The sequence below is a fragment of the Giraffa tippelskirchi genome, chromosome 8 (genome assembly GCF_054371585.1).
Source record: "Giraffa tippelskirchi isolate mGirTip1 chromosome 8, T2T-mGirTip1v1.2.pri, whole genome shotgun sequence".
Taxonomy (NCBI): Eukaryota; Metazoa; Chordata; class Mammalia; order Artiodactyla; family Giraffidae; genus Giraffa; species Giraffa tippelskirchi.
In genome coordinates, this window is record NC_137282.1 from 124,649,198 (window position 1) to 124,719,664 (window position 70,467).

At 54.1% G+C, this 70,467-nt stretch overlaps 2 long non-coding RNA genes across 2 annotated transcripts; one reads left to right on the plus strand and one right to left on the minus strand.

Annotated features, from left to right (window-relative positions):
- Window positions 1–20,594: 20,594 nt before the first annotated feature.
- Window positions 20,595–28,362, minus strand: LOC145517485 (uncharacterized). Its single transcript, XR_014062064.1, has 2 exons — window positions 21,403–28,362; window positions 20,595–21,271 (listed from the first exon to the last, which is right to left on the minus strand). It is a non-coding gene; the product is annotated as an uncharacterized LOC145517485 (long non-coding RNA).
- LOC145517486 (uncharacterized) lies at window positions 21,776–33,872 on the plus strand. The gene is made up of 3 exons (XR_014062065.1): window positions 21,776–22,023; window positions 24,334–24,890; window positions 31,482–33,872. It is a non-coding gene; the product is annotated as an uncharacterized LOC145517486 (long non-coding RNA).
- The last annotated feature ends 36,595 nt before the right edge of the window (window positions 33,873–70,467 follow it).

Genomic DNA, 70,467 nt, shown 5'->3' on the forward strand with positions numbered 1-70,467 from the left:
TCTCAGGTCCTGAACCCTTGTAGACTATGGTGCACCACATCAAAGTGAAGGATGTGCCAATGGGCAGGCCCTAGAATCCCAGTCGGGATATCAGGGTGAGACAGAGGCACGCTTGTGTTCAAAACAAAGGGTTCAGGACACTGGCAAGAAAATGAACTTGGAGAGAGCAGTTTAGATACTGGCAGGCCCTAACTTCTCTATTGTCATTGTTTAGTTGCTCAGTCATGCTGACTCTTGCAACCCAATGGACTGAAGTCCCCCAGGTTCCTCTGTCCATGGGATTTCCCAGACAAGAATACCAGAGCAGGTTGCCATTTCCTTCTCCAGGGGATCTTCCTGACCCAGGGATTGAACCCATGTCTCCTGCATTCACACGTGGATTCTTTACCACTGAGCCACCAGGGAAGCCCTTAGCGACTCTCACCTAGACCTAAACCAAGGACGAACTGCCCAGAGCAGCCTGGAGACAGGGCTGTTAGAGCTCACCCTCATCACCCCTGGCAGCATTCATCTCTCTTTTCCTTTTCCACTCCCTGGAATATTATTTTTCTTGAAAGAGCAACAAAGTTATCGGGAAACTGCAGCCCAAAACACTGCAGGACTTTGAAGGAATACCCCCAGGTCTCAGACAAGACCCAATCACAGAGATAATCCATTTAATCATTATTTACCCAGGGCCTGTCTCATGAATGTTTGACTGTCAGAAGTGAATTCCACTCCAAAGGAAAGCCGTCTTCAGAGAAGATTTGCAGTTGTTCTTTGTAAAAAGGAGAGAAAAAAGAGGGAATTTATTTAAAATAGACACGAGTTAGCTCCCAAGGGACAGGAGGCATAAACTGCAAGAACAGCTGCTATCAGACTCGAATCCTCCCGGTTTAGGATTTTACTAAGGAGCAGGAAAAATGAAAGGAACCAAGTATCCCCACTCACTTCCAAGTCACATCAAGGCAGTCAGCTTGTGACAGGAAGATTACCTGCAGGAGGGCTTTATTTGATGTGAAAAGGGTTAACGTCATCTCAGTAGATTGGAGATTCTCTGGGTCTCTTTGGAGTGAAGAGCAAACTCAGAACTTTGACATGAAGGGATGGGCATGGACCCTTTTAAGTTACTGAAAACAAAAAGGGGAAACGGCCAGACTCGCTTTGTGTTTTAACACACAGGCTCGCGAGGATTCTGGTCTTTCTTATTCTTAGTGTAGGGATGGACTTGCTGGGAGGGGATGGGGGGGCAAGACTGTGGACTGATGATGTAATTACAGTCCATCCCCACAGAAGCACATGCTCTGGCTGAGAAGGGGCACACAGCCAGGAATCAAAGCTGAGCACCATGAGAGGGAAGTAGGCTAGAGGGCTCCAGGGGAGGGGACTTCCTTCAGGAGGGCTTCCCAGGCAGGGTGGGATGGGAGTGGGGTGAGCAGACTCTGGCTACTTGGTGGAGAGGCATGTGAGGCTCAAAAACCTTCTCCATTACCATACCACTGTTTTCTCCCTTTCCAACTCTTTTCTCTCATCACTACCGCTCTCTGTCCTCCACACCTCCCCACACACCACCTCCACACTCCCCAGAGACTGAGGACACATTTCAGGCCAGCCGTGTTATTGGATCTTAAATGATGCTATGGCTTTTTAATTCTTGTTTTAATTGCCTTTCCATGCAGGGCACTGAAAATGGTTGATTACCGGGCATCTGGGCCCCGGCGGTGACATTCCTTATCCGATGTCCCCTCAAGCGGCAGTGAAAAGGACAAACTTCCTGGGCCTCAGGAACGGGGTTTTCTTAGGCCCAGCATCACCGGCTGCCCGTCCTCCAATCTGGATGGTGGTGGCACCGAGCTGGGCGCTGTCCGTGGTACTGAAGGCCCAGGCAGCTTCAGTTAACCAGGCTCCCTGGCCACCCCAGCTTTGGAAGGGCACTCCTACAAGCAGCTTTGCAACTTGGAGGGCTGAATAGTTTAAACGAATGGACTTGGCCATATTTTCCTTTTCTTCTAAGGGCAGAAAAACATTGCCTGCTGTGTCTCTGGAATGATTACCCCTCATTCAAGGGTACTCAGCAGCAAAGTGAGGTTGAATAGCCCTGACGGGAGCTGGGAGAATAAGAGATTTGGAAGGATGAGGAGAGGAGTGTGGGCAGACTCTGCAACAACCTTCCTGTTGTGGGTGGGGTCCAAGGGAGAGGGGCCCTGAAAAGAAGAGCCGGCCTGGCAGCCACGCCCGGCTCATTCCCCCAGCCTCTGGCCTGGTCAGGCCCACGCTGGAGGTCCAGTTTGTCCCTTCATCATTTCCCCTCAATGCTCATCACAACAGGTTCTGCACCGTGCCAAAGAGAATGCTCCCACTTGGTCCTAAATGACTCTCAGCTGCTTAGTGAGGCCAGGCTCCCACAGAACCACACGGGCAGATGCTGTGTGGGGACGAGACGGCTCATTAGAGGTTTAAACATTCCGGGTGTGATGGTAACTGCATGGTGTGGGCAGCAGGCCCTTCCCTCCATCTCATAAGCTGCTGCCTGGAGGTCCTGCATGACGGCTCCGGGCCTGGTCCCAGCTCGGGTTCTATGGAGGGGTGCCCTGAAGGTACCCAGCGGGCAGTACTGCTCCGCCTCTCTGGCTGCTGCTCTGCATTTCTGCCCCCTTCCCCAGGGGTTCTCTGTTCCCTCCCCCACACCCCACCTCACAGCCTAGCAGTGAGTAGCTCCATCGGCTGGGTCCCTCTCCACAGATGTCACACATCGCTTTCTCCACTTTTCTTTCCCCTGAGAACTTAAGCCACTTGAAATCCTCCTGTGTCCAGTAGATCCATAGTCATAGTCAATGACTAGAGGACTATGGGTTCAGTGCCTTGGAAACAGGAATGCAGTCCACTTCCTTGAGGGCCGAACTCTCCCTAGGACAGAGAAGGGCAGGAGGGCCACTTTCCACCCACAGGGTCTTGAAAGGAGTGATTTATAGAAAGCCAAGGAGGCCACAATCTCTTGCTGAGTCCATCTCGGCACCACCTGCATTTTTTCCAACGATTCTGTGTCTAAGGATACAGATGAACAACCGGATAAACACACACAGGGTGAGGTCTGGAAGCTTCTGTCCCCATGGAACAGCGTGTACCACTCTTGGCGTTCACCAACCCAAAAGCTCTCGAAATCCTGTCCTTTTGATTTTTTATGAAGCCTTCATTACACAGGTATGATTGATTAAATCATTGGCCCTGGCGATTGAACTCCATCTCCAGCCCCTCCCTCTTGCCTCCCTGGAGTGGGGGGACGGGGAGGGGCAGAAAGTGCCAACCCTCAAATCATGTGGTTGGTTCCCCTGGCAACCAACCCCCATGCTTAAGGGTTTCCAAAAGTCACTTCATTAACATAAACTCAGGTTGGTTGAAAGCGACTTGTTACGAATAACAAGACTCTTCACCTTTCTGGCTCAGGCAGGGGGCTGTTCAGGAACAGAGGACAAAAGACCAAATATTATAACAAACAATGCTCCCCTTGCTCTTATCATTTACGGGATTTCAAGGGTTTTAGGAGTTGGGGGTGGGAGAGGCAAAGATGTATTTCTTATAAAACCATATCACATCACCATTAGGGTGCACTCTCCTAAATGATGAGGGGTGTAGGGGACTAAAACAGGATGCGGTGGTGGGGAGGGGCATCGGGGAGGGAGCTCAGGAGAGTGCAGAATGGGGGCGCTGACGTCAGGCAGAGCCTGCGTCCCCCACCGTCTCCACACTGTCACTGTAGGCACGGGTGTGACAGGCTCCACCCTGCAGTCCCACTTTCATCTCCAGTATTTCAATTCGCTGATTTAACATTTCCCCGGAATGCAGGGCTGAGTTTCTTCCCCCACTTGATTTCCTAGGGTTTATCTCTTTCATTGTTGTTCCTCTTAAAAGAATAAAACCAAAGACAAGCACCTATCTCTTATGCTCCGGGCTGTGAGATTCTGCAGCTGTTGGTGGTGAAGAGGTGGGGGGAGGCGGGGGGAGGAGGAGGGAGGTGTGTCTGGGGAGAAGGGACTGGAGGGACTGGATGCCCGTGCCCACCGCGGATGGGCCTGGCCTCTGGGAGAAGATGCTGGGCCTGGAGGAGGGTTCGGCAGGCACCCAAGGGTGCTCCCTTCCAGAAGGGAGGCCCTAAGCAGCCCTGGCAACACTCCTGACTCAGAAGAAACGTGCTGCCCCCGAGGCTGGATGAGGGCCACACAATGGACTGGAGCACGGCCTGGGCACCTGCTGGACATGGGATGAGCTCCTTCACCCCTCCAGCGGGGGAACTGGGAGGTACGAGGGCCTCAGGGCAGCTGGGGTCACGAGTCACCACTCCTCTGTGAGGGGCAGCCCTGAAAGGGAACACGGAGAGAAGGAGTTTGACTGTGTTCTAGAAAGTGAAGCTCAGCATGGTGTGGAGTGAGCCCCAGAGGGGCAGTGGTGAGGGGTGGATAAGCTGGGGATGAGGAAGAAGCAGAAGCTGGATCACGCAGTGCCTGAAGGCCACCTGTGGGTCTCTATCATGCTTTGTCTGCCCAGCATTCATCCTCTCCTTTTTAAGGGGCGGGGGAGCTGAGCAACAAAAGGCCGACAGCTAGATTCTTTCTCTCTTGACTAGGGTATGACACTTGAGCGGGTTTGGCTGACACCTCCCTCCCGCTTTAGACTTTGAGTCTCAAGTAGGACTCCCAAAGCTGGGAGGACAGTCAGGCTCTCTCTGGGCAGTGTTGGGGGATGTGTTGCCCAGCAGACTTGGGGATGTTCTGATCTGGCTGTGCTGCCAAAAGGGGCTTTGTGCCCATTTTCCAAACTTAGAATCTCCTGTCGTCAATTCTGAGGGCCCAGGTATCTTCCAGCAGAGGCTTTTTTTTTTTCCCTTATGCTTTTGCCAGAAACAGGTGATGTTATATATGAATGGACACATCCTGATTGAGCCTGGACAGGAGTCTGGATTCAAACGAGGTCCCCTGAGAGGTTTTAGGCAGGGGGCCGGGAGACAGGATCTGCATTTCGTTTCTAAAAGCCCATTTAGAGAGTAGATGGTGAAGCGGAAAGAAAAGAAGCCTGGACAAGAGTTCAGAGGCTCCAGGCCAGGTGAGAGATGATGGTGTTGATGGAAACCAAGGGTTCAGGATACATACTTTGCAAAAGGACTTGGTAATAAACTGTATGTGTGGACAAAAGAATCAAGGAGGGCGTTCAGCTTTCTGACTTGGGTGCTGTGCTGTGTGGGCAGTGGAGGTATTTACAGAGCTGGATAAGACTGAGGAAGGAAGAGATAAACGTCTGGGGAGGTGGAGTTACTGGTTCCATGTTGAACATTTGGTGGCTCAGTCGGTAAAGAATCTGCCTGCAATGCACAAGACTGCCTGCAGGAGACCTGGGTTAGATCCCTGGGTCGGGAAGATTCCCTGGAGAAGGAAATGGCAGCCCCCTCCAGTATTCTTGCCTAGAGAATTCCATGGGCAGAGGAGCCTGTCAGGCTATAGTCCGTGGGATCACAAAGGGTCAGACACAGCTGAGGGACTGACACCCATACAGCTTGCACATTTTAAGCGTGAGCTGCTGTGCAAGCTGTGGTCCACGTAAAAAAAAAAAGAGAACTTTTGCCAGGTAGTTTCAATAGAGGAGACAGAATATGCAGAACTGGTTACAGAGGTGCTGGTAGAGCTAAAACAGGAGATGGGGAAACAGCCCAGAGATTGCTGATCGCAGGAATCTGCCCCAGCCTAGGAGGAGGTACAAGGGAAAGAGGTGATGGTACCAGCCTAGGATCTGGGGGGATCAGGTAGGAGCTGGGAATGTGGGGAAAGGGCTGCCCAAGGCTGGAACTGGAACTGTGGAGGGGACAAACTGGGGAAGCTGAGGCCACAGCAGAGACGTGGCCACAGTCAGAGAGACAAGTGCTCCTCACCTCCGCCCACCAGTCTCTAGCCAGAGGCTTTCATTGGCCGAACCTGACAGGAAGCCAGCAGACGAGGAGCCTGGGAAATGTAGTTTTCTAGGAGTAGCCGCTGGGATAGAGCTGAGCAGGAGAGGGCGGGCAGGGACCAGCGAAGGTGTCTACTGGAAATCATGGGCAGTTTAACTAGTCTGCCTCCAGAAACGTTTATATTAATAACATGGCCTTTTCAAAGGGTTACATCTCTAAGGAGGGGATTCAGGCATCAGGGACAGGTGAGTTGGGGGCCACGGCATCATGGGGGTCTCTACTAGTTTCCCTGCTGAGACTGGATGTGATTTTCTGTTGCATCTTGGACAGGTCCACCTTGGAAGTCACCACCGGCCTTGTCATATTCTAAAATAGCCACCCCAGCCTCCCTCTCCAACGTCCTTCAGCCTCTCTGTGCAGGGAAGTGGAAAGAGCAGACTTGTCAGGAGCCTGCCCCCAGGATAAAGAGAAGGAGGAGAAATGTGATTAGGAGAACCGTGAAGTGGTGATGACAGCCGCTGCTTAATATGGAAAAGGGGATCCTAATTATTGCTTGGACAAGCAGGGAAGTAGAAAGTCAATCAGAGCTGATGTGGAAGGCAGACACGTGTCAGGGCAGGCTGCTGCCCTGCTAAGAACCTGGGATCCCTTCACTGGTAGAGGAGCCTCTGATCGAGAGGCAAGGAGATAGGGGCCCAGGGGAACTTGGCCAGCCACTCACTTGGCTCAGAGTGGGAGCTGATTTCAATGAGGAATGGGGAGCACTGAGCCAGGAGAGCTGCCTTCTTATTTCATCTCTCTATTTCAGGGGGAGCAGGGGCTTTGGGGAGCCTTGCAGGAACCAGAGTCTCACTCTTATGGGGAACCTGCAGGGACTGGGCTTCTTCTATGCCCACGTGATGCTCTGAGCTCCTTCCCCTGTGCTCAGGAAGCCCAACCCTCTCCAGAACCCTCTCCAAAGTGTCCTGCACACCCACCATGGCAGATCCCCCCCCTAATTAACCAAATGGTGCCTGCTCCTGGGCTCTACCCGCCACCTCCCCACTGTGGGCATTTTCAGGCTAGTTCCCTCCTCCCCAAACTCCACCCCTCCAAGCTCTGACAGGATCCTAATTTCCATAATTTGCAAAGCCTGGCTAAGACTAAGCTGCAGAGTTTAAGCAAGATTTCCTTGGGGGCTTAGCCAGCAGTAAAGTAAAATGGGTTAGCAGGTGCCCTGATTCTGGGGTCTGAAGGCCCTGTGCCTCTGTGGATGCCTCCCCAAGCCCTCCCCCTCTGGGCAGCTCTCACCTTAGCTGGACTTGATGCCCTGGGGCCCGCTCATACCCTTAATGAGAGTGTCTTTGGCCATAGCCCTGTGATCCAGGGCCCGGGCCCTGACCACGGCTGGCCTGGTGGGGAAAGAGGGGGCGAGGGAAGGGACACAGAGAGAGAGGCGGACAGAGTGAGGGACAACGGGGAGGGAGACGGGGAGAGGAAAGAGGGAGGGATAGGGGAGGGAGAGAGAGACGGGGAGAAACGCCATACTGCTTCTCATCAGCTCCATCCTTTCTTGTCAAGAAGAGCAGTTTGGCTGCACTTTTACACCAAAACCTGCTAAATTATTTTCCCACAGAGCAAAAGAGCTCTCTTTCCACAACATGGATCAGAGCATTGCTGACAGCTTTGACACAGAAGTTCGTTCCCAATTCTGGCCATTGAGATTGCAGAAATACTGGGGCTCAGCTTGTTTAAAATGCCTTTTCATGTGAACCATGGGGCTCCTAAGGTCAGCCTTGCTGCGGCGGTGTGAGCGTTAATTAGATGGTGGGGGTAAGGAATCTGGTGTATGTGGAAGGTGTTCAATCAAGGCTGAGGCATTTCCCTATTTTGGCTCAGTTACTTCAACTGTAACATAAGGAGTTGGGGGAAAGAAGGCCAAAGAGCAGGGTTTTGGACGCCCCTCCCAACTCTCTGATACCAAAGACAGGAGGGAGGAAGGCTTTTCCCGGTGACTGTGGGAGGGACCAGACCAAGCGCGGGGGCTGTGGGGCCAGGTCTACGGTCAGTGTGGCGGTCCCTGCAGGCCGGCTGTGCGAGCCACGGAAAGGTGTGGACAGCTGGGTTTCCACCCAGGTTCTCTCCCTCCCTGCATTGCTGTGTGCCCCTTGGGCAAGGCACAACCTCTCTGTGTCTTCCTTTCATCCACCAACAGCTAGACTTGTTAACCCTGTCGAACCCTGCTCTGCATTGTCTGAGGTTTAATGAGATGTGGATATGAAAATGTTTTTGCAATTTAAGTGTCATCTCTGCCAAGGGCAGGCCTGAATGTCTGACTTTTGAGTTGCAAATGCCTGGGTGTGTGGCACATTCTGGCCTCCTGGGGATCTTGAGCCTCCAAACACATGGAGGGCTTGGAGAAGCTGCAGGCAGTCGTGCCAACTGAGGTGTGTGACACTGTCCTCTGCCCTGCACTCCACTGACCTCGCCGCCTCCTTTCTCTAAGTCCTGAGGGTCTGGCCCTGCCCTGGGCACACAGTGGTGCTTAATTACAGCTTGTGACATAAACAGATTTGTGGGTGAGAAGCCTGGTTTAAAAAGCAAGAACATGGCCAAAGGGGTGGAGAGAATCAGTAAGGGTGGGATGGAGAAGAAATATCTCAGGGTGGAAATGGCTGCTCCTTGTTCAGCTGGAAGTAGTTGCCGAGAGCTTGCGGTGGGGGAGGTGGGAGAGACAAGGCACGGCCCCCATCCTTCAGGAGCTTGCAGTGAGTGATCCACAGTAAAGAGTGGGACAGTCTGGAGGACGAGAGGACAAAGGCTGCTGGGCTTTTAATGGTAGGTGGGCTCCTGGAGGGCTCCCTGGAGGAGGTGGCCTTTAGATGCAGAGTAGAGAGTAGGATACTTTGGAACAGCTTCTCACAGGGCCTGAGGGAGTTGGGGAGAGGTTAAGTGGGTGACGCCCCCCTGTAGGAGAGTGGCTGGGGATGCAACTCTATTCTGGACAGCAAGAGGGAAACGGACTCTGTCCCCCGACCCCATGTCTGGACCTGGATCCTTTCCTGGTGGGCCTGCTCCTGCTAAGAGGTGGGTTGCCCTCTGCTTGTCACTGTCTCCCTGAGCTGTGTTCCAGCACAGAAGTGCAATTCAGGGCAACTGAACACGTGTTTAAGGAGCATCCACCGTGGAGCCCTCAGTGGTGGTCCTGACCTGCTTCTCCCCTGTGGGTTTGGGGAGAGAAGAGGGTTTTGACCTGGTTTCTGGCCTCAGGTTGTTGGAGGAGGGAAGCGATGGAGAACAAGGCCCAGTTACAGTCCAGTGACAGGAAGACATGAAGGCCGTGGCCACCTGACTTTTCAAGGATAAGGATCCATGTCTGACATAGAACACTTCCAGCAGTTTTGAACACGGACTGGGATATGAAAGAATTATGGTTAAGTGCAGCATTATGATTTTGTTTACAAGTGAAGTACATCTAGAGATATACACTGAAATGCTGACAGATGAAATGATACTATAGCTGGGATTCTCTTCACAACAAGAGGGGAGGGGGCATGGCTGGGGTGTGGATGCAAAGACTGAGTTGATCTGGAGGATGGGCACCTGGGCTTTCATTAGATTCTTTGCACTTTTGTGTATTTTAAAAATTCTCCATAATACAAAAGTTTGAAAAGAGAAAAACCAGCAGCACCACTTTGAAAACAAAAACTTTCAACTGTATTTTTGGTTACCCAGTCACCGCGTGGGAAATTCACAAGGATGAAACTCACCATGGATTAAGGTACACTTTGGATGCATTTGGAGTCTATTTACCACAATAGCATCAGCATGGTAGCACAAGCATGGGGAATGTTAGGTTCCCTGTAGGCTGTGCTTGGCTGTCCTGCGATGCAGGAAACCTCTGACGGAATCTGACAGCTTCCTGGGGACTGGGGTGCTTGGGCTAAGGATGGGCCTTGGGGGACAGACAGGGGTGAGGGTAACGTGACCCAAGGTTCCCCAGGAGACTGGAAACTCAGGGGGCTCAGGGCTGCTTGGAGGTGCAGTGGGAGGGGCACTGGCCAGACCCTGCTAAGGCCCTGCTGCACGTGGCTGCCGTGCGTGGCCTGGGAGCGGGGGCGACCTTTGCACCCGTGACCCGATTCCACCTGCTGCATCGCATTAGGCAGGCGAGATGAGACTCTTCCAGGTTCAGGGAGGAAGGTGGATCGCCTAGGTCCCGCCCCCACCAGGACGGGGCTCTGGGCGCTGGCTCACTTGCTCTTGGGACTGAGAGTTGAGGTCAGTCCAGCTCTCTCTCTGCCCACCCGACTCCTCCCTGCGGGCCGTGCTGACGGCTCTCAGCTCTGCAGCTTCTCCTTTCTCCATCTTGTCTCCTCTTGTTGCTGCAATTCACGGAGTGGGGCCCAAAGGGGTCAGTGGGAGTCCCCTGGCCCTCCCCCCGCACACTGAGGATGGGGGTGTTCTGCAGCTGTCCACCCCTGTCGTGTTTTCACTTTCCTCTTGCCAGGGCCTGCCCTGCCAAGGTCTCTTTCTGTCATCAAAGGCAATGGCTGATAGTCCCTGAGAACTTCCCCAGGGGTGTTTAAAAAGAGGACAGAGGAGGAGGGTGAGGGTTAACCCACAGGAATAACCTCCAGGGAGGAGGAGGGAGGGGCAGGCAAGCGGGGAGAGACAGGTCGGAGGGAGAGGGAGAAAGAAGGCCAAGAGGTGTGGGGTGGGGTAGGGGGCGGAGGCAGGGTTGGTGGGAGAAAGAAGGATGGAGGGTGTGGTTGGGGAGAGAAGGGTTTCGTACAGAGGAGCCGGCAGTGCTACCTGCTGCTGCCCAGCCCAGACAGGTCACCAGGCTGGGGTTCATCCCCATTTGGGGGGCACTGATCCACACCCTACTGCACGCCTGCCTCCACCGGACGCCGACGGATTGGTCTGCAGGTCTGGGCGCGGGTGCCTGTCACACTGTCGCTTCCACTCAGGCCCCCGCCGCCAGGGAGAGGGGGAGAGGTCTTGGCTCCAGGCCAGCGGGGACCCCGCTCCCCCTCACTCACCACCTGGCAGCTTGTGGCTGATGCTCTGGACAGAAGGCTCGGAGGACCCCAGGCCAGGTGGGTGGTCGCTAGAATGAGGGCTAGAAATGGGGCTGAGGTTCCTGAGGTCTCCTGACCCCCACGCCCCAGGCCCAGCGTCCTCTCCTGGCCTCAAGGGGCCTGCAGCTGAAGCTGGAAGGGTGTCTGGGGGGCTTTGCATCAGGTCAGCTGAGCCTCCCAGCTCTGGGCCCTGAGTCAGTGTTCCCAGGCCTGTCCTGGTGTCCCACACGGGCTGCGCTGCGAGATTTGGCCTGATCACCTCCCCAGGGGAAAGAGGCCTGGATTTGAGGCCCTGCAGGGCCGCTAACTGGAAGTTTGACCTGAGGCCAATGGCTGCTCCCTCGGCTCCTTTCTGTCACTGCAGGGAGGCCAGACTCTGCCAGAACTGCCCTCTGAGAGCACCAGCCCTGGGAGCAAAGGGGCAGGGTGGCCGGAGCCCCTCCACAGGGGCAGGACCTGGGCCCCTCTCCTGAGAGGGTGGAGGGGGACGGGAGTAAGGACCTGCCTGGCCCTGTGCTCCTGCCATGGCTCTGCCCTCCCCTCTGCCCATCTGAAGTCAACTCTCTCTCCAGGAAGCCCTCCCTGATAGCGCCAGCCCTTTCTGCCCTCCTTTTCAGTGAATACCGTGCTGAGGGCCCCCTGTGCTGGGAAAGGAAGGGGAGGGTATCAAGGCTGAGCCCTTAACTATACATATTTTGCAAAGGAATATTCTGGAGCAAGTCTCCATTCCCCACCCACCTCACCCCAGGTGCTCCTGCCCCCATCAGCTGGATCACGGGCCTGGACGTGGACCAGTTGGCTGTGGGGAGATAGGGCAGGGTCACAGGACACACGTGGAGCCACTGCAGCCCCGCGTCCAAGCTGGAACCTCAGAGCGGGTCTGCTCCTCCCTGCTCTCTCTTCCCAAGGCCGGGCATCCACAAGGCCCCTTCTCTGTGTCCACACGCTCACTATCCCCCAGCCCAGAACCCCATCACCCTTCTCTGGTCTCCAGCCTCTCTTTTCTGCCTCCTTCCCACTCAACCCACCTACCTCTGAGATGTCCTTCTGAAGTAGCTGAGGCAATCACCTTTCTACTTCAGCTGGAGGTCTGTCTGCAAAGTCACAGCCACTTGGCTCCATAGACGGGGACTTCTGCACCCACCCACCCCCATCAGTTTTTCCTGCCTCGCCTCCAATGGCTTCCACCCACCATCCTGGAGGCCTCCTGGCACCCCAGGCGTTTGGTCCAGTTCCCTAAACACTCAAGTACCTTTTTTTCAGGCTCTGTTCAAGAGGGTCCGCTTGGCTGGGTCTTTCAAGGCTGGGCAAAAATGCCACCTTCCCTCTGGTAGTGTCCTTGCTGCCTTGGGTGGGATTCATTGCCACCTATGCCCCCACTGTGCCTGCCAAGACCTCCAGTGAGGACCTTCCTTCTTAGGGGTGTTCTGTCCCATTCTTCGTCTGACTCACCCCTGTCCAGAGAATGGGATTCTGGGTCTTATTCTTTAAGATTTTGCCCTGCACACAGTAGGGGCATAATTAATGTTTGTTAGGTTGACTAGATAATTGCCATTTGCACCATGCACGGATCACTTGTCTTTCCTTAAAAACTTTAAAAATCACCCCATGGGCTTTTAAATATCCCTCACCATACCGAAGCGGATAAATAAAAAGAAATCCCTCTTTCCCTTCCCTCTCCAGATCAACATCCCCAGCGGGAGCCTGCGAAGGGCGGGGAGCACTCTTGCCAAGACGGACGTTCTGAGAGAGGGTGCCCCTTCCAGCCACACGGGCTTGTGGGAGGTGCCCTCTTGTCTGCAGGGGAGAACAGCTGGAGTCCCAGCCTGAGAGCCTGCTGCAGGGGCGCTGGGGCCGCTGGTCCCCGCAGGGGTGGAGGGGGGCAGATGCAGCCTCCCTCGCAGGAGTTTGGAGCAAAACCCCAGGTTAGCTAAGGGCCTGTCTTTTGCCTCCTTCAGCCTCAGCGGGGGGCGGAGGAGAGTGGGTGGGCTGATGACCAGCATCCTCCCCAGCCCCGGGGGGTCCAGGCTGGGGTTGGGGGCGGAGCTCTGCCCGGGCCACTGACTTGCTGTGTGACCCGTGGCAGATCGCCACACTCCCCTCATCTCAAAAAGGCAGTTGCCCTCTACACGCCGTCCAAACGTGCCCTCGCAAATACTGATACATGAACGGCGACGACAGAAATCTGTGCTCTGAGCTCTCTTGAGGGCTTGCGGTCCAGACACAGGGAATTTTATGGGGAAATGACATCAGTTTTTGGATTTTCAAGAGAAAGTGACGTAAGAGGGCTCACCCCCTTCCCTGCGCGATCCCAGTGTGGACGGACACTGCCCGCCATCGCTCACGTCAGCGCGTGCGTGGATCGAGTCAAAGAAAAACTTCGGCCCGTAAATTCAACTCTTGGGAAAGAAAGGGACGTAACAAACATTTCTTTAGTACCTATTATGTGCCAGGTACTATTGCAGATAGGCTATGGATACAGCCATGAAGAAATTGGGCAAAAACAGCTGTCCTGATGGAGTTTACATTCTAGTCTGGAGAAACAGATAATAAACAAAGAACCGTGTAGACAGAGTGTGGGGGAGAAGGGCTGTGGAGAGGAAGAGAACAGGCAAGGTGGGTGGGATGGGAGCATCTCTTGCAGCACAGAGCCAGGGGGCCAGGGGACCCTCCTGTCACGCCTGAGCCAGGGTGAGTGCCAGGCTCCGCCCTGAAGGGGCTTCTGATGTATTCGGAGAAACACAGCAGACCCTGCAGCTCAGGGCCCTGTGGGATTTCTTCCCTGGACGGGATTCCCCTCACAAGCTGGCTTCAGACAGGTTGGGAAGGTGGGAGTCGGCATGGTGGAGAATTCAGGGTGGGCTTCCTGGAGGAGGTGGCATTCTGGGCTGGACCTTGAAAGGTGAGGAAACTCACAATTGCACCGGAGGGAGAGGGCACCCCAGGCCAAGGTACAGTGTGACCTGAGGTGCAGCAGGGGCTGCTCCTCTCACCCCACCCCCATGCAGGGGGTATGGGTGGGCCCAGCCCCCAACCTGAGCTGGCAGCCCCAGCACATAGCCCTCCCTGTACCTGTGCAAACGCTGAGCTCTCCCTGCCTTGGCCCCTTTTAGAGGACTGTGGTGCCAACCTCCACCCTTGGCAGGATACTGACGTCATTCCTTTGTCTCCTTTCTCTCCCCACTGCTAGCCTTACCCAGCACAGATCCAGAGAGCATTTCCATCTGGGGGTTGGACCCCAGGAAGGCACAGATATCACTTTTCTTTTCTTCAAGGAGGCCCCCAAACGGTCATCCCCTGATCTCAAGGACAACTCTGGTCCCCTTAGGTCCCTGAGTGGACTGTGAAAGCTAGAGCAAGGCACTGGCCTGGAGATCCAGGAAGGGGTTTGGGAATAGTCCTGTGCTGTTGCCCTTCTGGGAGTCGTGTTATGAAACTGGGGTGGGGCGGTCCAGGCCTCCAGAGCTCTGGGTTGAGCATCAGAAGGGCGTGGCTTGAGGGTGAGATGGAGGTGGGGGTTTTATATCCGTCCTGCAGCTCATTACAGGCTTACAGGCAAGTCTGGCCTGCAGGGCCCTGGGGTGAAATATGGCCCGGGGAACGGGAGGCTGGTGGACAGCTAAGCCTGATGAAGGTGGCCAGGCTATTACTTAACCATCTTGATGGGCTTTACGCTCCCAACGGTGACATTTTTGCTGCGTTGCTTAAAAAAACAGTAGCGGCGCCTCCCCCGGTCATTTTCCTACTTTTTCCTCATAAATGAAAAGGCAGATGTTTCCCAGAAGAGTTGCAGCTAGAATCTCATTTCTCCCCAGCGCCTGAGAGCTTGGGATGAGATGAGAGAGACCACGGGCCCCTTGGCGCTGCCGCTTCCTGCCCCCGCCCACCTGTCTTAAACCCACGTCCACCACCCCCTTCCCGCAGGCCGTCACTTCCCTCGACACTCTTGTTTTCTCAGCTAGACCCCTTTGTCTTCAAAGTCCCTTAACTGCTGCCCCCTTCCACTCTGCCCTCCCCTCCTCCTTGTCCATCCTTCCCTTCCCCTCCTCCCTGTCCCTTCCTCCCCCCTCCCAACCCTTTCTTCTCTCTCCCACTTTCCAGGCCTCCCCTGGTTTTGCCGACAGCAAACAGAGACGGAAGGAACTTGCCCAAGGTCACACAGCTCATCCCCCTGGGTGGTTCGTGACACTGCAGGTGCTCAGGGCCTGGGGCTCCTGTTCGCTTGTCTGCAGCATGGGGCGGGGGTGGGCGATGGGCCCTTGGGAGGGGTTGTCAGGGTTGCAGGGTCCACCTAGGAAGCCACAGGTCTGGCTCGACCTGACCCTGGCTCTGTGGACCCACAGCAGTGGGGGCACCTGGGAGCTGGTTAGAAGGGCAGAGTCTCACAATGTACCCCCCATGCCCAGCCCACTCTCCTCCAGCCTGGGGCCTTTCGTATGTTTCAGCATTTTAACAATATTGCCCAGGAGAGTCATGGGTGCATGAGCGTTTGTGCCGGAGTGTTTTCAGGGGAGGGTCTACATCCCACCAGCCTTGGATATATAGACCCCTCAGCCATCCCAGGCATGCTCACAGCCACCGTATCACCCCTTACCCCTTCCCCCCATCCCCACCCCCTGTCCCTCTTCATCATCAGGGAAAGCATATCAGAGTTCCCACCAGAGTCCAGAGCGGGAAGCACTGGGCAGGAGCTTGGCGGGCTGCCTCAGGGTCTCTGGAGGCTCAATTATCTGGGGGGTAAGATAACTGGGATGTAATGACATCCTCCATCCAGAGGTAAGGGGCCCAGCCCCCAAATCCTGGAGTCTCCCTGACTTTCTCTCCTGATCAATGAATGATGGCTCAGTGTTCCTCCTGCCACTGAAAGATGAAGGAGGCATCTAATCTCCCTCCCCTGAGTCAGGGCTGGGTCTGATGACTCACTTCACCAAAGGAGGCTTTGGAATTACTTTCTGAGACTTGATCCTTGATCACAAGGATCCTTGGTCTCCTGGAACACCTGCTCTTGCTACCCAGCTATTGTGTCATAAGAAGCCCCAAAAGAGGGAGGTGTGAAGAGGAACCAAGACCTGGGGCCAACAGCCCAGGCTAAGCTCGCAGCCACGTCCGTCCGCACACACTTGCCGAGACTGGCTCACCTTGGCAGTGGCGCCAGCGCCTCCCGTCAGGCCGGCGTGGCCGATGTCACAGGCAGAGGCTTTCTTGTTGAACCCTGCCAAACTGCAGACTCACGAGCAAAATAAATGACTGCAGTGGTTTGAAGTTACCAAGTATTGGGGGTGGTTTGTTATGTAGCAATAGGGAACTGGAACACCTCTGAATCCAGCCTGTCAGCAAATCTTGTCAGCTCTGCCTTCTAAATATACCCAAATCCAACCTCCGTCATTTTTGCTTGGAAGTTTGCATGAGACTCTTAGTGGGTCTCCAAGCCTCCAGAGCCCCTTGGCCCCTTACAGTCTGTTCTCCTGCTAAAGTGAAAGTCAGATCCCACCCTTCTGCTTAACCCTCTACAGGTTCCCCATGTCACTCATAGTGTGAGCCAGAGTCCTTCCTGTGACCCAAAAAGACTTGCCCAGAAAGTCTCTGATGCTACCTCTCCCTGCCCTGGCCTCCCCCTCCTCTCTCCTCAACTCCCTCCACTCTGGCCACCGGTCTTCCTGTAGTTCTTGACCATCCCAGCCTCACTCCTGCCCCAGGGCCTTTGCACCCACTGCTTGTTGAACCTGAAGCACACGGCTTGCAGATACCCTCCTGGCTACTCCCTCGTTTCATGTGGGCTCCAGTCAAATCTTTTCAGAGGGGCTTCCCTGCCCACACTACAGAAAGCTGCACTCCTATCCCACCCCAACCCCATTTTCTTTCTTCATGGCACTTACCACTGGCATTCTATATGTTTATTTTATTATGTTTCTCCTGGCTAGAGATAACATTTCTAACGTAGACTTCTTGAGAATGCGGATTTTCACCTGTTTGCTTGAATCCCCAGCGCCCGCCTCAGTGTCTGGCCTGCGGTGGGTGCTCAGTACATGTTGGTGGAGTGAGTGAAAGCTTGCGGGCTGGCCTGGGCTAGGGAGCCAGGCAGGGCTGGGCACAGCCAAAGCTTGCCCTGACTCCTGAGAACTACACTTCCCAGCGCTCCTTGCGAGGGGCTTCCGGCCCGGGTCAGAGGGCAAGGAGGGAGCACACGCTGCCCAACAGCCCTCCGGCCTCCTCAGCGCCTGGTGTCTCCCTTTGGGCCTGGCTCACCTCTGTCCCCACCCCCACCCCTACCTGCAGTCTCTGCTGCTTGTCAAGGTGTGGGTACCAGTCACCCATCTGCCACCTGCTTCCCCAGGGGTCTACTCAGATGGCCATCTGGGAGTCTACCAAGGCTCCCCCAGGGAGCCTGCCTCTGGGGCCTCCTGGCTGCCCTAAGCTACCCTGCCCCGGCCCCCCACCCCATCCTCCCCTCTCCTAGTACCATTCTCTTTCTTGGTTCCCAGGCTTTTTAACATCTGGCCCCCCGCAGGGTTGATCTTCTTACCTGGAGACACTGCCAGGCCTGTCACCACTTTAAAAGGCCTGGATTTAAAAAGAGAGCCCCAAGCCCTCTTCCCTGGAATGTCTGCACCCACTTTTACATCTCTGACATCCTCCCAGCTGCGAGGCAGCTGAATCTGCTTCCAGCTACTTTTATTTAGGCTTCAGAGGAGGCTTGTGGCCGTCGGCAGATGAGGTCTGTGGGGCCCTGGAAGCAAATCTCAGCCCCGAGTCTCTAAAAATAATTTTCTATTAGGCTCTGGAACGTGGTTTTGCTCTTCATCTGCCTGCAGGAGGCCTTGAGAGGGTCTAGATCCTGAAGTTGTGCCCTGAAAAGCTGATGCAGGTGCTGAGAGGTGGCCTGGCTCTAGTCCCCTCCCCTCCCCCATCTCCAGTAGAGATGGGGCGTCGCCTCTCAGCTGCATCAAACCTAAGATACTGTTCAGTGAAAATGTAACCATTAGGTTAGGTACCAGGAAGGGGGAAAAAAATTGCTGATTAAACCCGGGTAAGGCATCGACTGTTAGACATATCCCAGTTTCGGCGTTATTAAAATGTGAAAACAAATGTGCATCTTAGATGAAATACAGTCCTAGTCTGGGTGGAGTCTGGGTGTATCCCCTTCCTCTCCGAACTTGCCCCTGTCTGGCTCACATCCTCCCTGGAAAGGAAGGGGTGGAAGGTTTGTCTTGGATCCACAGGCTTTCGGCTCCCACTCTTGCTAAGGCTGCGCGTGTGAGAGGAGACTGGGAAGTGCAGAAGGGGGTCCTGCCAGCCAAAAGCGGGAAACAATTTGCCTCCCACAGAGCCTGCTGAATAATAAAGGCACAAGCCCACGCTGCTGCCTCGTGAGCCCAGGCAAAAAAAATGGGTGGCCTCAGCCCGGGTCCCACTGAACTGAGTCACTAGCATGTGGGAGGGGACTGCCCTCAGCCCTGCCGGGTTACTCAGCCCCCTGTATTCCGCGGGGAGAGGAAGGCGCTGGAGGGAGCCTTGTCCCCTGCTTCCTGAGGAGCCTGCAACCTGGAGCTGTCAACACCAGTCCAGGGAGATGGGATGACGTAGGAGGGACAGACAAGGGAGCTGGGCCCAGAAAAACTCCCGAGAGGAGCATCCAACTGCAGCAGCAGAGACTGGAGGGAGACTGCAGTAGTGATGGAGTGGATGTCTCATCCTCTGCAGACAATGGAGGACATCACTGTGCTCCCCACACCCCCAAGGTCCCCAGTGCCCGTTCTCCAGCTGGGGAGCGTGGGCAGCTGCTTGCTCCAAGGTGAACCTCTTTTCCTTGTGCATGTTCTCAGCTGAAGGGTACCTCCTCCCTCAAGGTTACCTTATTTTCTGGAGGCAGCCCACATCCATGACTAGTAAAGGCATGGGATGCTCTGCCTAACACCATGTGGGACCACCTGCGAGGCCAGCCCCGCTCCACAGCTCCCAGGGGGTGGCTGAGACCTTGGCCATGACTGTGTTACAACCCAGCTTCTCACTCTGCCCAGGCCTGCTTCCTTCGCTTCCTGGGGGTGAGGTGACCACCAGAAGTCTACATACATATCTCCATCTCTGAGGCCCCTGTCACAGAGACCTTAGGTAAATGAGAGGGAACCAGAGAGTTCCACTCTGAGCCCTTCCTAGCCTGTGGGTCCTCTAGGCCATGGGTGGTGCTAGGGGGCTCCCTAAGAGTCTCTCTCCTACAGGTCAGTCTCAGCTCCCTGCCCATCCACCAACCCAGAGGAGAGGCTGCAGATCCACGGACCATGGCAGGGGTCCAGGGATGCCGACGGAGCCCAGGCAGCGGGGCTCAGGGACGTCTGGCAGGTGATCTAGCTGCTGGGGGACCCCAAGTGTGGCTTGGGGTAGTGCAGGCCCCCCATCTGTGTGCACAACAGGGCACATCTTAGCTATGTACAAAGCTAGGGGGTGGCCCGTGTGTAGGTCTATATATGATCACGTGTATGGGTATGTGTACATAAATGCATGTGGGCGTATCTGTGTGTACACATGGAGGTAGGAGAAAGCTCCTGTGTGTTCATACCTGGCACGCAAGCATGTGTTTATGAGTGTACATGGAGGAGTCTGTGTAAGTAGGCGTGAGTGTGTGCAAACAGGCCTGTGTGTTTATCAGTGTGCCTACGTGTGGGTACAGACAACTCACAGAGGCAGCTCACTGCATGTGTCATCTCCCTCACCAGCTCCAGCCTCTCTCTTGCCTCAGATTTTCTGTCTAAGCTGTCTTGAGATCAGCTTCTTTCTTTTCCCCCAACTTTTATTGGAGAACAGTTATGAGAGACCAGCTTTTTCTCTTGATGGCTCAGCCTCCTCCTAGAAGCCTTCCGTGGTGAAGCCAACAGAAATTCCAGCCCACTCTGTCTTGTCACGGGGTGTTCTTCCCAAAATGATTTACTTGCAGGCTTGGCTGTCTGGATTTGCCTGTGTCGCCCTCAGACTGGGCGCCTCCTGAGGTCAGAGTTGTGCCTCCGTCATCAGACTGACGTTCCCAACCATGGGAACCGCCTGTCTCATCAGGCCAGGATCTCCCCAAAGATGGAACCTAACTATCTCCCAGACTGAGCTCAATTAGCCCCACTGAAAACGTCCCAAGAGAAGACAGAGAGCTGGGGCCCGCAGTCCCTGGGCCAAGCCCCATCCCTTTCCTGGTGACCTGTACAATTGTCCAACAGAACGAGCTATGGGTCGGGTGTCTGGACATCTGAGTTCCAATCTTGACTCAGTGTGACTCAGGAAAACATTTGCTTTCTGGGGTTCAGGTACCCAATCTGTAACGTGAGTCGGCCCCAGGGCACCTCACGGCCCTGCCCTCTGCCATCACAGCCCTGCCCTCTGCCATCACAGCCCTGGGGACGTCCATCTCCAGGGTCCTGTGCGGCCCCTGGCATTTCCCCTGACTCTGGCCCACCCGCCCATTCCCACTTTAAGCTTGTTAGTTGACTGGCTGCCAGCTGCATCCTTCCCCCTCAGCCACGTGGAGGGAATGAGGCGGGTCAGTGGGCCACGTGTCCTGGGTTATTACATTGAATAAGCTGACAAAAGCCATCAGAAGATATATTGTTTAACAGGAGATTAAAAACCAATGAGAGTGGCTGGGGTTCTGACCCCAAGTCTCTGCGTTTTTAATTTAATTTCTTTTGCTGCTCAAATCACCACATTCTAAAATGATAAAAGTAGCTGTGTTTGCTCAAGGGTTTTATCATTAATTGATTTGGCTGAAGTTTTCCCATAAGACACATCTACTGGAACACGCTTCTCATTTTAAGCTGCTAGATTCAGTGAGAAGGGGAAAGTCAAGATTCATGGTGTCAGGGGCCGGGGTCCAGGGTCACCTTGGCAAGCATCTCCCTATAGGTCAGCGGGCCCAGGTCCTGTGCAGACCCCCCGGCCCTTGGAGCAGGCTTCTCCCTACCCTTCAAGCTAAAGGCCACAGTCTGCACGGTCTTCCCTCACCTCAGGTGGGTCGGAGCCTGGCTGGTGCCCTGCAGAAGGCTGGCAACCCCAGGCTGCAGGGGCAGGTTTCTGGTTGGGCCTCAACTGCTAAATTCTTGCCATTCAGTGGAGATCAGAGGCCCACTCGGGCCCCCACTTCCCTAACAGACCTTCCCCTCTGTCTGTCCCTCCCCTCCCCATCTCCACCAGACCCCGTCCTGGGCCGGCGCCTCCACGCACTCCAGGACAGCCCTCAGCAGCTGATGGCAGCCGGTCCCGGCTCTTGGTTGCAGGATCAGAAAACCTTCACGGAAGAGAGATGTTTGTGCCTCACCTTGAAAGATAAGGAAGATTAAACAATGACAATGTGTTAAATTTCTGATGACATATAGTAACAGATGTGCCCATCGTATTAACAGAACACTTGGAAGTTGCAGCCAAGTCTTACGTGTGGGCATGACTTACCTGTGAGCGCACTTCCTGGGTACACATGCAGGGCCGCTGACTGGAGCCTGTCCCCCAGGGCCGGAGGCGGGGGTCCTGGAAGTGACCGGAGGGCTGAGGCATCTTACATATGCCTGGCGGACCCTACTCCACCCTTACTCAGCAGGCGGCTCTCTTGGTCTCAGCCTCCTCGTCTCGGTGAGGCTGGATCTCACACCCTCGAATTTCAGGGTTGAGGGAGGGGTGGGGCGCTCTCCCCCAGCTCCAGTTCCGGAAATCCCAGGGAAGGGCTCTGATTGGTCTGATTTGGGTCACAGTGCCCAAGTCTTGGCCAATCACAGGGCAGGATCAGGGACGAGGCTGGCGGCTCCCATTGGTCCACGTGGTGCTAGCCGGTGGGAGGGTGAAGACAGGGGGTTGGGCGGGGTGGTGTTTCCTAGAGTAGGGGGATGGCAGGCAGGGACATTCCCTCAGAATAAGTGTCCAACCACTGTTGACATTGGGGTGTAGTTCATGCTGATATACTTTTTATTCAAAAGGCAAACGCAGGTAAAGGGATTTAACAGAAGAGGAAACTGAATTGGACGCACGTGAAACGATGATGGACAGCCCCGTAAACAGGGACGGCGCACCGAAACCACGGTGAGATACAATTTCCTACCCGCTGGATTGACGAAAATGAAAATGGTTCTCCATCAGGGATGTGGGAACGGGAACTCTTCCCTCGATCCTGGTACCGCCACTCAGCGGCGCCGTGTGCAGATGAAGATGAGCCCACTGCCACCCTCCTCCGCACGTACGTCCTGGAGACAATCTCACGTGTGCGCAAAGAGACTGGAGAGTGGCAGCATTTTATAGGAAAAAAATGTTGTCAATAATCTCGGCATTTATTAACCAGAGAAAGGATAAATGCAGCATGGGATACTCAGAAATAGAATTCTTGCCAGCAGTTAAAATTAATGTTACACATTATCAAGATGGATTAGTGCACCAACATATTATTCTTTGGATAAAAAAGCAGGTTGCAGAGAGTCTCATACTATTTATTAACATGTAAGAACATGTACATATATTATGTATTACTTACGGATACATTCTTGGGTAGTAAATGTTTAAAATCATGCACGGGAATGATATCAGCTTTGAATGACAGAGGGAAGGGGTTTATATAAGGAACTGGGGAGAAGTACACACAGGATTTCAGCTGCATGCGTAATCTTTACCTCTTAAAATGATCTAAAGCAAAATAAAAATGAAATGGGGATCCTCCTGTTTATATGTATAAATATATAAGTGTATGTATATGTGTGTTTTGTGTCTCTATATTTTTTTAATGTCCTGCTGTTCACCTAACATTTTATAATGAGCATGAACACATGATTTTTAATAGCTGCATAATACCCCTCCATGGGGATGTGTCATAATTTATGAAGCTGTATCCTATGGTTACCTATGTAGGTTTGTTCCCCCTATTTTTTCATGCAGCAGTGAGGGTCCTTATTCAGATTGTTTCCTTAGGGAGGAGAGCTGGGTCAACGATTTGAGCTATGTTTTAAGGCTCTTGATAATTGTTGGGTGGAATGTTAGCCAGAACTCTTTGGTTGCAAGGGACAGACCAGTTCAAACTGGCTTAATTAGGGACATTCATTGGCTTGTGTTGCTAAAGGGGCTGAGGAAAGAAGGCAGCCTTTAGGGATGACCCACGGTTCTCAGGGACTAGTCCTCCTCTCTCCATCTTCACCTCTGCTTTCCTCTGACTCGGGGTCATCACAGGCAGCCCCTCTCCCCATGGCCCAGGTTGGCCTCCAGCATCTAGAGGCTCCCAGTCTAGCTTCCTAGGGCCACTGTAACAAATGACACCAAACATGGTGGCTTCAGACAGCAGAAATGCAACCTTTCGCAGTTTTGGAGGCCAGAAGTCCAAAATCCAAGGCCTGCAGGGCTGTGCTCCCTCCCTCCCGAGGCTCTGGGAAAGAATCCATTCCTTGTCTTCTCGGCTTCTGTGGCCTGTTGGCATTTCTCGGCTTGTGGCCGCATCTTGGCTAGGTTTGCACATCATCTTCTCCTTTCTCTGTTGAATCTCTCCTCTGTATGTGTCTAATTTCTCTTACAAGGATACTTGTGATGGCATTTAAGACCTACCTGGATAATCTAAGATAAGCTTTTCTTCTTAAGACCCTTAACTTAATCATTCCCTTTGGCATCTTTAGGTAACAGTCACCCTTTTGGCATATAAGGGTAAGGTTTACAGGCTCTGGGTATTAGCAAATAATTATATCTTTGGAAGGGAGGCTTTTGAAAATTTATTTGGCCATGTGGGGTCTTAGTTGTGGCATGTGGGATCTATAGTTGAGGCACGTGGGGTCCAGTTCCCCAACCATGCGTGGAACCTGGGCCCCCTGCATTGGGAGCATGAAGTCTGAGCCCCTGGACCACCAGGGAAGTCCTGAACGAAGACTTTTTCAGCCTACTACACTATCCCTACAGCTCAGGATCCCAGAGGATCTCAGGGGAGGACTCCAATTGGCCAGAAGGATTCACACACCCATTCCTAAACTGATCACTGTGGCCAGAGCACAGAGGACCTCCAGTTGGTCAGGCCTCAGTAACACTCCTAACCCTGTAGCTGGAGAGTAGGGCCAGCCAGCCCCACCTAACTACACAGACACAGTGGTATCACTCTGGGAGGGAGGAAGGGCAGGTCCTCCAAGAATGGGATGCTGGGCAAGCAAACTGCATGTCCTTCAAGGATGGAAGGGGCTTTGATGGGTATTCTCCATAGAGATACAGCCTGAGCAAAGGCTCAGAATTGAAGAAGGATAATAGCCATCCACTTCTGCTGAGTCCTTATATGCTCCAGATACTGTTCTCAGCATTTTGCAGGTACTAACTCATTTATGACTTATGTCTCCGCATGACATAGATGTGCTGTTGTTACTGCCATTTTTCCAGATGAGGAAACTGAGACACAAAGAGATGAAGCGGCTTCCCAAGTTCTCACAGCTGAGAAGTGTGGAGGCAGGATTTGAACCCAGGAAGTAAGTGCCCAAGTTTTAACCACTATTCTAGAATTGATGCTTTCGGACTGTGGTGCTGGAGAAGACTCTTGAGAGTCCCTTGGGCTGCAAGGAGATCCAACCAGTCCATCCTAAAGGAAATCAGTCCTGAATATTCATTGGAAGGACTGATGTTGAAGCTGAAACTCCAATACTTTGGCCACCTGATGCGAAGAGCCGACTCATTGGGAAAGACCCTGATGCTGAGAAAGATTGAAGGCGGGAGGAGAAGGGGACGACAGAGGATGAGACGATTGGATGGCATCACCGATTCAGTGGACATAGTTTGAGTAAACTCTGGGAAATAGTGAGGGCAGGGAAGCCTGGTGTGCTGCACTCCATGCGGTCACAAAGAGTTGGACACGACTGAGGGACTGAACAACAACGAGAAGGAAGGAAGCGATCCTGTTTGGCAAGAAGGTAGAGGCTGTGTGTGAGACGGCCTGAGAACAGGTTTGTTGAGGGTGGGCTGCAGACAGCCCGATGTCAGGCTGAGGCAACGGGGCTCTGTTTAGAAATCACAGGGCCCCAGGGATGTCAGAGTAGGGGAGTCAGGGCACCCAGACAGGGCTTTAAGGGGGACGGGAGAGAGGGAGCTGAGGGGGAGTGGGCGTGTGAGGATGAGGGCAGAGGAGAGGAGGGGCCACGTCTGGAGGACACCCCAGGACACAGAGGCGCAGGCCTCAGAGACTGGAGACCCGGGGGCCCCCGTGGCACTGACCCGGCAGTTGGGAGGAGGAAGTAGGAGGAAGCAGCTTGGGGGCAGGGCAGGGGGTGGCTCTTCCATCTGGGACACCTGAGCCGCTCCTCTGGGAGGACCCGGACCAGGGGCTGGCGGAGGTGAGCGGGAGCCTGCCCGGAGGGGAGGCGGCTTCGCGGCAAGTGGCCCTCCGGGATGGCCCGTCCTCCCCTCCAGCAGCCCGCAGTGCGTCCTCCCTCCTCCGGAGCTGCGGCCCCTTCATCTTCGCAGGGAACAGTGAGCAGTGGTAGCAGAACTGTTCCCTAAGCGCAGGGCAGAGAGCCACTCCACCCAGGGCTTCGGCAGAGGAGGCCGCAGACACCAGGCCTCGTCGCTCCTGGATTTGGCATCTGTCGTCCCGCCCGCGGCTGGGGCCCTGCAGAGAGCCGGCCACTGTCACTGGTGTGCCCCATTCAGCAAAGGCTCCCCCTCTGGGAACTGGAGAGCTTTGTATCACAACTGTATTTGGAAGAAAGGGGTGCTCTGGGTGGCATGGTTTTTGAATTGGAGATGCTGAGCCCCCCCCAACCAAACACAGGTCAGGGAGAGATAAAGACTTTGGCTTACAATGACTCGGGAGGGCCGGAGGGAGACCCTGGAATTCCTGAGATCCCCCCCTGCCTCTGACTTTGCCCCCCAATTTTAACTGTCCTGGCTGCTCCAGTTATCTGAGGCCCAGTGAAAATGTGGGCGGAGCCGGGCTGCATCTCCCGCCTCTAAAGGCCCCCTACTCCTCTTCCCCAGCGGAGAAGGAAATGGCAACCCACTCCAATGTTCTTGCCTGGAGAATCCCAGGGACGGGGGAGCCTGGTGGGCTGCCGTCTATGGGGTCGCACAGAGTCGGACACGACTGAGGCGACTTAGCAGCAGCAGCAGCCTCTTCCCCAGATAGGTGTGTGCGTGTGTGAATACACACACATACACTCATAGACATGTACCTTGCTCTCCAGTCCTCTGCCCTCCATGGATAGATAAACCCTCCTGTGTTTACATAGCTTCTTCAGGAGCCAGGCCTCAACCAAGGGCAGTCAGCCCCCACTGGCTGTAGAAGGTGGGTCAAGTCAGCCTTTGGGGTCTCTGCGGAATCTGGGATTAGGCTCTGAGATCCATGCTTGGATGCGATGGGTATTCTCTTCCTTCTGGTGCTGTGGAGGCTACAAAGCTAAAGACAGACTCTTTCCCAGACTCCTGTGCACCTAAGGCTTTGGCTCATGAGTCAGGCCCTGCTAAATGGATGCACCTGTATGAGGCTTGGAAGGCGGACGTGCAATGCAACCGGCGTCCTGGTCTTTGGCTGCTTGCTGACGGCGTATTTCCTTCAGCTGAAGTCCTGTGTCCTGTCACCAGCTCTGTGGGAACCCAGACACAGGCAGGATGCTGATGGCAGCTTCCAGATCCCAGGATGGCAGCTGCAGCCCTCTGCATTCCTCACCTTCCTGACGGGCCGGTTCAGCAATGTAGTCCTATCACTTCTGGATGCCCAGCCGGGAGCTGACTTCTACAGCACTTCCCCTGGCTTTGTAAGCACCTGATTGCCTGTACTAATTTCCTCTTTGCTTAAAACCCCAACCCTGCTTCTGTTCCCCACACTGGACCCTGATTGAAACAGACACAGATGCACTTTCTGCTAACAGTTGGGACTTTTAGCATGAAGCTAGCAGGTCACCAGGGGCCCCAAGACCACAATAACTAGGAAAGGCCAAGAAAAAGTGAAATCGAGAGTAGAATCTGCAGAAATGCCTACCTCAACCCCCACACCACATACACCCGCCCCCCAGAAGGAGGCACAAAGGAGGCACTTTCCCCCATCCTGATGCGTCAGTGTTGGGGGTCCCTGGCCACACGTGGCCCCGCGTGGCAGGATGACACGTCAAAACGTTCATCTATATTCTCTGGTAACCCCCATCCTGACCTTGGCTGTCACCCATTCAGTAGGCAGGACAACTGTTGTCTCGGGGAAGGGATGACTCAGCGTAAAGAGAGAAACAAGCAGTCCTGGCCCGACTTGTGAGTTTCGAAATTGCAGCCCTCATAGGGAACCTGAAATGACTCGTGGTTGACAGCTCAGGAGCTGCGGGGCAGGTGGATGACACACAACACGATTCCCACCCCTCCCCCACCACACAGTTTTCTGGACTAAGAACTTGGTCGGGGAAAGGCAGAGGGAAACCAAGCAAGGCTTGGGTCCCTGAGAAAGAAGAGTCCTGAGGTCACATGTGGCCATTCAGCTTGGCTCACCCTGCTGTCCGATCGGGCTGCTCAGAGTCCCAATCCCAAATTCCTCCAATCTGGTTGGTTTAGCTGATCTTTTCCAGGCAGGCTCCAAGTCAAGGTCAGTGATCAGCTTATGAGAAGACAGCCTGTGGCTCCGGTGACCACCTCTGGTCTAAGCAGCCACGGCTAAGCGCTGAGCCACATGGATGGGGGCGTGGGTACCGCACCTCAGAGGCTTGGCAGGGGCTGCAGGTGGGTGCCCAGCAGACACATCTGTCCCGAACACACTGCTTCCCTCACAGACAGTCAGTCTCTTGAGGCAGGGTCTGAGCACCAGGCAGCGTCTGTCTCCTTCACCTCACTGGTCCATAATGGAGTCACTGCAGTGTCACTGCCAGGATCTAGGATTTTGGCCAGATGCAATGTTTATTTGCTTTTGAATTTTTCCACGTGGCAGGACATGACTGCTTTGTTTAAGCATTCCAGGTATCCCAGCAGCAGATTTTCAGCCCCAGTTTCTGCTGATATCGAGCTTTGAGGCTGTAAGTTTGAGGCTGTAACCTGAGTGTGCCGTGCCTCAGTTTCCCCATGGGTATATGTAGCCACCCCTGGGGAGACTGATGTCCCCTTCACCAGCATAAACATGCTACAGAGAAGCCCAGAGCAGACCCTGTAAATGTAACCCCCTGGGGAATGGGGATCCAAGTTCTCCTCTTCCCTGTCTCTTCCCGCAACCCAGCCCCCAGCCCAGCCCCCCCCCCCCACTGTCCTCCTAAACCCAAAGTGGAGAGAGGAGGCGGCTCCTGCACCCCAGGCAGCGCAGAGAGGGCCAGGCTGGGACAGTGAGGTGCTGACGGAGCCTTTCCCCCATGATGAATGGCCTGCTGGCTGGAGCCGCAGTTCCAATTTGCACCCCATTTGGACAGACGCTTTACCCACAATTCAACTTGTCAGGGCCACAAATCACTCCGTGCAATCAGACCAAGGAGGCGGGGGTGGGGGGAGACAGGAGGCAGGCACAGTGGCTCCCAGAGGAAACTGGGCTCGGGAGAGGGGCCACTGAGTTGGGGTGCTGATGGTGGGAGGTTTGGCTGCATCCTGGGCCCTTTTCCCTCCAAGCCTGCCTCCTGCAAGCTCAGCTACTCCACAGCTCCAGATGACCTGCTCCATATTCAGTCCTAACCTCGCCTCCCCCTCCCCCCCCCCCCCCCCCCCGTTCTCTGCCCAGGTGTCTCCTCCTCCTCCTGAAATAAGTACAGTGAACACCGTGCTTGTTGTCGTCCTGTCCCAAACTGGCCCTTGCCCAGCTCAACCATACTGGCTCCATTATGCTTAGACATCTCCAGGGCCTTCTGCTGCCTTCCGCCCCACCACAGGCCAGACCAACTCCACCCTCAAGCCACCATGAGACTTAGGGCTATTCATTTATTCACTCATTCATCCATTCTGAAAACACTAACGGAGCATTCACTATGGAACAATGATGAGCAAAACAGCCCACAGTCCATGGATGGCGGACATTAATTGAACAATTAGAGAGGTGTATACAACCTCAAACTGAGACAGCAGCTGAGAAGGACATAGAGGTGGTGGGTCTGCCAGGTGTCAGTCTCTCTCCACACTCTTCCTTTAAAGCTCTGCTTAGGCTCACCTCCTCCAGGAAGCCTTCCCTAATTGCCCATCCATAAATCTCATTAATGAGCACCACATGATGGGTCTCTGGGTTCAAGACTTCAGGTAGTGTCTTGTCTTTCTGTTAAGCCTCCAAAGGTGAAGACTTCCCTAGTTAGGGGTCTGCCTACTTAAGCAGGGTCTGGATATCAGGACTCAGTTCCAATGCCTCCTCCTCCAGGAAGCCTTCCTCAGCAAGCGGCTTGGGCCTTGAGCCCCTCTTGTGACACCTGCCACACCCTGGACTCAGAGGCTTTGGAGCTGCCCCCCTCACCTCTACTGGGTACCTCTGGGGCACTCAGCTCTACTCTGTGAATCCAAACATCTCTCCTCCAGCTCTGCTCCTGGCTGCCCCCCAGCCTCCCCCCACCTCTGCCCTCTGCTAATGATGATGTAGAGGCAGAGAGGGCAGGCTTTGATCTACAGCCGCTGCCTCCTTCCATGATGGGTTTCCCAGCCTCACGTATCACTTTCCCAGCTTGGTCACAGTGTTCCTGGCTTCATCTTGCCGAGACAGCCTGGTGCTGCTGTGCTTGGAGTGAACCAGGAAGGTGACTCTCCCCGTGTCCCCGGCCAGCCAGGTCCTGGGAGGCTGCAGGTGATCCTGACTAGGCCCTCGCTGATGGCAGGGCTGCGTGCCTGGCAGGCCTGAGGGGTGTCTCTGTGCTGACCCATCAGTTTACCTCTCTGCAGAATGGGGAGAGGCACTTCTTCTCAGAGGGACTGAGACTTGCAGGGGCGAAGCAGAGAGAGAGAGAGAGAGTGAGCGAGAGAGAGATGGGAGTGCTCGCTAGCTTCCCGAACCCGGGGGCCTGGGAGGCAGAGGGGGCCGTCACCCATCTCGGTGGGGCTAGAACGTTCCGGGGTGAAAATCGTACAGACAGAGTTGGCCCACTTTCAGCCGCTCCAATGTCTGAGCATCTGCTTTCAGACAAAAACCGAACAGGGGACAACTGTTCTCGGTGGAGAGGAGCTCACTCCAGGATCCTCAGCGATGCATTTTCCTGTTGAATTTCACCGAGGGTTTTCCCGCCTGGCATTGATTTATGCTCCCAACCTTTCAGGCACTCATGGCTTGTATAGAGGGAGGACGATGCACATCTGAGGCGGGTCTGCTGAGCTGATCTCAGCCGAGATCCGTCCGCCCACCGGCTACATGGGGGCCGGCTGGGTGGGGAGGGGGCTGAGCTGAGCGCTTCCCTCAGCACCCCCACCCCGCCCTCCCCCACGCTCTCAGGTATCTGCCTCCCAGAGTGGGCTGTTATGATACAGAGATCGGGAGTTTGGATCCTGGCAACAAGCCAGTGCTTCCAGGAGGGGCAGAGCCAAGCTGCTTCCACCCGCCCGCCCTCTCTCCTCTCCTGTTCGTTTCAAGGCCCCGCGTTTTGCTGGGGCCGGGTTTTCATCTCCCGTCTGGTTCCTCCGCTTCCCACAGGCTTCTCTCAATCCTCCCTCCGCTGCGCAGGCTGGCTGGTCCACCCCTCAGCCGACACCCTCTCCACGTGCCCAGTGCTGTGCGCACCAGTGGGCATCCTGCCCCGCTGGCCTGATTGGTTTTCAGGAGCTCAAAGAGCAAGAGAACTATAATAGGGAGGGGCGTTCGTAGCGGACAGCCCCAGGGCTTGCAAGCTCCTCCTACGCCCACCCTTTCCTGGGCGTCTGGGGCGCTCTTCCCTTCTGGCCCTTCTGGCCTAGGGGTGGTCACCGCTGCCCACTGACGCCAGCGCCCAGGCGCGCACCCTCTTGCTGGTTTCTGGAGCCTGGTGTGCCCCCTCGCAGATCAACGCGTTTGAGGGACTGTGTCCTTCCTCCCTGGTCCTCCCGTCTTTCTTGGGTCCTTTTACTTTCCTCATCTTTTCTCTTTTTCCCCTCGTGAGCCCCATTCCTGCTGGGAAGATGCTGGTGGCCCAGTGGGACCTGGAGTCCTGGCCAGGCATCGTGAGGCCCTTCAGTCACTTGAAAGATTCCGAAATTCATTTACAACTGATACATCCAGCGCGCATAAGTCCCAGGGGATCGGCTTCAGGTTAATCAAACCCTTAGGAAGCAGATTTAGAAAACAGACCCCTTCCCTCAATGTACTAACTCGGGGTCACATAGCCAGTGGGATGGACATTTCCAATTATTTGCCCAGGACATGCCCTTCCAGGGGGATCCCAGGGTGGGGAGGAGAAATTTGATCCTTGCATCATTTTCCAGAAAACATGAATCTCATTAAATGCCTTTTGCAAAAAGAGGCTCCGTGGTCAAATTTGTTACAGAAACTCTGCATTCTATAAATTTCCGGTATGTTTCCTTCTAGCAAAGGCTCTGCAGTGCCCTGAAGTAAAGAGTAGCTTGTTCAATGTATGTTTGGCCCACTGTCCCCAAAGTTTGATCAGGAAACCAAAATCCTTTTTTTTCTTTCTTTTTTGCCCCAGTAACTCATTTCCTGAGCAGTAGGTTCTACAGAACACACTTTGGGAAACCTTGATCTCAGGCCCAGCATGCATGGCTCTGTGCTATAGAGCGTTTCTTATTTAGAGCGAGCTTTGAGCCTCAGAAAAGGCAGAGGAACCAGAGATCAAATTGCCAACAGCCGTTGGATCATTGAAAAAGTAAGAGAGTTCCAGAAAAACATCTAATTCTGCTTTATTGACTACGCCAAAGCCTTTGACAGTGTGGATCACAACAAACTGTGGAAAATTCTTAGAGAGATGGGAATACCAGACCATCTTACCTGCCTCCTGAGAAATCTGTATGCAGGTCAGGAAGCAACAGTTAGAACCTGACATTGAACAACAGACTGGTTCCAAATCGGGAAAGGGGTACATCAAGGCTGCATATTGTCACCCTGCTTATTTAACTTATATGCAGAGTACATCATGAGAAAACGCTGGGCTAGAGGAAGCACAAGCTGGAATCAAGACTGCTGGGAGAAATATCAATAATCTCAGATATGCAGATGACACCACCCTTATGGCAGAAAGCAAAGAAGAACTAAAGAGCCTCTTGATGAAAGTGAGAATTAAAAAATTGGCTTAAAACTCAACATTCAGAAAACTAACATCATGGCATCTGGTCCCATCACTTCATGGCAAATAGATGGGGAATAATGGAAACGGTGAGAGACTTTATTTTTTTGGCTCCCAAATTACTGCAGATGGTGACTGCACCCATGAAATTAAAAGACGCTTGCTCCTTGGAAGAAAAGCTATGACCAACCTAGGCAGCATATTAAAAAGCAGAGACATTACTTTGCCAACAAAGGTCTATCTAGTCAAAGGTATGGTTTTTCCAGTAGTCATGTATGAATTTGACAGTTGGACTATAAAGAAAGCTGAGCACCAAAGAACTGACGCTTTTGAACTATGGTGTTGGAGAAGACTCTTCAGAGTGCCTTGCACTGCAAAGAGATACAGCCAGTCAATCCTAACGGAAATCAGTCCTGAACATTCATTGGAAGGACTGATGCTGAAGCTGAAACTCCAATACTTTGGCCACCTACTGCGAAGAACTGACTCATTGGACAAGATTGGGAAAGATTGAAGGCAGGAGGAGAAGGGGACAACAGAGGATGAGATGGTTGGATGGCATCACCTGCTTGATGGACATGCGTTTGTGTAAGCTTCGGGAGTTGGTGAAGGACAGGAAGCCTGGTGTGCTGCAGTCCATGAGGTTACAAAGAGTCGGACATGACTGAGTGACTGAACTGAACTTGAGCTGTACAGATGAGGCTAGAGTCCGGGCTCTGGTTTTTTAGTGGCAGCCAGGTTTTGGAAAAAGCACTTAAATGCCATCTTTCAAGTCTCAGTTTCTTCATTTCTAAAAAAGGAAGAACCCAGTGCTCTGAGGATTCAAGGTGATAATCATCTCTAGGTTGCAAGACATGATTCACGTTAAACAGAAAGGGGGACTTATTGGAAAGATGCCGAGTGTCTTCTGGTTCCCCCGGTGGGAGTGCAGCAGGAGGGCGAGACCCAGGAGGTGAGTGGTGACCTTGGCAGTGTGTACACTCCACCCTTCATCCCTGCTCCTGTCTGCACATCTGCTTCCTCTGCAGACCGTGTTGATGGCTTCCAGGGGTCGGTGGCCGGCTGTGCCCATCGGCAGCTCTCATGGCAGTCTCAGTTCCTGTCATCTCTTCCTTGCAGGGGTCTGGACGAGAGGACTGCCCCTCAAACAAATTCTCTCCCTGGAGAGAGCCTTGGAGGCTCAGCCTGATACGTGTCCACTCCCATCCAATCATCTGTGGCTAGGGTGCTGGGGTCACCCTGGTGCTACACTCCATGGCCCTTCTGTCTCAGGAGTGGCTCTTAGCACACATGGTACAGCAGATGCTGTGTGTCCCACAACACGTAAAGTGCTTGAGCGCTGCCTTTGAACCGCCATGAGCAACACGGCCGCCCTGGGCAGCAGGGACAGGGTTGTGGGTCCTGGGAAAGACGTCGGGGGCCCTGCAGTCTCTGCTTATTTCTTGTGGCTTTCCTGTGAGTCCGAGTGTCCCTTCTGTGGGGATCTGTGAGATGCGCAGGTTCATTTGACCTAGTGTGGTTGGCCGTCTGCTGGGAGGGGAGATGAGAAACCAGCTGTGGCCTTGAACAGTTAAGGTGCACTCCATTGGAACTGGCTCCCAGCCTTGGGCTTCACGAGCTTATTAACTTTCAATAAGGTGTATTCGCAGACTACCTTAAATCTGCCATTTAAGTTCAGGTGCTTGCTTGGGTATACCCCAGACAGTGTGAACAGCTCACAGTAACAAGGTTTTTTGCCACAGGGCACAACATAGGCACCTAGATGCAGGATCACTCCATAATAAAAAATAAATAAAAAATAAAGTGCTTGAAAACAGGGTAAATACTCAGTAAGTGTAGCTGGCATGATTAAGCAAATTCTGTCTCTGGCTGAGAAAGGAAGTGGGGGTTAGCAATAACAAGGACAGTCATCCATCTAGGAGAGTTCCACTCACACACCTCAAACTTCCATGTGTATAAAATTACCTTGTCACAGGATACAAGAAATGGAACCCTCCCCCTCCAAAAAAAAAAAAAAAACTCCAAGGATAATTCAGATTATATTCAAATGAAAAACTCTGTTCATCAAAAAATATCATTTTTCTTGATTCCACATATATGGGTTAATATATGATATTTGTTTTTCTCTTTCTGACTTACTTCACTCTGTGTGACAGACTCTAAGTCCATCCACATCTGTAAAAATGACCCACTTTCATTCCTTTTTATGGCTAAGTAATATTCCACTGTGTATATGTATCACAGATGGGTAGGATGGGGAGGGTTGGATGAAGGTCCAAGAGGGAGGGGATGTATGTATACAGATAGCTGATTAACTTTGCTGTACAACGGAAACTAATGCAATGCAGTAAAGCAATTATACCTCAATTTAAAAAATTAGATATTATTAAAAGATGGGCTCAATAAAGGACAGAAATGGTAGGGACCTAACAGAAGCAGAAGATATTAAGAAGAGGTGGCAAGCATACACAGAAGAACTGTACAAAAAAGATCTTCACGACCCAGATAATCACGATGGTGTGATCACTCACCTAGAGCCAGACATCCTCGAATGTGAAGTGAAGTGGGCCTTAGAAAGCATCACTACGAACAAAGCTAGTGGAGGTGACGGAATTCCAGTTGAGCTGTTTCAAATCCTGAAAGATGATGCTGTTAAAGTGCTGCACTCAATATGCCAGCAAATTTGGAAAACTCAGCAGTGGCCACAGGATTGGAAAAGTTCAGCTTTCATTCCAATCCCAAAGAAAGGCAATGTCAAAGAATGCTCCAACTACCACACAATTGCACTCATCTCACATACTAGTAAAGTAATGCTTAAAATTCTCCAAGCCAGGCTTCAGCAATACATGAACTGTGAACTTCCAGATGTTCAAGCTGGTTTTAGAAAAGGCAGAGGAACCAGAGATAAATTGCCAACATCCGATGGATCATCAAAAAAGCAAGAGAGTTCCAGAAAAACATCTATTTCTACTTTATTGACTATGCCAAAGCCTTTGACTGTGTGAATCACAATAAACTGTGGAAAATTCTGAAAGAGATGGGAATACCAGACCACCTGACCTGCCTCTTGAGAAACCTGTATGCAGGTCAGGAAGCAACAGTTAGAACTGGACATGGAACAGCAGACTGGTTCCAAATAGGAAAAGGAGTACGTCAAGGCTATATATTGTCACCCTGCTTATTTAACTTATATGCAGAGTACATCATGAGAAACGCTGGGCTGGAGGAAGCACAAACTGGAATCAAGATGCCAGGAGAAATATCAATAACTTCAGATATGCAGATGACACCACTCTTATGGCAGAAAGTGAAGAAGAACTAAAGAGCCTCTTGATGAAAGTAAAAGAGGAGAGTGAAAAAGTTGGCTTAAAGCTCAACATTCAGAAAACTAAGATCATGGCATCCAGTCCCATCACTTCGTGGCAAATAGATGGGGAAACAGTGGCTGACTTTATTTTTCTGGGCTCCAAAATCACTGTAGATGGTGATTGCAGCCATGAAATTAAAAGATGCTTACTCCTTGGAAAGAAAGTTATGACCAGCCTAGACAGCATATTGAAAAGCAGAGACATTACTTTGTCAACAAAAGTCCGTCTAGTCAAGGCTGTGGTTTTTCCAGTGGTCATGTATGGATGTGAGAGTTGGGCTATAAAGAGAGCTGAGTGCAGAAGAATTGATGCTTTTGAACTGTGGTGTTGGAGAAGACTCTTGAGAGTCCCTTGGACTGCAAGGAGATCCAACCAGTCCGTCCTAAAGGAAATCAATCCTGAATATTCATTGGAAGGACTGATGCTGAAGCTGAAACTCTAATACTTAGGCTACCTGATGTGAAGAGCTGACTCATTTGAAAAGACCCTGACGCTGGGAAAGATTGAGGCAGAAGGAGAAGGGGACGACAGAGGATGAGATGGTTGGATGGCATCACCAACTCAACAGACATGGGTTTGGGTGGACTCCGGGAGTTGGTGATGGACAGGGAGGCCTGGCGTGCTGCGGTTCATGAGGTCGCAAAGAGTCAGACACGACTGAGCAACTGAACTGAAGAGTAGAAAGGCAAGAAGCCAAGTTGAGAAGATATTTACAACACACATCTCCAACAAAGGACTGGAATTCCAGATGTATGTAGAACTCCTATAAATTGATAAGGAAAAGACAGACAATCCGATTAAAAAATTGGCACAAGATCTGAACAGGCACTTTGCAAAGAGGATGCTTAAATGGTCAATAAACAGAAGAAAATGTGCTCAACATCATTAGTCATCACGGAAGTCCAAGCGGCAGCATAAAATGAGCCCACTACACACCCACTAGAATGGCTCAAATGAAGAGAGACATATACCAGCTGTTGGGGAGGATGTGATGAACCAAAACTCCCAGACAGGCAGGTGGGGTCTAACTCAGTACAGCTCCTTTGGAAAATCATTTGAGGTATCTGTTGCATGTGCTCACAAGCAAACTCTAGGATGCAATGTTCTACTCGTAGATGCGTTCCCTCTGGAAACGCATACAAATGTCCACAGAGATACACGCAGTAGAATTTTCATAGCAATCGTCTTTTACTATCCTGAAGTTAGGAAACAATGATGCCCACCACCAGCAGAACGCAGAAAAATTATGGTATAATCATAGGCTGGAACGCTACTCGGCAGTGAGAGGAAATAAACCACCACTGCATGTAACAATTTCAGCGAGCCTCGCAAACAATGTCGGGCAGGAAAAGCAGACCCAAGCGTATGTAGAATTCCGTACATGTGAGCACGTGAAGTTCAAAAGCAGGCAAGACTGGTCTACGCGGTTAGAAGTCAGGGTAGCGGCACCCTCTGGGGAGGTTGGTGGGAAGGGGGCAGGAGGGGGTTTCTTTTTTTTTTGGCTGCACCACGTGGTATGTGGGATCTTAGTTCCCTGGCCAGGGATCAAACTCTCACCCCTTGCGTTGGAAGTGCAAAGCCTTAATCACTGGCCTGCCAGGGAAGTCCCAGGAGAGGGTTTCTGTGGGGCTATTGGTGTTCTGTTTCTTGATCTCGGGTAGATTAAACGGGTGTGCAATTTGTGAGAATGTGTTGAGTAATTCACTTATGGTTTGTATGCTTTTCTGTATTTATGTACCCACTAATAACATTTATGAAAAAAAAAAAAAAACCCTGTAGGTTTTATGGTAAAGCTCTAATTCCTTGCCCCATTTCCAGAGAGTCTGATTTATCAGGTCCCAAGAGGGACCTAGGAGTCTGCATTTTGACCAGCTCCCTGGGTGACTCTGAGCAGCAGGCTCTACACCTGGCCCTGGCTGGTGCTGGGAGGGTCAGTGGAGTTTGGCTGTTCTTGGTGACCTGCCCTGTTGGCCCAAGGTGCTGGGGGATTGCTTCTGGTGTGAGCAGGAGATGGGGAGGTGGGAAAGGGCAGGAAGCACCTGTGCACCTGAGGGAGTGGCTGCTCTCAGTAGAAAAGACAGTGAGTGGGCTCCCAGGCATGACCCTGGGAGGGCCAGCCTTTCTCAGGATTGGACGTGGGTACCAGGAGGGCTCCATTCAGCGTCCTCTGAGCCTCAGTTTGCTGTGTGCGACGGGGGGAGGCAAACTCTTTACAGCCTCCGTGGTGGGTTCTGGTCCTGCCCTGGAGTCGCTGTGTGACCTTGGGCCAGTTGCCTGCCCTCTCTGGGCCTTAGGAGGTTCACCTGTAAAAGAAAGGGTGGGACCATGTGTTCACCTGGCCACCTGCGAGGCTTGCTGAGACCTCTCCCCGGACACCTCTCGGAGGCTGCTGCTGCTGGCAGCCCTGGCCGAGGGTGGTCTGGAGCGGGTCAGTTTCATGTCTGTTTACTCTGCAGCCCTGCCCCTCCGGCAGGCCGTGAGGTCCTGGAAGGTCCTGAAGGGCTGGACTCCTTCATCTTTGTTTCCAGTACCTCACACCTTATCGGACACAGGGAATGTTGCAGTGAAACCTCTTGGGGCCTCCCTGCCCTGACGTGCTGGGGCTCTGGTTCCTTCCTTTCTGGGAGTTGTAGCAGGACACCCGGGTCCCAGCGGTAAGAGGATCCACCATGCTGTCTCACCTCCAGCTGGCCTATGAGGTGACCTGTTGACTCGTGGTGGCGAAGGGGATTCAAAGAGGCATGCCCACCGCTCCCTCCTGCCTGGAGCCCTGGCAGGCAGGCAGGCAGGCAGGCACACAGAGGGTGGGTGCTTCCAACTGGCTCTGCTGAGTTCACTTAGAGGCTGAGTTATTAACTCCTGGCTTGGGCAGAGCAGCCTGGGCCCTGGGTGCCCCTTGGAGCCGACAGGGGCAGGCCTGCGCTAATTGAAGGCTTAATTAATTTTCCCAGTGGATGCTGCAGCCGGTGCCTTCTCTCTGCCATCTGGCCGTTTGTCTTCTGGTGGGAACCCCCTCTGCCTGTCTGGGGACCACTGTCTGCTCCCCACTCTGGGCCCCAAGCACAGCAGGCTCCCAGCTGGGGTCTCTGCTTCCTTGGCTCCTCTGCCAGGTCCTGTGCCCCTCGGTCCTCCTCTTTCTTTCACTTTCAGGCTTACCCTGAGCTTTGGGCATTTCTGCCCAGGCCCTGGGGCCTTGCCAGCCGCATCTGCCTGGTCCACCAGGATGTTCCAGAGGCAGACAGGCTGAGCACTTTCACTCTTTGCCTCCAGGTTATCCTTGAGGACGCAGGGTATCCATCTTCACCCCCCACCACTGTTTACATCAACAAGGCACCCCTCAGGCCAGACTCAATAAGTCAGTGGGTGACCCTGAGGGGTTTACTGGCTACAGAGGCAGGTGGGGGAGAGAAGGGTTGCCCAGGGGTGACTCCCCAGAGATGCAGTGGAGACAGAGGCGGGAACTAAGCCCAGGGAGCTCCTACAACAAGCCACTGGTCTTCATCCAGTCCTAAGGCTCAGCATCTTGGGGTACCTGTAGGCCCCATTGTACAGATGGGGACACAGGGGTTCAGGCTGTTAGCTCATTTGGTCAACATGAGGTCTCCAGGGCTGGCTCCTCCGGAGATCGGCCCCCTTAAATAAAACCCCTAAAGAACAGAAGTTTGTCCTCATGAGATCCTTTGTCTCCGTTCCTGAGCCCTGACGCTGCAAAGAGGGAACTGGAGCTCCCTCTAAATCTTGTGAGGAGGAGCGCGGGAGATGCCCCTCAACCACTCCCAGCAGCTCTCTGCTCCCCCGGCCCCTCCCAGGGCCACGGAGTCACAACAGTGGGAGCTGTCGAATGGGAACTTACTGGCATCCGACTCAGATTGTGTGGCTCGAACCCAGAAGTGCTCAGTGGATAACTCCCACCTTTCCAGCCTCTCCAGTGGAGCAGCTTCCAGCCACAGGGCCTCGGACCCCCCCCCCCACCGACGTGAGGGAGGGAGGGGCCGCCCATTGCCCCTCCCCAGCCCCTGACAGCGAACAGCAAGGGCGGGTTACGCAGAGGCCTGCTGAGCTGTGTCAGAGCCTGTCAGCCACTTTTGGGGGCAGGCAACCCTGGGCCGCCACCCACAGAGCCATGAAGAGGCGCAGGGCCTTTCTCTCTGGCCTTGAGTCCAAGGTCTGGGGTGTATCATGCCTACCCCCCAACCCCCAGGCCCCCTTTTACACAAGGCTTCAGACTTGCCGGTCTCCTGTTGGAGACAGATGACGGGGCACATGTGCAAAGGAGCTTCCCCTCCCCTTGTCTGCAAGCTCCTGAATTGTTTACATCCTCCGGGGGTGTTTTGATATTGTCACTCAGGGTGGCAGCTCTAAGGGTCCACTCTCTGGGGCCCAGCCCTCTCCCCACTCCAGCCAAGTGGCCCTGCTGTGGCCCTGGAACGGACTGCATGCTCCCTCAGACAAGTGGGCCTCCCCAAACCCACGAAGCCCACCCGGCCTGTGGCCTGTGGCCTGTGGACCAGGAGGTGGCTGGAGCCGGTCCTGGAGGAGTGAGCAAGCTGGCAGCGGGCAGCAGGCCCGGGCCTCGGCAGAGGGAGCGTTCTCTCTGCTGGGGATGCGGAGCTCGGCGTCATTTGTCCCTGTCGCCTCAGAGTTCGGGTCCCTGAGATCTGCCCTGAGAAACAGAAGACAGAATGGGAAGGATCTGGTGGGGGAGGGGAGAGGGTGGTTCAGGGGATGGCTCGGGGGGGGGGGGGGGGCTCGGAGGGGGAGGGGCCGGTAAGAGGGCAGCATGAGGCCCACGCGGGGGTGCGGGGGGGTCAGGGACGTCCTCTGCTCTTCTCCCCACTGCTGGGGTCTTGCATCCTTTTTCCCCGGGCTGTGCCCTGGGCAGGCATGGCGGGGCGCTGGTCTCTTTGGACACTTGGCTGAGTTTCACCCTGGGAAGGGGTGGCTGGGGAAGGGCTGTGTTGTGGTGGGGGTGAGGGCAGGGGTGATGAGCCGGGCTGAGCAAGGGGAGGCCAGGGGCCCGCTGCCTGCAGTGATGACGCCAGGGTATCTGGATAGAGTTCTCAGCACCCTGTGACAGCTTGACGCTGCTCCCATATCTGCAGCAGGCGTGGGCTCCTCCGAGCTCTACTTTACACCAACAGTTGATCTCGAGTGAGTTACTCAGTCTCTCTGAGCCCCAGTGACCATGGTCAAGTGCCTTGCCGGCTCTGGCCCCAGCAGTTGAGGGCCTGCCCACCCAGCCTTCACTCTCCAGGGCTGGAAGAGACAACGGCTCAGGGTAAGTCCTCCCCACTGCAGAGGACACCAGGGTGCAGACGCCTCCCTGAGGCCGCCCGCCTGGATAGAGATGAGCCCACGCCTCGCCCCGCCCCTCTGCCTTGGAGCCGTTGATGGCTGGGTGCCCGGAGCCCACTAAGGCCAGCTGCCAAGACCTCTGGCACCGGGGTGGCCCAGGGAACCCCCAGAGAGTCCTTGCAGCCTCCGTACTCAGCACTCTGCTGGCTCCAGCCTGGCCTTTGAGCATCTGGCTTGAGCCCCTCTCCCTGTGGGATTCCCTCCGCTCCATCCAAGACAGGGCCTGATGGGCCAGTTGGCTTGTTCACGCCGGGAAGTTACTGCCAAGCCTCCCACATGGAGCCTCCAAACCCAGGCGGTCGTCTGTGCAGTGTGTCTGCTGGACTGAGGGCTCTGGGGTCAGACTGGCTGGGGGTCTTAGCGCTGGGAGCTTCAGGGCCTCAGCTTCCCCCATTTGTAAAATGGAGAGAGTAAGGAACCCAACCACTAGGGTTGTTGTAAGGACTCTAGGTGATAACACAGGCCAGGTGGAGGGCCAGGCACAGTCAAGTGATGGTACATTTTTAAAATTTTTACATGTTTTAAATTTTATTATTTTTAAAAAGTATGCATACATTTATTTATTTGGCTGTGTCAGCGTTAGTTGCAGCATGCAGCCTCGGTAATTGTGCGTGCAGACTCCTTGTGGTGTGAGGGCTCTGGGGCACTCAGGCTTTAGTAGTTGCCCCACATGGCCTTAGTGGCTCTGAGGCACATGGGATCTTTGCTCCTGAATCGCACGTCCCCTGCACTGCAAAGCAGATTCTTAGCCACTGGACCATCATGACCGGTATATTTTATATTATATTTTTTAGAAGACCTCATAGTGGGGGAGAAAAATCACCTAATTTGAAGTCTGACCAATCTGGGTTCAATCCTTAGCCCTGATTCTTGCTAACTTCAGTTTACCCATCTATAAAACGGGATTTAAAGAACTCCCTCCCTTCCTTCCTCCTTAGATTATTGTGAGATTTGAGGGGTTCATCTCTGCAACTTGGCCCTGGGTTTAGCACATAGTTGGCGTTTATGTGTTGGAGAAGACTCTTGAGAGTCCCTTGGACTGCAAGGAGATCAAACCAGTCAATCCTAAAGCAAATCAACCCTGAATATTCACTGGAAAGACTGATGCTGAAGCTGAAACTCCAGTACTATGGCCACCTGATGCTAAGAACTGACTCACTGGAAAACACCCTGATGCTGGGAAAGATTGAAGGCAGGAGGAGAAGGAGACTACAGAGGATGAGATGGTTCGATGGCATCACCTGCTTGATGGACATGAGTTTGAGTAAGCGCCAGGAGTTGGTGAAGGACAGGGAAGCCTGGCGTGCTCAGTCCATGGGGCCGCAGAGTCGGACATGACTGAACTGGCTCAGTTCACGATCAGCTTCTCTGACCTTCCTTCCCTCCGTTGCCCTTGGACCCTGGATGAGAATCTGAACAAGCCTCACTTGCCACCAGCCTTCAACCCAAGCCGCTCCGCTGTCTGGTCCCTGCATCCCATCACACTTGTTCCTCTTGGGCTGCCGAAGTCAGGACTGCCCCGCAGGACGGCTGCTGCCCAGAACCCCACCATTAGGCTAACTGCCCTCATTCCCATGCCAGTCTCCCTGGGCTGTTCTGAAATCAGATGACACAACAGGTGGGAAAGCCCTTTGCAGGCTCTGGACGTGTGATGGGTTAAGTTGCTGCCTGCATTTGACACAAAGAGCCAAGGGGATGTGCCCGCGGCGCCCACAGAGCCCTGTGGGAGCGGAACGTCCTCGGCCCACCGTCTCCTCTAGAGCCAGCCTGGAGGCCGCTCCCCACTGGCACTCTTGCCTCTCCATCCTAAATGCCATTTTCCCCCCATCTAAATGCCATTTCCCCTGTCTGGGCCTGAGCCACTGCCTACTGTCTGGGGCGGCTGGAAATTTCTCAAATGTCGCTTTGATTTATGGCTCTAGTTAATTCTCCAGGAGGCCTGTGATATGCCCTGAGCTCTGCAGCCTCAATGGGATAAATCATTTAACAGGTGGTTAAATATTCTTTAAGGTCTGAGGAGCACAGGCAGGGTGTAGATGGAGGGGGGTGGAGATGGGGGCCAGGCTGGAGGAGACTTGACAAATTTCTAACCGGAAAAAGGGAAAACGATGTGGTCATTTCAGAACCTGTGGGAGTCGTTTGTCATAAGCTATGACTGGAGGCAGTAACTGTGGGCCCCTTCCTGCCCTTGGGCCCAGGAGGCTGGGGGGTCTGGGGGCAGGGGTTGGAGGTCGAGGCCCGGGCTGTCCACAAACCATGTGTTGCAGGCGTATGATCTTCCTGTTGGGAGGTACCCACAGGACCCCAGAAGCTTCCAGTTGGGAGTGAGGACTTGTTTTTAACACGACAAAGGCAGGCTATGATGCTGCTGGCTACTCTGAGAGAGTAGGCGGAGGGGAGGCCTGGCGCATACCGGACCGTCTGTGCTCTGCCTCATGGCATCCAAATACGAGATGACAGCTGGCCAGCCAAACAAAACAGAGCCTGGCTGGCACCTGGAGACCCCAGAATCAGGCAATCCCACTACCGCACATCTGTAGCGGGTTTCATGGTTTCAAAGCACATTCCCATTCTTTGTGGAGGAAAAGAAACCCTCCTATACTTTTGGTGGGAATGTAAGTAAGTTAGTGCAGCCAATATGAAAAACACTATGGAGACTCCTCAGAAACTAAAATAGAGCTGACAGTGATCCTGCAATCCCACTCCCGGGCATATACCTGAACAAAACTATAATTCGAAGACACCTCACCCCTATGTTCATAGCAGTACCATCCACACAGCCAAGACACGGAAACCACCTAAATGTCGATTGACAGAGGAATGGACAAAGAAGATGTGTCTGTATATACAATGGAATACTGTGTGTGTATATGTCTGCTCAATCCCTCAGTCATGTCTGACTTTCTGTGGCTCCATGGACTGTAGCCCGCCAGGATCCTCTGTCCATGGGATTTCACAGGCAAGAATACGGGAGTGGGTTGCCATTTCCTTCTCTAGGCGATCTTCCCAATCCAGGGATTGAGCCCGCGTCTCCTGCGTTGGCAGGTGGATTCTTTACCACTAAGCCACCTGGGATTCCCCACAATGGAATACTATTCAGTCATAAAAAAGAATGAACCAGGGACTTCCCTGATGGTCCGGTGGTTAAGAATCTGACCTTCCACTGCCGGGGATGCAGGTTTGGTCCCTGGTTGGGGAACTAGGATTCCCCGTGCCATGTGGTGTGGCTGGAAAACAAAGAGAAGGAAATAATGCCATTTGCAGCAACGTGGATGGAACTAGAGTTTATCATATTACGTGAACTAAATCAGAAAGAGAAATATAAATACCATGTGATATCACCTCCATACGTTGGATCTTAAATATGACATAAATAAACCTACCTACAAAACAGAACCAGACTCACAGAGAACAAACAGACTCGTGGTTGACAGGGGAAGGAGGGCTGCAGAGGGAAGTATTGGAATTGGGGATTAGCAGATGCAAACTATTATATATAGGATGGATAAACAACAAACTACTACTGTATAGCACAGAAAATTATAATACCCTGAAATAAACCATAATGGAAAAAATATAAAAGACAATGTGTATATATTCATAACTGAAGCACTTTACTGTACAGCATACATTAACACATTGTAAATCAACTATACTTTAATAAAAAATTTTTTAAAAGAGTTACATTCCTATCCTTGATAACGTTTGATCCCCACCACAAGCTCTGAGGTCAGCAGAACAATGGCTTTGAGCCCGGTGTGCAAAGGAGCAAACGAGCCCAGAGAGGCTAAAATCCTGCCTGAGGCAGCACAGCTGGCTAGCGGCCAAAGGGAATCCCGGCCAGGGGCTGGCAGGATGCAGCTCACCCAGAGGGAAGGGGCCCTAGAGATGACCAAGCCCAAAGTACCCATTTTACAGGTGATGAGACTGAGGTCCTGAGAAGGTTAGAGAGTGGCCCAAAGAAAGGACAGTGGTGAAGATGGGGATGAAGTCCCAGGCAGGAGGCCTGAGGGTGGATGCCTGTCCACCACGCCCCACCTCCACGTGTCCTCACTTTGGGACTAAGTTCCTATATATGAAGGTTGCTGGTAGAGTCTGCTGCTGCTGCTGCTGCTAAGTCGCTTCAGTCGTGTCCGACTCTGTGCGACCCCACAGACGGCAGCCCACCAGGCTCCCCCGTCCCTGGGATTCTCTAGGCAAGAACACTGGAGTGGGTTGCCATTTCCTTCTCCAATGCATGAAAGTGAAAAGTGAAAGTGAAGTTGCTCAGTTGTATCCGACTCTTTAGCCACCCCATGGACTGCAGCCCACCAGGCTCCTCCGTCCATGGGATTTTCCAGGCAAGAGTACTGGAGTGGGGTGCCATTGGCTTCTCCAGGTAGAGTCTAGGAAGACTATATAAACGGAAGTGGCCGTAGCCCAGGTGGGAGGGGAGGGAGGAGTGGCAGGCCCTCCCCAGGACATCCTCCTCTCCCTCCCTGGCACCCACCCCCACCCTAGGCTGGTTGTATCGTGTGCTGGCATGTCCCTCCTGGTCCCCCACCTCCATCTAAGGCACCCCCGGGGCAGGCTGGGGTGCCGTGGCTCTGTGTGTGAGGGGAGGGTCCTCTGGGGCTAGGGCTGCGCTGTATGGGGTGCAGAGCAGGACAGGCCCGGCTGCAGACTGCCCCCTGGCTGAGCCTGGGCCAAGAGAGCCCTAAGCAACCCTCCCCAAGAGGCAGGTCTGCTCTGGGGCCCTGGGCCCTGGCATTCCCAAGGGTGACTCCTGCCCCAGCACCCTGCGCAGGTCAGAACACACAGGAGTGGCTCAAGGGGTACAGGGTGTACACAGGGACGGGGCAGGCTGCCCTCACCTGCACGGCTTCGTTAGGGAGCAGCAAAGGAGGTGTTCGTTCAGGTGGATGAATGGGACGTTCTGAGGGCTCAGGAGGTGGTAGAGGACACGGAGGATGCCCGGGTTGTGGGCGTGACACTGGCTTTCAAGACAAGGCTTGAGTCATCCCTTCCCTCTGCTCCTACCAAGCCCTCCCTCAGGGTGCCCTGGAATTGCCGAGGACAAGTGCTGCAGGGTGGGGGTGGGGGCAGATCTCAAGGGCATCTGATACCTACTCTTACCCCTTGCAACCGTCTGTGTGTGTGTGTGAGAGAGAGAGAGACAGTGTGTGTGACAGTCGGGCAAATGTCACACGGCGGCCCTCACACCTGCCTCTCCAGCCCACAGTGGCCAGTGCTGTGCGATTGCCTGCTCGAGTCTGGCTGGGAGCATACTGAGCCCATGGTCAGTCCCTCCCCAAGGCTAGTGCCTCCCGCGGCAGGCCGAGGTCTTGATCCCTGCCGCACCTCCAGGTTACACGGCCCGGGCCATGTCAGAGCAGGCCACCGGGTCCAGAAGTGCTGCCAGGACTAGAGATGGTGCAGGAGAGGCTCAGGGTCCCCCAGTGAGCTCGGCCAAGTCCCCCCGGGGCCCGGGCCAGAGCTGGGGGTCGGAGCGGAGTAGCAGTTTCTTCTGGGTGAGAGGTAGCACCTGGGAACACCCCCCGGTTGGGGGGCCCTCAGGGTTGGCTCTTGCTTATTCAGCTGCGCGGGTCTTAGTTGCAGGATCTTTAGTTGTAGAAAGCCAACTCTTAGTTGCGGCATGTGGGATCCAGTTCCCCGACCAGGGACTAAACCCCCGCCCCCGGCATCGGAAGCAGGAGTCTTAGCCACTGGACCACCAGGGAAGTCCGCGCGTGGCTCTGTCTTAGGACGAGAGGATGAGGGAATAATCCACAGGTGGCTCTAGCTTTGTGAAGGATCCCTCTGTCCCTGGAGGCCAGAACTCACATGAGCACGGCGGAGCTTCCACAGCAGTCCACAAGCACCCTGTCCCCGGCTCCTCCACGACCTGCCCACCCGGACAGGGCTTCCCAGGAGACAGCGGCTGCTGGGTTGCTAAGTGGACCCCAGGTTGGGTGGGCTTGGGTTCGAGCACTTGGGTTCTCAGCCTAGAGACAACTATTTGCGGCAAGCTAGTGGGTTGCCGGTGAGATGCTTAGGACTTCAGAGGAAGAGGCTAAGCTAGGCTAAGCTAGAGGCGGGCCTTCAGCCTCTGGGGCTGGTGGGGATCTTTGGTACCTTTCTTCTATTGTGGCTGGGCCCCAGGGGCCAGCGTGAGGGAACTGCTGGCCCTCAACCTCACAGCTTGCTGCTGGCAGACTAGGAAGCCCAGTCTGGTGCCTTTTGCATTAATTTGGCTTCTGACCTCCCCCATGCCTTGCCCCAAGCCCAAAACTGTCTCCACTGGGACCATGAGAGAAAGCAGAGACACCCCTCCACGGAGTGTGAATCCTGACCCAGTCCACCCTGCCTACCCGTAAGGTGCCTGGGAAGGGGGTCTGGCCTAGGAGTGAGGAGCTGGGGGTGCAGGGAGGCATGGATGCCTCCAGGCCTGGTCCCACCCACTCAGCATTTATGACTCACCTCCCTGCTTCTGTAGCCCCATCCTTGTCCTCTGGAGCACCCAGGCTGGCGGGGCCTGGGCGGGCTGGGCAGCTCAGAGGCCCAGAACGAGGACAAGAGGGAGCACAGGGGCCTGAAGGAGCCAGAGGTCAGGCCAGGCAGGATGCTTCACCCGACATCTTCTCCCAGCCTGGCGGAGGGCCCACACCAGCCCGGAGTTGTTGGCTGTTGTGGGATCCCCTCCTCTGCTGGAGCCAGAGAGGTGTGTGGGAGGGCAGAGCCTTGTAGAGTATGCAGTGAACCCCTAAATGATGTCCAGGCTCAGAGGAGCATCTCAGCAGCCCCCATAAAGGTACATCGCACCCCGTCCCTGTTGGAGCTATGCCCTCTAGAAAAGGGCCTCCGGACAGCTTTTTCCGCACTCTGAACAAAGGCACAGCTGACCACGCAGGCCCCTCTTCTAGGGACTCTTTCCTGGCCCCCACCCTTTCTCTTCTCCACTCCTGGTCCCTGCCTGGGGATTGGCCCGGATGTCTCCTTTGGGCTCCCAACACAGCTCTGCATTAAAACGGCTCCTATGTCTTCGTCATCCAAGCAGCCCTCTCCCAGCATCTAGCACAGTGCCTGGCATACAGCAGCTGCTCCAAAAATCAGCCACTGAGTCTATGGGTGGCTAGAAAACCACAATATGGTTCTCATACCGGTTTGCCGTGTGACCTTGGGCAGATCATTTTGCCTCTCTGTTTAAGGTTGCACTGAGCTACTGTTTTCTAAACTTTTTTGGGTTTGTTTTAAAGTTTTTCCAGTTTTACTGAGATAGCAAATTTTTTTGAAATACATTTCATATCAGGACAAAACATATACAATATATATATCTACAAAACCTGAGACAAAAGTTTGTGAACGGACACAAAATTTTATGAACCCATGTTTTCTCTTACTGTAAGTTATCCTCTGATATTTTGTGTTCTCTTTCCTTTCTCTATCCCCCACCCCTAAAAAAAGGCTGGTTGCAAAACATGGACTGACTCTCCCACTCAGGGGTGGCAATGTACAGCTGGGAAACACTCCCTGATGGTCTCAGGCTTCTCTGCTGCTCGGTGCTCCCCCAAAGCTTTCCTAATGCCCCCAACAAAGAGCCGGGGGCAGCAGTATGTTTATGCCACCAGCGTTCCCTGTCTCCAGCCTTGTCCTGGCTGAGGCATCCCACCCGGCCTGAAGGCTGGAACTGTATGCTTCATTCTCAGGAATGAGGCTTAAGGGACCAGGGCATAGTTCCCAACTGTCTAGGGGAGATTTCAGCCAAGCTGTGGCCGAGGGCCTCAGTTCACAATAAAGGAACCTCTGCTGGGCTCCCAGAGCAGGATGGGGAAATCCCACCCCAAACCCTGTGTTCCTGTCCGCAGCCTGGTTGGGAGCCTGGTGAAGGGGCCTCTGGAAAACTCCACCTTCTGCCGTGGGTTCCGGCCTGGCGATACCTCAGCCCTCCTTTGCCCAAGTCTTGCCAGGACTCTAGGGGCTGCCCTCTACCAGCCCAGGACCCCTCCAAGAGGGGGAGGGGGTGCAATCAGAATTACACTGGGACAGCAGGCCTAAACCGGGGTGTCTGGGCAAACCAGGAGCAGTGGTGGCCCTGTGGGCAGCCCCGGGAACCAGGCTTGACGCTCGCTCTTTGCGAGGCTTAATGCAGATGCGTCTTCGTGGATTTCCTATCTCGGGGTGGCTGACCCCGTTGCAATCTCTCTCCCCTGGCAGATTCTGCTGGCCCCTGTCCCCTCCTCCTGTCTGGCCAACCTCCAACTTCAGGTCAGTCGCTCAGGCGTGTCCGACTCTTTGCGGCCCCATGGACTGCAGCACGCGCCAGGCCTCCCTGTCCATCACCCTCTCCAATGCTGGGTGGGTTTTAAAGCGCCAGCCCCACAGGTGGACAGTGATTGGTGCAGGGGAGGCCATGTGACCAGCCCTGGCCAATGGGGTGTGAAGGAAGCCATGGGCGCTCCCAGGGAGGTTTCACCGGACAAGGAAAAGCTCCAGGGCAGAGCCTTGGGCCCTGGAGTCTGACTTTGGCTGTCCAGATGGGAGGGTGACGGCTCAGGGTTTCAGCCGTCCTAGCCGACCCTGAGGATGACACGGCAGGACGAGGGCAGGAGCCCGGGTCCTGGCGACACGAATCCCCAGCCAGCGGAGTGACCTTGGACCAGTCACTTGGGCAGGTGTGGGAGACCCCGTTGGTGGTTGCCTGCCCAAAATCCGTTACCCGTTCCTCCACCAAGAGCCCCTGGGCTTGCTGCTGAGGAAGCAGCCCTTTGCCTGTCTCACACACGACTCCTGAGCCGGGCCGGGCCCACCAGCATCTTCTTCTTCCTGGTCACTGTCGTTGATTCAGGGTGAGCGTGCGGCCTGTGGGACCCACGAGGGTCAGTTAATATGGGGCTTCTGCTGGGACTTGGGGGGGTGGTGGCACAGAGAAACTTGTGCCTTCTCCTTTGGGGTCTCTCAAAGAGGATCTGAAGCTAGACCCCAGCTCCGGTTTGCCACCCTGGGAGGTACATGACAAGGAGAGAAAGTCTGAGCCCGAGGGGTGACATTTGGGTGGCCTGCAGTCAGCCCTAGCCCTGGGTGTCCCAGTGGTGTCAGCCAGTAAAAGTCACAATACACTCTGAGGAAAAGGGTTCAGCAGAAATGAGCTAGTCAACGTTTAGCAACCTGCATTCGGGAGGAAGGTGCTGATGTGTGGTGTTTGCCAATTCCCACAGTGTAAATACTCTCACTGTAGCTGATTCACACTACCAGCTGGATGACATTGAATGTGGATGACATTGAATGTGGAAGGGAGGCACGTAATTGGCTCCTGCAAGTCCCTGCAGACCAGCTTCATGCACACAACTGGGTATAAGCGACACTGGCCAGGTTTTCTGTCATTTATCACCAGAATAATCTGACCTGAACACCCAGTCTTGCTGTTCTGGGAGGGAACTTCTCAGTGATGCTTGGGCTCCCCATCAAGGTCGTTCAAGAATCTGCTGTCTCCACTAAGACACGGGGGCACTCGTTTCTTTGAACTGTGCTCTGCTGCTCAGGGCTCTGGAGGAGGCAGAGAGCCCCTCGGAGCTCCTCCACAGCCTGGCCAGAGGCTCTGCCTCCCCTTTCCAAGCCCCACCATTCACTGGCTCGTCTTCGAGCTCAGGCTCTGACAAAAGGGAAGAAAAGCCCCTTCAAGCAGTTTCTGTTCTCTGCCTTCATTACCTGGCTGCGCATATTTTGTCTCGGTTTGTTGTGGGGAGAGGGCACAGGGAGGAGAGAAGGAGCAGAATGAATGCAGAGTCATAGCTTAACCAACTGTCCAGTCAGTGCAAAAGCGGCACCTCCCTCCCTGGGTTGTCGGATTAAATGAGATTATGCCTTCAGAGTGCCAGGGCCCCCGGAGCCTCATGCATGTGCTGTGCTCTGTTGCTGCCGGCAACTATCATATCTGTGTTGCTGTCCAATCTGCAACCCCCTCCCCCACAAGAAAAAAAACCCCACCTGCTCCTCCTGAAGCTTCATCTCTCGCTGGATGGCAGCCCCATCCTTCCGGTCAGACCCCATCCTGGGAGCTGTCCTCCAATTCCTCTCTCACACCCCACACCCAGTCCATCAACTGGCTGCCAGCCCCACCTCCAGAGACAAGCCAGGTCTCGCCACCTCCACACCTTCCCCCTCTGGTCTGGATGCTCCCTGCTCCTCCAGATGGATGGCAAACAGCCTGGCCTCGCTGCTCCTGCCCTTACCCCACGCTCCATGCAGCAGCTGGAGCGTGCAGCATCTTGTTAGCCCCAAGTTGCACCATGCCATTCCTCTGCTCTAACCACTGCGGTTCCTCCAGTCTGCACTGAGTCCAAGATCTCCCGCTGGCCCATGGGGTCCCCAAGACCTTCTCCACCCTCAGCCCTCTGGTTCACCTCCTGCCTCCCCTGCCTCACTCACTCTGGTCCAGCCACACCAACTACATCCCACCTCTGCCTCTTGAGGGTGGAACCTTCTCCCTGCCCAGTGTTCCCCCCACTTGGTGCCTTCATGTCACCTTCTCAGGAGGGCCTCCCTGCATCCCTGGTCATGCCATCTTAATCCCCACCATACCTGCTTTGTTTCCCCAGCGCCGATTGCCATCTCTTTCTCCTGGGTTTGACAAATCATCTGCTCCTTGCCCACCTCTCCTGCACTGCTCCAGGAGGGCGGGGTGACCGAGCCACTTACCTGGCCAAGATGACACGTTCCTGGCTGTCCCAGAGCCTGGCACAGAGGAGGTGGTCTGTGCCTGCGTGTTTGACTGGCTGACAGCATGGCTCTCTTGGGATAGGTTTATCGCAGTTGATGCCAAGGGAGTTAATGTTTGGAGAGGGTCCACCAGGGGCCTGGTGCTGTGTGGGGTGTGTCGGTGAGTCATTTCCTAGGCAGGTTGATAAGAAGTCTAGGGGTCCCCAAGGAGAGACGGTTCTGGAATTCTCAAGGAGGAAGAAAGGACAAACTTTTTTTTCTTTTCTCTCTACATTCCTCAGGATTATATAACAATAATGTATCCCACCTGAGGACAGTCTCTGGATTAAACTTTCTGCTAATTCTGTTATCTTAAAATGTAAATTATGGGAGTAGGTCTGTCTTTACAAAGATTATATGACAATAATGTATCCTGCCTGAAGACAGTCTCTGGACTCTAATTCTGTTATCTTAAAATGTAAATTATGGGAGTAGGTCTGTCTTTACAAGGATTATAACAATAATGTATCCTGCCTGGAGGACAGTCTCTGGATTAAACCTCTGGCTAATCCTGTTATCTTAGAGTATATAACTCCACTGCTAACACTAGCAAGGGGATACTCTTTCTGCCCCCTTCTGATGTCTATGTCAGAAGCTTTCTCTGTCTCCTTTATACTTTAATAAAACTTTATTACACAAAAGCTCTGAGCAATCAAGCCTCGTCTCTGGCCCCGGATTGAATTCTTCTCATCCAGAGGCCAAGAATCCCGGCGTCTTTTCGTGATTCAGCAAACAACCTTTCACCAGGGTCCCTAGAAGCAGGGAGGAAAGCACAGCCCTTGCCCTCCAGTCACTGCACTCTGCTCAGTGCACCCACACCTGTGAGCCATAGATGACCTGGCAGGTCAGGTGCCAGGGGAATGGTACCCAAACCAGGGCTCACGGAGGATGCAGGATCCTGTGGGCTGGAGAGGGAGGTGTGGGCCCCCCGGCCCAGCTGATTGTACTTTTTACACCTTCCTCAAATTCAGATCCATTTCCTTACCCCTGTCCTTATTATCCCCATCTGGAGTGTTCCAGCATCTTCCCCACCCTCTCAGCCACCAGGCAGCTGCCCTTAAATCAGTTATTCCCACAGATGCCAGAGTCCCTGTTATGAAAGACAAAGAGTAGGTGCTGCTATCCTGATCAGGGTGCCTCCACCGCCCACACCAGAGCCTCAAACTTGTGGCCTGTGGGTTAAACACAACCTGCAGTCATGATTTATCAGGACTTTCTTGGCACTGGCTTCCCCATTATTTCTGAGAAATTTTAAATTCATTATCTTTTAAAATCAGGAGATTTCACACATGAATCTGGGGTTCTGGCTTTACTTAAACAAAACCAGATGTGGCCCCAGTGAGTCCAAATCTCTGCAGGCAACCGTGCAAAGGGGCCAAGTGGGGAGGCTCCCACGACAGCCTGTGCCCTCAAGCTGGCCGCAGTCCTCACCACCCCCTATTGCCCTTCAGCGCCCCTGGACTTTCTCTGCTCTTCTCTCGCACACGCCCTGCTCCCCTCCGTTAGCTCTCACGTTTGATTTTTGACATTTGGGTCTGTGATCCTTGGCTCAGAGAACGGTCTCCCCTCCAAGCACATCGTCACACACGAGGGGCGGCTCTGCTCCATTACCTGCTGCTGCTGGGTTTCTCCTGGAATCCAGTAATGAGCTGCTCATGGCTTCCCATAATCACGTGACCTTATACTTCTCAGGCCTTTGCCACCTCTCTTAGTTCCTACTCATTTCCCCCCAACTCATCTTTTAAAGTTCGACCAGAGTGATTGCCTGGTGTATGAGACTCCCCATGAGTGCCGGAAAAGCCTGCCGAGCAGAGCCAGGCACAAGAGGCTCGTAGCTCCCATTCTGTGTGCCCCAGGCAGTGGTAGGCGCTTGCATTGGGGCCTTTCAGCCTCACACCTGTGTATTAAATTCCATCATTAGCATCTCTTCTGAGTTGCCTAGGGTCATGCATCCAGTGGGTGGAAAACTGGGAATGAAGCCCACGGGACCAGGGAGCCTCTCCTGGACTGTGGAGGGCCCACAGGCAGGCTCCTTTCCACGGCTCCCCTGCCCTCCACAGTTAGGCTTCCAAGGCTGATACCACTCAATATTTGCCCAGATGTCTTCCAGAAACTCTAGGGTCTGTGTGCTTCAAGGTCATTTATGTAGGAAAGAAAGTGAGAAAGAACAGCCAGTGTCCTAAGCTGCATTCCAGCGGCACTGGATAGATACGCAGAGGGCATTCAGTTGGCTCAGCCCAGGCCATGTGGTCTAGCCCCAGGGTAGCATGTGCCCCCCAGAACCCTAGGATCCCCCAAAGAGAGTGGAGGCTCTGGAGAGAAAGAGGGAGGTGACAAGCTGAGGGGAAGAGCCAGGGTTCCCCATGGACGCCTAAGGGCCACTCCCTAGGGTCTCCCCTCTCTGGGCCTTTCTTTCTGTGGGGCAAGGATGGGGGGTGGGGGGGTGATGGGTAAAGGGAGGGGCCCAGAATCTGAGGGGAAAGGTCCTTTAGGCAACCCGTGCTGTCTCCACACCACTGAGCCCCGCTCCCCTCCTTCAGCCCGTCCCCCCGCCCAGACTGTGGGCCGCCTGTGGCCCCATCCAGGATTCTTGGGTCTGAGTTGGGGGGCGGGTAGGGAAGGACAGGCCTCAGTACTTGGAGGTAAGGAGGCTCGAGGGAGAGACTAGGATCTGAGGGGGTACACCTCTCCCCGGGCCGGTGGGTCTTTTCCCTCCCTGGAGCCTCATCCCCCTAGAGGAGGGGCGCCTTCACTCCTGCAGTTTCCCCTCTAAAACGTCAGGGCAGTGACTTGACCGCAGTCTGGGCATCTAACAGATAGCTATTCTCCTCAGACCTGACCTGAGCCTCCCCCTAAACGCTGGGGAGCCCCCGCTCTGTCTGGAGCCTCCTCCCCGCCCCCCACCCTCGGGGCTGCCCAGCTTTTCCAAGAACTTCACATCTGCCCTGACGCCCGAGGCCTCTGCCAGCCAGGCGTCCTCACCCTCGGGGCCTCTGAGCCTTCTGCGCCTTTCTGTGTGGGTGCTGTCCTTTGCAGGACTGTCCTGGCGCCCGCCCGCCCCTCCTTGGCGCTCACGGCTGCCAGAGCCCACAGGACCCTGCGTTGTCGTGGTGACCTGGCTCCGTCTCCCATCAGAGGAGGCAGTTCAAGGCTGGGACTCAGTTCTGACATCTTCAAGGCTGGGACTCAGCTCCGACGTCTCAAAATTGCCAACTCTTAACACGGAGCATGGGACACAGATGATTCAGGAAAGTGAGTTGCAAAAAATGAATGCATGCACGCACTCTTGCACACAATTGAGTTCAGTCAACCCCAAAGCCCTCTGGGGGAAGAGCCTCTAGAGCCAGGGGTTCTGGCAGCAACACGGAGCTCCTGCTGCGGCACTTGCCTATATATGGAAATTACCAATGAGAACAAATCGACAGGCCTGTGGGCTTTTAGTGAGCCCAGAACCCAGGTGACTGGCTGGTGCCTTTGACTAACTTTTCCTGAGGCGGCTGTGCAGACAGACCATGAATACTGAGTCTCTGCTGATCTGTCGTGTGTCCATGTAGGTGTGTCTGAGTGTGGTTGAGTGTGTGGGAGAGTGTGTGTAGTTTAAACTGATTCTAACCCCCTCCCCTCCCCATCCTAACCCCCAGGAACACATCCTAGAATCAAAATAGAAGTTCACCCACATTCATACAGAAACATTAAAATCTGGACAAAATCCTAGAGTATCAAACAGCTTCACATTGTTTTGGAAAAAAAAAATACACAGGACCCATATATGCATGCACATAAAGTTTCATAGAAACTTGCTCTTCACTGTGTGCCATATCCACTGGTATATTCCGCTGTGTGTGTGTGTGTGTGTGTGTGTGTGTGTGTGCCATATCCACTGGTATATTCCGCTGTGTGTGTGTGTGTGTGTGTGTGTGTGTGTGTGTGTGGTAATGCTGGTCACAGCCCATGAAAGTGATTTCACTACTCACCAAAGGGTCCCCATGTTGCTGTGTGAAATCCATCATCTTAGGGCACCCCCCACTCTCGGGTTTGGTAAAGGTGGACACGAGAGGCCAGCTGCCCTGCTCGGCTGGTGGAAAGAGGAGGGCGGAGAACAGCACAGTGGCTCCTGGAGGATAAGGCGAAGACGCTGGCCGTGGCTCCTGAGAGACCACCACTGGCTCATACCGCCATCAGCAGATGAAGACCCCAGTGGCCACGGGGGGTGCAAGAGAGGTGGAGACTGGCACTCAGCTGCCAGCCTGGAGGTCACACAAGACCTCCCCGCCCTCCCTTTCCTGCAGCCTCCCTGCCGTCCTCACTGCCCACTTCCTGGCCCCACGCTCCCTCTCTTCTCTTCCTTAACCTTCTTTCCCTCCTTCAGGGCCTGCTTGGCCACCACCCAGGACCTGCTGAGCTGGTGCCAGCTGCACCCTGGCCCCCCCCCCACCCCTGCTCAAGGCTCTGACCGAGCCCCTTCCTTGCTCGAGGCCCTGGGTGTGCTTCTCACCCCACTCGTCATTTCTGGGAGCCCCTGGGGTGACTGACGGCTGGGGGCTGGGCCAGGGGCCGGTGGGTGAAGAGCCTCAGAGGCCTGTCCATGGGTGGCTGGGTGCATAATAAGACGGCAGGGTAGACCGAGATTCCCCCGATGCTGGTATTTGTTTTAATGCTTTCGAGACGCGCAGCCCATCCCAAGCATATAATTTTCATTACATGATATCAACATTTAGCTTCAGCAATGGAAATGTCAACTTTAATTATTTTCAAGGAGTCTTGATGGCTCTGGGAATAAATCAATATAAATAATGTTTTCATAAACTCTGAATCATGTTCCTAATAGCTTTATATCTATAATTCTAATATTCAAAACAATTTTTCTTTGCATCTCAGCAATTAATTGTTGCCAAGTGCTCGTTCTTCTGTTTTCCCCATTGCTGTCAGCTCAGAGCCAGGGGCTGGGGTCGGGAATGACATATTGGCACAGGGGCCATGTCCTCACTCCTGAGTCAGTTCCCAGCTCTACTGTCCAAATAGCAAGGATTAGTTTAATGTCTTTTCTGCAGAAAACCATCCCCTTTCCTCTCGACCCGTTTACTCACCTTTCCGACCCACCATCTCCACCAAGTCTATTCTTGCCATCACGCCAGGCCGGGAGGGATGGGTCTCTGGCAAACATGTGGCCTTCGTGGCTCCCCGCAGCTCCTGGGATGATGGCAGGACAAGCAAGGTGGCCCCGGGAGCTCGGGACTCGTCCCAGGTGTGCCATGCCAGCAGTGTGACTGGATGGCTGACAGGGGGCAGAGCCAGGGAGTCATCTATCAGGCAGGCTTCTTATCAGCAGGTCGCAGAGAAGGACAGCGGTGGATGTGAGCAGAAATGGAACTTATTAAAAAGACACCGGGCAGCTCAGGACTCTGCAAGGCAGTTGACTAGGAACAACGTCTGAAATTCCTCCCTGGAGCTGGTCCAGAGGCCACCACTGTCACCCGCAAGGCCCTGGCCCCTGTGGTTTGCAGAGCAGACAGACAAGTCTGGAGGCTGGGGGCTGCTGGAGGCTCTTGGAAGAACAGCTGGTCTTAGAAACTGGAATGGCCTGGTCACCACTGTCCCCAGAATGGAGGCTTCTCCACCCCCAGCGTCTATCAAAGCCTGGGGTGCTGTGCACCACTGCTGGGCTTGGGGCTCACCCCATAGCCAAGCTGCAAAGGAGCATGAAAAGCGAGTATCTGGTAGTTTGCCTTTCTGTAAAAGGAGGCAAACTTTCTGCTTCATAGGGGGAGAGGGGCCCCCATGCTTCAGAAGAGGCTGAGAAGCTAAGAAGTAGCGCAAACTCCCACACTGGGGCCACGGGCCTCCCTCTGTCTGATGGCTGAAGCCCCTCCATAGCTATTTTGTTTAATGCTGACATTTTCTCAGTAGAGAACTATACAAATGCACGTCTAAGGGCCTCGCCTCCAGGCTGATTCTGCCCCAGAGTTTCAGTTATAATTTACCTTCTCACAGCGACTATTCTCTGAGGGAGTGTGCTGATGGGTCCAACATGAGGCTCTGGTCCCTGTGACAGTTATATACTCAGTGTAAATAAATAATTGGCATTTGTTCTTTAGGAACTGGCCCTTTGTGAGATTACAGCCCATGAACCAGCATCCCAGGCCCAGTCTCTTCTGAGCCATTGAAGGTCCCCTTTTTCTGAGGCTGGAAACCTAGCCCCGGTTCCTGGCGACAAGATGGGTCTGTCTGGACCACCACGAGCCCCACCCATGACCTGGACGCAGCACTGTCTTCCCAATTCACAGGCACACTGGGCTGTGCCCTTCCTTGGTCGCGATGCCTTTGGAAGCAGCCATTATACCTGTAGCCTTTGTGAGGTCACTCACACAAAGGTTTGAGAAAGATCAAGCCCATAAGGGGTTTGTTGAAATATCACCTTCCCTTAAAAAATGAAATTATATTCAACTAGGACTCTCTTGGAAATTCCAAGTTCCATGCTGTGGGATAGATGAAAGAATGGATGGAAGGATGGATGGATGGATGGATGGATGGATGGATGGGTGGATGGATGGAAGGATGGAAGGATGGATGGATGGAAGGATGGATGGAAGGAAGGATGGATGGATGGATAGGTGGAGAGCATGCCTTCCTATAGACATCAGGGGAGGGAGGGCTGGGAATACATGAGTCTCAGCTGTGAAAAGCTTTGAGCATGAGATTATTCCTCCTTTGTTTTGGGTGGTTGAGGGAGTGAGTTGGGGTCAAACCAGAGGTAGGGGGATGGGTAAGATGATTGCCTGGGTCCCTTTCTGGGAATTTTCTCAGAAGATGACCAAAGAATCAAGACCTGATAAAAAGCAATGGACAAGCAGAAGGTGACAGGACTCATCCACGCGCACGTTGTTTTCGGGGATCCACCAAAAACAAGGCATCAACATATCCTCCCTTCATGCATGGAGGGCAAGGAGGGAAGTTTGAAATCTCTTTGAAACTGTGTTCCTTATAATAAAGAAGGAATACAAATGTTCATACTGTAGAGCTGTGCGTTTGAGTGCTATACCCAGGATGACCAATTCATATGATTCCCGAGCAAGATCTCCGGAGATTCACTCTACCTCCCATAGGCTGTTTATCTCCAGGGGTCAGCTCGGTATATTCACCTGAGAATTCTCTTCTCAATGGCTGCACTGTTTAAAGCTTCACCTCCTTTGCCCCATACCATCCTTTCCCCTCGGCTTCCCAGGTGGTGCTAGTGGTAAAGAACCTGCCTGCCACGGCAGGAGACATAAGAGACTCGGGGTGGGGAAGATCCCCTGGAGAAGGGACTGGCAACCCACTCCAGTATTCTTGCCTGGACAATCCCATGGACAGAGGAGCCTGGCAGGCTGCAGTCCATGGGTTCGCACAGAGCTGGACTCGACTGAAGTGACGGAGCACGCGTGCACCTCCCTTCCCCTTGCTTCCCACCTGCCCAGATTTTCCATGACAAGTAGCTGCAAATAAGGAGGGCCTGGGAGAGGGAGGCCCTGAACAAGAATTCCTTGCCCCATGAAAAAGGGCAGAGAAGTGGTACCGTAGCTTCAGCAGAGGCAGGAGGTAGTGCGGGAGTCAGAGATGCGAGACAGGGCCTTAGCCAGCAAGGATCCGCAGGCTTTTGGAGGCTCAGAGGGAGCAGGGAGGCCACACGGGTGCTTCTGTCTTCCGGGGCTGCCCTGACAAAGCAGCCATCTGGAAGAGGAAGAGGAAACTGGGAGGACTGGCCAGGCTGGGGGTGCTCGGCCGAGGTCTTGGGGACCAGACCCTGGGATCCCACCTGGGCCTTCCCCATCGGCTGAGCAGAGGAGACCCATGGGACAGCCAGGGGACCCTGCCAGGGACAGAACTCCCCACCCATCAGGCCTGGCTTGGAGGACCTCTGGGGCAAGTACAGGAAGAGGAGTCTAGGGGGTGCTGGCCCTAAGGAGAGGGGCCTGGCCCCCTGGAACTCCTGGGGGAGGGCGATCTCTCTGTAGGCTGGCCCCCACAGGACCTTGAAGGCTCAAAAGGGGATTCTGGCCAGCTCTCGGAGCCTTCCAGCGATCCTAGGGCCAGCTACAGAGATGTCCCTGGGGGACTGTGGGGCTGGGGGGATGGGGAGGAAATGGGGTGCTGGGTGGGCCAGTGGAGTCTGTGTTACTCTTTGCCACCCCAGGCACCCCGTCCTCTGTGGAGGGCCTCTGAAACTGTCTGCAGGGGTGAGGCAGGAGGAGAGAGAGGGTCCCATACCTGGAGCAAGGGCCTGGTCGACCCCTTCCTCCCTTGCTCGGGGTCGGAGGGGCATGTTCCCAGAAAGCAGCCCCACCCTTCCTGACCAACCCCCAAGGCCATCCTCACCTCTCCAACCACCCCCGCCCTCAATTTAAAGCCAGCAGAAGGGCTCCTTTCCCCTGCTGGGCATCCTCACCTCTCCTGCCCAGAGGTGCCAAGTTTCCAGAGACAACAAGGACCCATGGTTCCTTAGGCCCTTCTGTGAATGCCCTGTTTGCTTCAGCCAAGATCTGTGCTGACTCAGGGTAACCCTGCGGCTGGGCAGACCCTACCCAACCCAGAGGGTGCCCAGATGGCTCTCAACTGTCCTGGGCCACAGACTGCTGTCTGGATCTGGGCCTGAACACGATCTTCCCTCCTGGCTCGTGTCTCTGGTCCTCACTTCCTATCCCACCCCAAGCCCCAGTTCCACCTTTATTCTCCCAAGATATCCCAGCTGGTCAGAAAAAGTTATGGGAGCTCTGGCCCTTAGTGATACAAACAGGGGTTCATTCTCAGAAACACAGCAACTGTTGCCCGTCCCTGGGACACCCTTCTGTTCTGTCCTGAAGAACCACCTTCCCGATGACGCCCACCAAGTGGCCTTTCCACTTTTCCTCGCTTGCCCCCTCCTTACTGAAGCCACCTTCTCCATCTGCCTGGTGCGCACTGGCCAGGCCCTGCACTGCTGCACTGGGGTCTCAGGGCAGGGAGTTCTTCTGTCACCTCGGTGATCTTGGGCAAGTCACCCTGCCCAGAGGGCCTGATTCTCCTTATCTATAAAAGCAAGGGGGTGCAGACTTCACTGCCTCTGAGATTCCCTGCCGCAAGACTCTGTTTCTGTGATGGGGTTTCCTTTGTTAATAAGATGCAGAGAGTAATAAATCCATAGAGACAGGGAGTGTGAAGGGTTTTTGTCTTCAAGGGACCTGTGTCTTTCCTGGGATCAACACTGTCATCTACTTTCAAAGAAGGGAAGGGCCCGACCAATGGATGTGTCAGCCCAGCTGCCCCGTGCCCCCCTGCTTCCCCCATCTTTGCTGCTGGCCACCTCCTCAGGGAAGAAAAGAATGAGAAGGTCTGTGCCCAAGTGCCCCAGAAGCAAAGGCCCGGACAGCTTTGCAGAGCTTGGTGTCTGTTCCATCCGGTCATGACCACCCGGCACGGCCCTACCCTCTAGGGAGCCGACTGGGGTCTACACAGGGTCCTTCTCGTGTGATGGAAGCAGGGGCTCCCTGTGTGGGAGAATGAACTACTGGTGAAAGGGCCAGAGCAGTGGCAGGAAGGGGACCGTGAGCCCACCGTGGAGCACAAGGGCAGTGGGCCCTGCGGGAATGGCAGCTAGAGATGGCAGGTGAGGTGAGCCCGGAAGCAAAGCAGCCTCATCTCCACAGCCCAACAGGGGCTTTGCTGGAGTACGTGTAGGGAGGGAAAGTCTCTCACAAGTATGCAGTGGATGGATGCTCACCGACAGAGGTGGAGGGTCCCCCGCGCAACATGCACACAACTTTAGGGTATAGAAGCAAAAGGCTAGGGTTCTGGCCTGAATCTGGGCAGAGAGCAATTCCGAACTAGGGGGTCCGTGGGGGAAGGCTGGGGACTTCCACACACAGGTCACCATGCTTTGTGCTATGTGACCACACCTCGACAGGGCCCCGGGGGCACACGAGACCGTGGGGTTGGGGTGGGGTGAGGGTGATGTATTCCGAGTACGGAGGGGCTGGGGAGAGAGTCCGAGTTGGCATCGTGGGCTGGGGGCCTGGCAGGGCTGTGTCCACACGCTGGCCCTGCTCTGTTCCCACCAAGCCTGTCTCCAGTTACCCATTAACCCACAAGAACCCGTCTCCCACATTGCCCTCCTTCAGCAGCCTGCGCAGGCTCTTAAGAGCCAAGCAGCAGAACTGGGAAAGCCCTTAGAATGAAGGGGGCTGGGGGAGGGGGTGGCTGGGTCCACAGCCCTGGGCCTGCTGTGCTCGGGACTCTGCCGTCAGGGGTTAACTGAAAGCAGAGGTGTGAGCTTGCAGGACTCCAGGCTGACTTATTTAATGATAATTCCATTCATAGGTAAACCTCACCCTGTTTGCATCACCTTATCAGGTCTTACATCAACCCAGGGCAGGGCTGGGTAGCTAATTGATCTCAGCTGAGGAACAAGGTTTGAGGAGGGGAAGGACTTCTGAGAGCAGAAACTCTAATGGTGAAATGGCAGGCAGAGGGCTGATGGTCGAGAAATAAGGGGACTCTCGATGCCCCCACCCATCCACCTTTCTCAGGACCTTCCACAGACCTGCAATCCCCCTGCACCCCCAGCACACAGGAGAGGAGCTGATCAGAGTCCTCAGCTGTGCCTCCTCTCCTGGGCGTGTCATGCACCTTTAAGGACTGGCTCTCAGACAGGTTAACAATCCAAGGGGTCCCCAAAACACACCTAGCCTGGAGCACACGGTACTGAGACGTGTGATCTGCGTGGAGGACGTGGTGTCACAGCAAACCACCTCCTCCCCACCCCGCACCCCTTCCTGCCCTTCTTTCATCCTCCCTTCCAGACGTCAACTCCTCTTCTGCAGAGAATGAAGATAAATCGCTTCACTCCAGAAAACCACATTTAGCATCTCCTGCTCTTTGCGGGGCAGGGAAGTTCTGACAGTGCGTTCGCATTGCAGATGGCTTGCCATATGCCGCTTGCCCGCACGCTCTCACCTTGTAAGCAGATTCTGTCAGGTTCTCAGAGTAAAATCTTAATTAACAAGTGGTGTGTACAATGATGTACTTAATTATCTCCTGCTTTTATTTCTTTGTTGCTTCTTGTTTTTTCAAAAGTTTGATAACTGTTATAGACAGCTGTTTCCAACCACAGTTTTTGCACCTCTTTTTCCTCCCCTGCTCCGATTTGGAGACTGTCAGTGGGATAAAGAGGAGAGCTTTCTCTTGTCTAAGTGAGGCCCCTGCTTCTTGCCCCCAAGCCCAACAAAGCGCTCTCCAGACTTGCTGGCTGGAAGCTCTGGGAGGTGGTTCGGGTGCCTGTGCTTCTACAGAGTTTCCTGTGGTGCGGACCCGGCCGTCCAGGACAGGAGCCCAGGCCTGGGCCTCCCCCGCGCTGTGGTGTTGGGAGCCGTTCTGGATCTACTGCCGGATGACAAAGTCACGGCACCACTCAAGAAGAAAACTGCAAAGCGGTTTCTCTCCAGAATCAGAACCTTCACTCCTTCCTGTTTCTATGCCTTTGTTGTGGCTAGCTGTGTTTCTTTCCTTGTTGGCAGGATTTAAACTGGCTTCTGTAGTGATTTCACGAGAGTTTAGGGGAAAGAAAAATGATCCTCTGTCCCAAAGAAATATTCCCCAAATGATTAAACCTACTGAGGCCCCTGGCTGATGGGTCCCTAACACTCAGCCAGGGAGTAAGGCCATGTTCATTTAAAGAACAAGCCCTAAGCCTATTGTGATTTGGCCTCATGAGGAGATTATTATTGATGACTGAAAACTTGGATCATGTATTAAGAAAAATTGCAGAAACTAACCCAATTGCCTTTTCTCATAAAGATTGGGATGTTAGAGATATTTGTGCCCCACCCCCCCCGAACCCGAACACAGACAAAAGGAAATATATGAGTCATACTGCAGGTGGTTTCAGGGTAGACTGTAAAAGATTTGTTTTCGCCACAAATAGTGTTGTAATATGTGGGTAGATGGTAAACAGACCCCCACAGACAATGGCTGTACTATGAAAGACTCTTGACCTTAAATCCCGCTATAGTGCTTATTCCCTGAAGCAAGACGCTGTGTTTGCTGAAGGAGACAGAACAATATGATTTATGACATCACGGATCATGTTTTTAGTCAAATAAGAATAGGTTTCGGGGTAAAAATGTAACCGAAATGCAACAAAAGACCAGGAAAGAACATTTCCGTCTTAGAATCAAGAGATAAATCATCTGAATGGGAAACTATTGCCAAAGAATCCTTACAAAGGTGACTGACCTAAAACATGAGCTACATAAGTAGAGACTCAGAGCAATAAAGAATCTTCATCTCTGAACCTTCACAAGACTCTGTGTCTTTCTTTCCTTTCTTTCTTTTCGCCGACGCCGTTCATCCCTTGGGTACCCCTGGACCAACTGGAGCAGGACTCCGGCACTGTGGGGGTCGTCAAGGTGCGGCCTCATCTCGTTCTTCTCCATCTCACCCTGTTGGTCAATCCTGAGCACAGTGGGTGTGGCTGAGCTGGGGCGGTAAGAAGGACAGGGTGCTGGGGGCAGACAGGGGACCCTTCTGCCTCAGGTTAAGGACAGGGGCAGCTTCGGGGAGCAGAGCACAGAAAGAGCAAGGTAACTTCGAAGAGAAGCACAGAAACGTAGCAAGTTGCAGGGCATTCGGTAGGCCAAAGCCAGACCCCTGAAAGGAAGAGACTGCCTCCCGGGGGAAGCATTTCCGCTTACAGTCCCAGTGACCTGAGGGCAGGAAGACCCCGTCTCTCTGTCTCTCTCGCGCAGCTGTCTTTTGGAAGCATCTGTGTGGGAGGTGTCCCGTTTTAGGGACCCTCCTTTAGAGCTCAAAGCCGTTATTAACACACAGAGACAGAGAAGGCCCTGAGCGACAGCAGCAGTCTGAATCAGGACGGAGGCAGCCCGTCTGACTTCCCCGGGGGCCAGGGCTGGCTCGAGGCTCCTCAGCCAGCAAGGAAGAGGGGACCCAGGGCCCCCGGTCCTTGCCTGCCCTCCCCACCACACCCACCCGCGTTAGCTGAGACGGGGTGCCGTCTGGCGAGGCCTGGGGAGGGCGGGTGGGAGGAAAGGACAAGATGCAAGGGCAGAAGAATTGCAGAATCAGGGATCAGGGCTTCCCTTTTATCCCTCCAAGCTGGGGCAGAAAGCTGATGGACACTTCCCTGAAAAGAAGACAGAGGCCACAGCCAGCACCAGGCCGGGCACCCGTGGTGGTGCCCTGTCCCAGGACATCCATGTCCTTGACTGTATCAGGTGGTGGGGGGCGGGGTTCTCTGGGTGCTGCAGACTCCCCCGTCTCCTGTCTGTTAGAGAAGCGTCTGCCGGACTTCAGAGAGGAGTGGGGCGGAGAAAGAAAGGCAGAGGCCGGGCTGGGCCCCCAGACCTCGCAGGGCCTAAGCCCAGGACAGTCCCTGGCCTGTGGTGAGGGCTCAGCAAGACACTGGTCATGTCAATCAAAGCTGAATAGACCTCCCAGTGGCTGCTGTGCCATGCTCATGGTTCTTGTAAAGACAACCACGCGGCCCCAGAGAGAGTCATAGTTGTGTGTACCATGCCCTGTCCCAGCTGACCTAAGGGCAGTCAGTGGGGGCACGTTTGGGGGTGGGGTGAAGAGAGAATGTAGGGCAAAGGGATTCTGCATCTCAGAAGGCTGATCTGGGAGGCGCTAAGATAGCAGGAGGGAGTCGTAAGTGAAAAGAATCTCTGGGGAGGAGTCGGGTGCGTGGTCATCCAGAGGTGAAGGGGGGACTTCCGCCTGAGGCCCCCAATCCCCACCCTACTCGACATCACTCACAGCTTCCTGTGCATCTGTCGGGCTTCCCCTGCGACTCCCCCTGGCTTCCGGAAAGGCCAGAGGGGTTGAGGCAGGAGGTGGATGCGAGGCATCAAAACCAGGACCAAGATACCAGAACCCGAGCAGCCGGCCCGAGCAGGCCGACCATCAGGGGACACGTATGGGATCGTTTCACCCGAGCCAGGATGCAGGGAGAAGCTCTGAGAATTGCTTTTAGGGCTTCAGTGGGAGACTGAAAAGATAATTAGCAGGTCGCCTTTTTCCCACTGCTGGGATGGGGGACAGTCAGGCAGGGAGTCCGGGGGTGACCGAGAACTCCATGCCCACGTGCGGGACAACATAACTTCTAAATTTTTGCTGAACAAGGAAACACTGAAGGAAACACTGGGTCTCTCTCACCTCCGTGGGATAGGAGCCGCCCACCTGGCTTGTTACCCATTAGAGAAAAAAGCTCTTCAAACAGATGGCCGGGGAGGCCGGAAAGCAGAGAGAACAGGAGGGCAGGCTCTTCTGCTGACCTCACGTCAGCGCCAGGGGCCCAGGCAGCAGGGCCCTCTCCAGGGTGGCTTTCAGCCATGGATACAGCCTCTGTCACCAGAAGCCGTGCCCCAACTCTAGTCCTCCCCAGGGAGGGGCAGCGTGGAGAGGAAGCTGCCATGTGGCTAACGGCCGTTCGTGGAATGGACTAGCCCCCTCCCCAGCCTGCACCATGACCACACGCAGGGTCAGAAGAAGAACCTCAAGAGAATGGACTCTGCTGCACTGGGACGCTGGGACACCTCCCCTGGGGCAGGGGATGGCTGGGAGGGGCAGGAGGAAGCCCTGGGGCGGGGCTGTCAGTGCCCACACGGGGGACCACTGGAAAGGGCTGGTGTTCTGGCCTCCCTGCAGAGGCAAAGACAACAGGGAGAAGTCCCTACCGTAGGAGCAGGTGGGGCCAGGCCGGGGCCTCTAGACTGAGTTCCCTGCTGCTCCTAAACACGATCACTGTGATATTCTCTACATCAGGTCCCGGGACGCAGAGCAGGAAGGAAACCCACTTTCTGCTTACTCTTGTGAGTACTTATCATTTCTATCCCTCCTACCCGGACTGGAAGCGTACTCCTTCAACCTCCCTGCCCCCGCCCCACCCCCGCAGGGCCAGTTTGCCCTCTCATATCCAGTCTCTCCCAGCCACCCCCCCCCAATACTGTCATCTCCTCTGGGGTGGTGGCCCACCCTGAGCTCATGGAAGCCTGCCCTCCCTACCTCTGTCATCCCATACTGCTGATCCCCGGCCTACTGCAGGGGAATCTTGTGACTTCAGGACACCAAGAAAGGAAAAAGGGCTGCAGGGAGAACCTCACAGTCATCTAAATAGCAAACTCGATGGTCCACGCCCTGCCCCTCTCCCACACTGGCCGACCCCTCTGGCCAGGCCATACTTGGGCGGCAGCCTAGCTCCGTGAAGCATCTTGTGAAGCCCTGCTGGCCTCCCAGGGGACCTGATTGCTCCCCGTCTGCTCCGCACTCACGCTGGCTCACATACTGGTCACTGTCACGCTCCACACTGTGCTGAGCTCCAGGCACATCCGTCTCCCTGGCCAGAGTGGCTGCTCTCTTCCAGCCTCCTCGTGGGCTCCCGCTCCCCCTTGGTGCTCTCTGCTGACGGCTCCCAGACGGAGGAGAGAGCCTTGCTGAGCCCGTCCCTGGACACCCCCTGATCACCCCACTGCTCTGACCCAGCTCAAGCATCACCTCTCCGTGAGCTCCTCCAGGAACCCACTGGCTTCTTCTTGTCTACAGAACACTCTGTGTTCCCCTAAGAAACCGCATCACATGCTCTCATTTTAAATTGTTTTCAGATCTGTCCTTTACAGAAATCTTAGTCCTATTCACCTCTGTGGTGACAATATTTATGTCTAAAAAGGGCTTCCCTCCTGATGAGGAGTTTAACATGAGGTGGGATGAGGTGGGGTGTGAGAGGCCCAGATGGGTTATGGGCCAGGCCCAGAAAGCGGCGGCTCAGGTGCCAGGGTAGGTGGTAGGCAGGGGGATAAGTAAGGGGGTGGGTGGCTTTCCTGCCTTCTTGCTGATCAGAAGCACCTCCCTTGGGTTTTCTCCTACAGCTTTACACTAGACCCACCAAGAAGTAAGTATTCAGAGAAATTAACACCCAGATATGAGGCTTTGCAGTGGTGCCAACTAGGGCGGTCTCCTTCCCGGGTGACTGGACTGGGTTATCCTAATGACATTCCTCATGGAGGAGGGGTTGGGGGGTACAATGTGTGAAGATGTGCCCAGTGGATGCCAGTGCATGCTATATAAAAATGAAGCTAGGTGTAGCTATGAAGCTAGGTGTAGACCAGAAGGAGGTCACAGTGATCGTATCTGTTGGTGAACCGAACTCTGTCGTGGGTGTGTACAGTCATCGGAGAGGGACTCTGGTGGAGAGGATGAGGCAGTGTAGGTGAACTCAGATTTCTTTCTGACCCTGACCACTTGCGGGCTAAGGTGGGGCCTCCGTGGATAATTCCATCTAGATGATTCTTTATGGAACTGACTTGAAAGTTAATGGCTGAATCCCACTGTATTTACAGCCTAAACTGTTGGAACCAAAGAAGAGACTCAGGGAAAGCTCTGGAATCCAACCATGAAGGAAACCAAGACGTGGATGCAATCAGTAACTGCACACCCACTCATTGATGGCAGAGTTGGAAGTAGGATCTAGACCATGCCTCCTTCCCACCCCACTAAGATGAGAATGTGCATTTCCTGACCCACAGTCTCCTAATACCTTGCTGGGTTGTGCACATGAATGTGCCCAACCACGCATCGCCTCCCTCTATTACACATAAGGACCAAGGAATGTCTCACACCTTCCCACCTGAGGCCAGCTGAGGTCCCCTTGAGTGGAAAGCCTGGGGCCATGCGAGCAGGGGTCTAAAGCTGGAATAAGCCAAAGAAAGGGAAGGTTTCAAGGGAGCAAAGACAAAGACCAAGAAGCAGCTCCCTTTTCTTCGCTCTGCCCTCAGCCTGAATGTTGCCTTTCATTCGATGCCTATTTGGGATTTCTGCACAAATGAGAGATTTGCCAGGATGACTCCAAATTCCACCAGATGGAGGGTAGGAGGCAACCCTGGCAGCTAGAAGGAAAGGGTTGTGGAAATGCTTGGTCAGTTGGGGAACTGAGGCAGTGCATCCTGTCTGAACAGTTTGCGAACCTGTGGCTGCCAGCCTGACTGGGTCTCACCGAGAGACCCATGTGCTCAAGACCACGCTCAGCTAAACACCTCACAGGTCCCCGGGGGGATGGCAACAAGGGATCCTAGTCATTCCTCTGGCATTCTACAAGTTTTAAAGCACATTCCCATGTTATGTTAAGCCTCCTCTTCACCATGGATGATGAGCAAGGAAAAAACAAGCCTCCCTAAGCAGATAGCAAGATGGATGCGTGTGCACTCAGTTTCGGGGTAGGGCAGAAAGACACCAGGTGGCCCTGCGTCCCCATGCCACCCTGCGTCCCCTTTTCCCCTCAGAACAGCCACAGTCTGATGTACAAAGGAATCTCCTTTGCCCGCTTTCATCCCTCTAAGTAATCACTCTGCTTCCCACCAAAATCTCCAACCCAATTCCAATCCCAGCCCCACCCCAGCCCCAGATAGGAGGCCACAGTCCACTCCCCTCCACCTTCCACCAGAGCCTGCCCCTGGGGGACCCCAGACTGAGCCGTTAGTATGTTCGGTGGGAAGGCTCCTCAAGCCCAGCAGGGATCAATGCATCAATAGAATTGTCAGGCCGAACATAAGCAGAGGGAGGTTGTGGAGGCCAGAGGGCTGAGTGGGCTCTGGGAGACAGTCAGACAACTCTGCCTGGGGAACAGCCAACTCCATCTAGTAAGCGCCTCACCTGTCTTGTCAACGAAGAGAGAAAGACTTATGATCTCAGACCCCACTAATGAGGAACCCGTGCTGCTTGAGACCCAGCCCAGAGGCAAGCTTGCCTCTATTCTAGGTCTGGGGAGAAGGGTCTGCAGAGCCTGCTGGGCTGGGTCCCCGCAGGCCCTCTGTGTGTGATTTTGAGCCATTCCCCTCCTGGGGCCATCCTTGTCTTGTGTCCCTTACCAGATTGTAAGCTCCATGAGGACAGAGACTGGGACCAGCCCCACACCCACTCGCAGCCGAGCACGCTGTGCCCTGGTGCTGCAAGTGCCCAGCAAACAGCCAGGCTCCACCTTTGCTGACTCAGAGCAGCCCAGGCGGCAATCAGGCAGAAAAGGAACCAGTTGGAGCTCCTTGGCTTTGAGCAGGAGGCCAGCAGTTTACATGGAGATGAGTGATGGGAACCACCTGTGGCTTGAAGCGCCCACAACCCATCTCCAAAGGTATCTACCTGGAGGGGCGTCCCCCCCGCTGCCCACACTGCCAGGAGCAGCACCTGGAGGGCCCCAGATAGTCCTGTTTGCAGAGCTTCAGAGGATGGGAAGTGTTGAACAGGCAGCTTGTTAGGACGCCAAATAACCAGATGGCAGGGAAAGCCAGGGAGTTCATTTCTGGATTCAGCCACAGAAACCCTGTCCTTTCCCTTGGAGAATTTGGAAAAATATGCCCAGGCCAAGGAGAAAAGGTTTGGGGGTTTCTTACAGCATGCATCCTCCGTGGAGGAGGATAATTGGGTTTAGGGGGATTCCCCCTCATGCATCCTCTGATCATGATTTTGAATGGAAACAGAAGCTGGCAGGCCTGGTGAACAAGGGTTTATTAAACACAGCAGAGCTTTTCCAAAGAGGTCACCATACTGCTAATTTTCATTCCTCTGGGAAATTCCCCTGGTCCTCAAATTCCTTGAGTACAATTACTTTAAAACTTGATTCCTTTATAACTGTCACCTTGTTTATGTCAACCTACTCAAGGAACTGAAGTTCTGTGAGGGAGCAGGGTGGCGGGGGGTGGTGGTTGAAGAGTAAGCGAGAGAAAAGGGAAGCAATTCTTGGAGACCAGCAGGGCAGAGTTGGAGACTCACGAGTTCAGCACGAGGGGCGCTTGTGTGTCTGCAGAGCAAGGGGAGGCTACGGGCCAAGGCCCTGGTGGTGGCAATTGCACCTGTGAAAAATCACTTTGGAAATTTCTGCGCTCTGGGTTAACACAGAATTGTGCCCTTAAATGTCAACTGAT